Source organism: Macaca nemestrina, chromosome 19, assembly GCF_043159975.1.
Source record: "Macaca nemestrina isolate mMacNem1 chromosome 19, mMacNem.hap1, whole genome shotgun sequence".
NCBI classification, from domain to species: Eukaryota; Metazoa; Chordata; class Mammalia; order Primates; family Cercopithecidae; genus Macaca; species Macaca nemestrina.
Genome location: NC_092143.1, coordinates 24,437,321 through 24,509,409, shown reverse-complemented (window position 1 = coordinate 24,509,409; position 72,089 = coordinate 24,437,321). Strand labels below are relative to the sequence as shown.

At 39.1% G+C, this 72,089-nt stretch overlaps 2 long non-coding RNA genes and 1 other non-coding gene across 3 annotated transcripts; 1 reads left to right on the top strand and 2 right to left on the bottom strand.

The window, feature by feature from the left end:
- Positions 1 to 16,364: 16,364 nt before the first annotated feature.
- LOC112425775 (uncharacterized) lies at positions 16,365 to 70,736 on the top strand. The gene is made up of 4 exons (XR_011617229.1): positions 16,365 to 16,431; positions 24,269 to 24,366; positions 62,061 to 62,229; positions 70,497 to 70,736. It is a non-coding gene; the product is annotated as an uncharacterized lncRNA (long non-coding RNA).
- LOC112425790 (small nucleolar RNA SNORA73 family) lies at positions 53,096 to 53,296 on the bottom strand. The gene has a single exon (XR_003016936.2). It is a non-coding gene; the product is annotated as a small nucleolar RNA SNORA73 family (small nucleolar RNA).
- On the bottom strand, positions 61,019 to 70,473 carry LOC139360108 (uncharacterized). The gene is made up of 3 exons (XR_011617228.1): positions 70,246 to 70,473; positions 63,519 to 63,634; positions 61,019 to 61,403 (listed from the first exon to the last, which is right to left on the bottom strand). It is a non-coding gene; the product is annotated as an uncharacterized lncRNA (long non-coding RNA).
- Positions 70,737 to 72,089: the final 1,353 nt, after the last annotated feature.

Sequence of the window (72,089 nt, the reverse complement as noted above, 5' to 3'; positions counted from 1 at the left end):
TTTAATGTATTTATTATGAAAAAGCTTCTAAGTGTATTGCACAAGTGGTAGTCTGCTCCAGAACTGGAAATTTGGGAGACTTGGTTTTTGGACTCAGCCTATTCACTATTATTTGGTTGATAGGTTTTCTTTATTATTATTATTATTTTTAAAAGGCTTGAGAGAGTAGAGACTTTCTAATAAAATACGCTGCAGTAATGAAAATTATACCATGTCTTTTGTCTTAGTATCTATGAGAACATTGAAAATTGGCCTGATAATGAGTTATAGAATAACTTGTAAAAATGCATAGTGGTTTTACTATAAATATAGTTTACTTCAAAACCACAGAGATTGCTCACAATCATTGCTCTATGTAACTAGGCAAAGCAATTTAGCAGCAAATAGATGACAAGAGTCATGAAAAATATTTTTTGGACTTGTTAAGTGAGAGCAAAAAACAAACGGAGGGATCTAAGTGAGTTAAGAAATGGTTTTCTGGTCCTACCATTAATTTATTCGGGATGTGAAAGTGAAAAAACATTCAAAACCTTTGCATCTAAGTCTTAATCTGCTGAAATTTCTTCTTTCAATTACAGTTCAAAGGCAGTTATTAACACTCATTGTGTGAGGGACACAGGAAAAAGACTACACCATCTTTAATGGGAATAAGCCTCCATTTTACTTTGGAGGCAAAAATATGCAGAAACAGTTTAAGTACAAGTCTCCTAAGGATAAAAATGAATACATTATTTCCTAACATGAAGTTGTCAGGAAACAACTGATTCCAAGTATTACCTACCCGTCCCAGGTGTCATGTGAGGTCACACTTCCTTTGATGCCCAAGTCATACTAGACTGAACTTCCACTATACCTCACCAAAGGATGCACAGGACCCCTCCTCCACATGTTTCTAAGGATCCCCAGGGAGTGTTTTTGGGATTCTGTTTTTTGCTGAATTTTGCTGTTTTTAAATTAATTCATTTGTTTATTTTGGTCAGGTGCATTTCCCTTTAGCACAATCCACTGGAACAGAATAATATATGACATCAATACATAATCCTAAATCTAGGTTATTTTGGATTCCAAAACACCGCAGAAGGACTTTAGCAGAACAGCAAGGGTTCCTTCCAGGCATCTCAGCAAGGACAGTGCCTCCACTGTAATATAAATTGGTAAATATATGCTTCCATCTCACAACTACAGCCTTCTAGTAACTATCAGATGGGGAGTGTTTAGAAAAGAATATACATCTCCCAAGAAAAAACTAATATTTAGAAAACACCTTTCCAGAAAGAATTATGATCCATAGAGATGCAATTCTACCCACCAAACAAAACAAAACGAAAACATAAAACCTATCTTTTACACAATATGTGTGAAGAGTAAGACCTTTCAATTTTACTTTTGATGGACAAAAATGCCTATCAAATGATTTCCCCGCAAACCAAAGAGCAGTTACCCTAAAGGTTAATTCAGATCTCTCCCTCTGGAGAAACTGAAACAAGCCTTAAACTGTGAATCTTCCTTTTTGATCTTGCAGTAATCAAGGTTTAAAAAATATTAGGTTCAGACTCATCCAGAATATGCCATTCCCCAAGAAAACAAAGGGATAGACGCTCTAGAGGAAGATGGAAAGGACTGTATCAGACGAGCAGGGTTAATCCCTTCCCAAGCCATTAACAATCTCGATGGGTCTGTGAATATCACTCCACTGACCCCCAATTTCCCCAACTGTACTTTAATAATAATAAATCTTATTTTACAGGGTTTTATAAAAATTAAATGAGAAGAATACATGTGAAAATGCCTAACATGGTGTTTGGCGCTGTATCAGTCCATTTTCACGCTGCTTATAAAGACATACCCAAGACTGAGCAATTTACAAAAGAAAGAAGTTTAACGGGACTCACAATTCCACGTGGCTGGGGAGGCCTCACAATCATGGCAGAAGGCGATGGAGGAGCAAGTCACATCTTAAGTGGATGGCAGCAGGCAAAGAGAGAGCTCATGCAGAGAAACTCCTGTTTTCAAAAACCATCAGATCTTGTGAGACCCATTTACTATCAGAAGAACAGCACGGGAAAGACCAGCCCCTGTGATTCAATCATCTCCCACCAGGTCCCTCCCACAACACCTGGGAATTATGGGAGGAACAAGATGAGATTTGGGTGGGGACACAGAGCCAAACTATATCAGGCACATAACTGATATACTCCTTCTTTAAGAGGGTAGAATATGGTATATGTTGCATCATTCAGTACTAAAAGAGCTCAAAATGGCATTGTTTAACCCATGGTATTTGCCACCTCTAATCCAAGGAGCCAAATTCCAGAGCTACAAGAGAAAAACATTTCAAATTGATGCCTGCATTTCTAGGTAGAATCACATGATGACTTCCTTCCCGTTATTATAGCCCTGGCTCCCTATTTGTCAAGGAAGATGAACCTAGAGGAAGTAGAGGGAAGAAGAGTGACATGCAGGAAGCTTCCCTAGAAACATTCTCATTAGCCTTCTTTGGGTCTGTGCCTCAATACACCAGCCCATCATCATCATGATCATCAACACCATTATCATATCATTGTAGTCTGTAGCAGCCACAGACCTGGCAGTTCTCAATGGCCATTTACAGAGTGCCCACATGTGCTGGGCTCTGTGAGAGACTATACAAACACCAAACAATCAAGGGAGGAGTCATTCTGCTTGCAAATGGGCAGTGAAGAGAGTGCTTCCCATCCCTTCATATTTGCCCTTGATGGCTAAATATGAGGCACGTTGTTGCCTGTGGAGTTAATAAAACAACTGCATGAGCCACTTTCCCATATCTATTAGCTATTGCAGGTCGTACAACCTCAGGGCTGGAAAAGATCCTAGAAATGATCAGACTCATTTTGCAAAAGGCCATGAAAGTCCAGAGAAGCTGTGACTCACCTGAAGTCAGGGAACTCATCAATGAGAACAGGAACTACAGCCTGGGTTGCCTACTTTTTTTTTTTTTTTTTTTTTTTTTTGAGACGGAGTCTTGCTCTGTCACCCAGGCTGGAGTGCAGTGGCCGGATCTCAGCTCACTGCAAGCTCCGCCTCCCGGGTTTACGCCGTTCTCCTGCCTCAGCCTCCCGAGTAGCTGGGACTACAGGCGCCCGCCACCTCGCCCGGCTAGTTTTTTTTTTTTTTTTTTTGTATTTTTTAGTAGAGACGGGGTTTCACCGTGTTAGCCGGGATCGTCTCTCGATCTCCTGGCCTCGTGATCCGCCCTTCTCGGCCTCCCAAAGTGCTGGGATTACAGGCTTGAGCCACCGCGCCCGGCCTGGGTTGCCTACTTTTAAGCCCAGCAGACTTTCCAGCATACCACCATGCCTCTCTTCTTGAATAATTTCCCAAAGTTCTAAGAAACAGGAGTAGAATATACCTGGTACTAAAACAATATGAGTATTTCTGGTAGAAGTCGTGAATTGCCTGTTTCTACATTAGAACAATGATTTTATAAAGGTTATTATTACTAAGATGACAAAGATAATATTTCTGAAATGTTGATAATTGGTATAGTTTTCTGGAATTCCAATTTGCTTTCATGGTTAAATTTTGGAGTCTCAAATTTTATTATTAAATTATCATATCTTTAACTATTAAATAATATCTAATTTCATGATTGAAGACAGTAAAAGTGCTAGGTATAAAAAGACAGCATGATCTTTCTAATAGTGTCATGGAAGGGCCCCTTTGAAGCCAAAGTCTTCAAATGTAATTCAGCCAGAATATACTATGGTATTATGTGTGCCTTTTCTTGATTTTTTTTCCCATTAGAGAATGTTGAATTTGAATGTTTTTAGACACTCCCAATTTTGGTGTGGGGGCATAGGACTTGAACAGACTGGCTCTAATTCTTTATAAGAAAAAGTAATGTATAACCTAGTAGAGAGCATAGGCTTTGGAGTCCAAAGATTTGAGTTCAAATTCCAAATTATTCAGCCTCTCTAAACTTTAGTGTGCTGTACGATAAATGGTGATGAGAATTCTTTCTGTGGATACTATCTGGAATTAGTGCATGTAAAGTGTCTGGGACACATGGGCTGTCATTAAACGGTAGCTAATTTTAAAGCTGCTAAAGGAACACTTTATGTAGACCAAATGCTTCTGATATATTGTCTCACTTCACCTCACAGTTCCACTGCAAGGAAACTCAGACTGAGAGAATTTGGGCCATTGGCCCAGAGCATCCCACGAGGCCAGGTCATAAAATGGCAGGGACTAAACTAAGATGGGTCTGACTCTCAAATCTTGGGTATTTGTACTACTTTTGGAAACACTGAAATGGCTAAGACGATGGGAAGAGGAAGGATGGTAGTGAATGTCTGTAGGCCTTTAGCTTTGCAAAGACACAATCCCCTTCCTCCCCCATTCTTTTGTAATTCCAAGATAGAATACTTTGGAAATCTTTGTTCATCCAATGTGCATCCGCTTTTCCATATGACTCTGTATTTCTGAGCAGACTGCAAGTAAATCATTCCAAGCTCAAACCATACACCCTGAGAACAGAACTAAGAAGAATTCAATTGATTGTTGGGGACAGGGGTAGTCTTCCTGCTAACAGCCCCTCTCCCCTACCTTCCTGCCTGCTTGCTGGCTGTTAGCATGTTTGTCTTTTGCACAAGTCATCCAAGTTGACAGGTTGGTGAGGTAATCAATAGGAGAGAGAGCAGATGAGTATCACGGGCACAGAAGGCAAAGGTTATCACTACATGTTTTAACTTCTGTTAAAATCTTATGGGACCTGTAGGAGGAATGGTGAGTACAAAATAATTTGCTGGAAAATCCAGAACTAATTAATCTATTACCATATTCCATTATAATACATTTAAACAAGGCACCTACTTCCGTTTGTAAAAGTCATGCATCCAATTCTAACAAGCTGTTTTCCCCTTTGCAATGTGAAAAAATTTTCTTTCTACTACGCTGAAAATTAAATTGGCCATGTGTACAAAAAAACAGACAATAAAGGCCTATGGCACTAAAATCTCATTAAGATTTTTTTGGTGACAGTGCACAAAATATTATAAAATAATGTGAAATCCAAGTATTCTTAAATAAAATAAAACTGAATGAGATGGAATAGACTCTTTCAGTACAAGAATTGTATTTCCTTCAGAAATCCTCTGTTATGGTTAAATTTAGGACCAGGTTTGCTACATATGTTGATCTGGGTTATATAGTATAATTTGTGGAGCGTTTATTCAGTCATACGAAATACAAAGCTATGTTAGCTTTCAGATAACACTAGTAACATTCAGAATATTGTCTTAAACAGTTAAATATCACTACAGAGTCTTCCAAAAGGACTTTTTTTCCCTTGATTTATCTGACCCAAATGTTAAGAGCCCTAATGAGCCTTAGCAACATTTATTTGGCTAGTTAAATTATTCAGCTTGGTGAATGATTTGGGAGTGGTAACAAGATAAGAAACCAGAATTTTGTTTCACGTTAACATTCAAAGGTTTGCCTTAAGGTCATCAATCTGATTTATTAAATTTCTTCATGAGAAAACCCAAGGCAATTCCACCTGCCATGCAGAATTGGCCTTACCCTTAGGCAGAATCAATTTTTGCTATGAAATAATTTTTAAGTTAAGATGTTAGTTTTGCTATCACGGCAAGTGCTCCTCAGGCCTGTGAGCTTATGGGTTTATAGCTAAGATATCATCTTGATGAGCATCAGTTGTTTTGGGGGCACGTTGAGGCTTAAGTTTGGAATGCAGAGAAGAAAGGTTTCTTTGGAGACTAAAGTAGAGATCTGTTCTGCTCATCCAGAATCAATCCTTGGCCCTCTGGTAACAACCCCACTGTCCCCCTTTTGGGGACTTCCCCTCCCCCATTGCAAATACTCCTAGTGAAACTGTAAACTGAGATGTTCTGCCCTCATCAGGTCAGGAATGGGCAAATAACATTAGCCAGCATATAAACCTCTTTCTGGAATTTGAACATTAAGCCACGTGACAATACTTTTTAAAAACTATTGCTATTGATTCATCCCAGAGGTGGCATATTGAAAAGACTGTCCCTTAGTTCCTGCCACTTAGATCTCTAGAGCTACTCCTCATTCCAAGGTCTATTTTCTCCATATTTTTTTTTTTATCTTAGGAACTACCCCATACCTTATCCATCAATTAAATTTCTTTCATTTAGAAGTAGTCACAGTTATTTTCTGTTGCTAACAACAAAGAATTGTAACCATAAAAGATATTCCTAAGAAGATGTACACAATATGGGTCATTGAGATCCTGGGAAGAAGCTCTACCCAGACAATGGCAAGAGGTGCACAGTAAGGTGGCTGAAGACAGCAATATACATCCTTCAGCCTTGCACAGGCTGGTCTACCTTTGATGAAGGTAAAGCCACTCCAATAACATAGACTTCTGCTTTCACAATGTTCAGTGACTTCTATAAACTTATTTTTTCTCATTTTTTTTTAGAAAAGCCATAGACCATTTTCAAAGTCTTCAGTGGAAATCTTTCATTTCTCGGAGACCTTGAAAGCCCAAATAAAATGAGTTTGAGTGTTCTGAATCTTCCCAACTATGAGGGTCTTGAGGCAGGAAAAAGAGAAAAGACTTCATCTTCCCCATAACCTTCATCTTCCCAATTCCTAGGTGAACTTGTATCTACAGTAAATCTCAGGAGCTCTCTTAGATGTCCTGTCACCAGGAAAGTCATCCAGCTAAAACCTTGGGATAGTGTGTGTATTAGTCCTTTTCACACTGCTATGAAAAAATACCCAAGACTGAGTAATTTATAAAGGAAAGACGTTTAATAGATTCACAGTTCCACAGGGCTGGGCAGGCCTCAGGAAACTTACAATCATGGCAGAAGGGGAAACAAACACATCCTTCCTCATGGGGCGGCAGGAGAGAAAAGTGCTGAGCAAAAGGAGGAAAAGTCCCTCATAAAACCATCTGATCTCATCAGAACTCACTATCATGAGAACAGTCACATGAGGCAACTGTCCCCATGATTCAATTACCTCCCACCAGGTCCCTCCCATGACACATGGGGATTATGGGAACTAAAATTCAAAGTGAGATTTGGTTGGGGACACAGCCCAATAATATTCCACCCTGGCCACTCCCAAATCTCCTGTCCTCATATTTGAAGACACAGTCATACCTTCCTAACAGTCCTCAAAGTCTTAACTCATTCCAGCATTAACCCAAAAGTCCAAGTCCAAAGTCTCATCTGAGACAAGGCAAATTCCTTCTGCCTCTAAGCCTGTAAAATTGAAAGCAAGTTAGTTACTTCCTAGATACAATGGAGATACAGGCATTAGGTAAATACACCCATTCCAAATGGGAGACATTGGCCAAAACAAAGGGGCTACAGGACCCATCCAAGTCTAAAATCCAGTGGAGTAGTCATTAAACCTTAAAGTTACAGAATGTAACTTTGACTCCACGTCTCACATCCAGGGCACCCTGATGCAAGAGGTGGGCTCCCATGGCCTTGGGAAGCTCTGGCCCTTTGCCTTTGCAGATTAAAGCCCCTCTCCCAGCTTCTTTCATGGGCTGGTGTTGAGTGCCTGCAACTTTTCTAGGCTCATGGTACAAGCTGTCAGTGGATCTACCGTTCTGGAGCCTGGAGGATGTTGGCTCTATTCTCACAGCTCCACTCAGCAGTACCCCAGTGGGAACTCTCTGTAGGGCCTCCAACCCCACATTTCTCTTCTGCACTGCCCTTGCAGAGGTTCTTCACAAGGGCTCTGTCCCTGTGGCAAACTTCTGCCTGGACATCCAGGCATTTCCATACATCCTCTGAAATCTAGGCAGAAGTTCGCAAACCTCAATTCCTGCAGGACCAACACCACATGGAAGTTGCCAAGACTTGGGGCTTGCACTCTCTGAAGCAATGGCCTGAGCTGTATGTTGGCCCCTTTTAGCCATAGCTGAATCTGAAGCAGCAGGGACACGGGTCTCCATGTCCTAAGGCTGCACAGAGCAGAGGGGCCCTAGGTCCAGTACACAAAAGCATTTTTTCCTCCTAGGTCTCCAGGCCTGTGATGGAAGGGGCTGCTATGAAGGTGTCTGACATGCCCTGGAGACATTTTCCCCATTATCTTGGTGATTAACATTTAGCTCCTCATTACTGACACAAACTTCTGCAGCTGCTTTTCTTTTCTATCACATGTCAAGCTGCAAATTTTCTGAACTTTTATTCTCTGCTTCCTCTTTAACACTTTGCCACTTAGAAATTTCTTCTGCCAGATGCCCTAAATCATCTCCCTCAAGTTCAAAGTTCCACAGATCTCTAGGGCAGGGGCAAAATGCTGCCAGTCCCTTTGCACAGCAAGAGTGACCTTTACTCCAGTTCCCAACAAGTTTCTCATCTTTATCTGAGACCACCTCAGCCTTGATTTTGTTGTCCATATTATCATCAGCATTTTGGTCCAAGCCATTCAACAAGTCTCTAGGAAGTTCTAAACTTTCCTGCATCTTCCTGTCTTCTGAGCCCTCCAAATCTCTAGGAATTCCAAACTTTCCCACATTTTTCTGTCTTCTTTTGAGCCCTCTAAACTGTTCCAACCTCTGCCTGTTACCCAGTTCCAAAGTCTCTTCCACATTTTTGTAGAATATATCTTATATATCTTAACAGCAGGGCCCCATGCTCTGTGGCACCAATTTACTGTATTAACCTGTTCTCACACTGCTAATAAAGACATATCTGAGACTGGGCAATTTACAAATGAAAGAGATTATTTTAATAGACTCACAGTTCCACAGGGCTGGGAAGGCATCAGGAAACTTACAATCATGGCAGAAGGGGAAGGAAACATGTCCTTTTTCGCATGGTGGTAGGAGAGAAGAGTGCTGAGCAAAAGTGGGGAAGGCCCCTTATAAAACCATCAGATCTTTTGAGAATGAATTCACTATCAGGAGAAAAGCAGCATGGGCTGCCCCCATGCTTCAATTACCTCCCTCCAGGTTCCTCCCATGACACATAAGGATTATGGGAACTACAATTCAAGATGAGATTTGGGTGGGGTTACAACCAAACCATATCAGTGTGGCTCAGTGTTTCCCAGACATTAGACTTCACATGCCAGTAAAGCTTAAAAAAATCAGACTCATTTGTAATTGCTATTTTTTTTTGTTATACCATTTAAGAATATTAAACTTGAAGAAATCACCAAATACCATCACCACTGATACTTAAAGATAAATTTAAAAATAAAAAGCAAGCAGAACTTACATTTACACACACATACACACACACACACATACACACACATGCACACATACACCACACAAAACCAATTCAATGAGCTCTAGGAAAATCCGAAGTTATATTGTCCTTATTTCTCTAAGTCCACTGTATAAAAACAAGCCCTGGCTCAAGAAATAGCCAATAGTTGCATGCCTCTAAGCAGCACCCTGGAGGCAGAGGTCCCTCACCTTGAGATTAACCAGATGACACACAAAGGTTTAGCTTTCTTCTTTTTGGACTCACCTTTTCCGGAGACTGACCACAACTGCCATCACTGATCCAAGGGCTGAGAAAGATTTGTTTATGTAAACATGTAAACATGCTGGACTGATTAGGGCCTGAACTGGCTCCGTGTTCTTAACAGAAACTTCCACACCCAAGGGCAAAGCCATGATTACACAATGCCCTGGGGTCAAGACTGGAGAGTCCCTGGGAAACTCTCTTGGCACCCTTTTCCAGCTCCTTCTGGCCTCTGGTCTCTAGTTACTCTTTCATACCTGAACTTCACCCCTCTGCTCAGTGTGTTTAAATAGGTGCTTGGTTTTATCCCTAGATAGAGTCCCAAGCCATGGTTCTATCTGCTGTAGATCTTTAGCCAACTCAGCAATACCCTTAACCCTATCCTAAGTTCCAGGAACCTCTGCCTATTTCTGTTATACCCAGGCCTACATTTTCAGAAGGGATTTTGGACAATCAACTTGATCCCTTCTGGCCATGACAGATTGTGAGCTCAATTTGATTGTCTTAGTCCATTTGGTTGCTGTAACAAAATACCATAGACCAAGTAATTTATAAGCAACAAAAATTTATTGCTAACAGTTCTGGAGCCAGGGAAGTCCAAAGCACTGGCAGATTCAGTATCTGGTAAGAACTTTGTAGATGGTGGCTTGCTGTTGCCTCACATGGGGGAAGGGCAAGGCAGCTTCTGGAATCTCTTTTACAAGGGATTAGTACTTTCCCCTCATAACCTAGTCACTTCCCAAAGCCTTACCTCTTGATAACTTCACCTTGGCGATTAAGATTTCAACATATGAATTTAGGGGAACACACACATTCAGACATAGCAACGACCATACTATCACCATGCTCTATTCATGTATTATTGTGTAAGTCAGCAAATCCTTCATATTAGGTCTCTGCATCCTTTCCTTATGGGAGTCAGGAGGGAAAAAGACTGCTAAGCAAGTACTGGAAGCATGCATAGGTGGTCAAACAGGTAGGAGAAAAGCTATATACCAGTAGCTTTAAATGCAAGAGTAATGGCAGATGAACGCTTGTTGCAAACTTCTGTAGGTCAGTTCAAGGAAGCATGTGCAAGTGGAAGAGTCAAGAGTAGCAGAAACTAGCAGAAGCTAAAGACCAACCCTCTTATCATTACTTGTTCAGAATACTGGATTGCCAGTGCCTATGTTAAAGTAGTCAGAATCCATATTATCTTAAACATGAGCTATGATTTATATTAGCCATCTTAAATTATTCTGCAGTAATAAATTATCCCCTAATCTTTGTGGCTAACAGCAATAACAGTTTAATTCTTCTCTTGTTACATCATCATTACAGGTTGGCTACAGCTCTGCTTTACATGTCTTCATTCCAGGACCCAGATTGATACAGCAGCCCCTATCTGGTATATTATTGGTCTCATGGCAGAAAGAACATGGCAGAATCACACAGTGGCTTTTAAAGCTCATGCTGGGAATTGGCATGTGACACTTCCACTCACATTTCATTGACTAGCCACATCACATGGCCAAGCCTAATGTCAATGAGGTAGGGTCAAAGCATGTTTTGAATAATACAATAGACCCCATGAGTACTCTGTTTTATCTTTCTCATTAAATATCTCCTAAGAAGTACAAGTGCCAACAGTCTGTACAAATCTTTTTACTCTGAAATTATAAGTAGCACGATATCCAGACCACAGTCTTTATAACTCCTTAAGTCTCCGGATCTCTTCCAAGTATACTGCCAATCGTTCAGTACTCCTCTGTTCGTCAGGGGAGCCTGCTTACAAAATGGCAGACATGCTCACATGTCTGTCAGTGTTTAGAGTTGATAATGCAAGCACAGCATTTCACCACAGCCCTGGTGGCTGAGTTGCAAAATTATTTATGGCTTTCCCATTTATGGCATGCTGCTCAGTTTCCCATGAGTTGCTAGGAAAAATTCCTGATAGCTACTATGAGCCATTGAAACCTATGAGACTTCATTTATTATGGCATAATATACACATTACCTCACTTGTGTTAGACCATATGGAGAGCTCTCTGTTGAATTTGGCATAGTTACTGGGGTGAAACGGGAACGGATTCTGTTCCTAGTCCTCTTCAATTATGCTGTATGTTGGATCAGGCAGCCAACTTCAACAGATCATCTGGGCATAGCAATCAGTCCTCAGGACAACATCACTGCCTTCACCTACGCCAATAAAGAATAAAAAATGTGACACTGAAGAGTGTCTGAGTGGCAGAGAACAGCAAGATCCCAAGAGTGGATCAATAGGGTGCCCTGCTGAAAGTAAGTTTGTGTGTGGGAGTTGAAGGACAAGCAGAGCACCCCTTTGTCACTCATTCTGGGACAGGATTTGGAAGGAGAGGCAAGAAGCTCAAGAGAACCTGAAAAGCATAGCTAGTTCTAAGCCCAAATGAGCAACTAGCCACAGCTCCTTAAATGGAGAAAGATCCACCCATGGGCAAAACCGCAGTACACAATCTGCCATGCCAATTTTCCTCCTGCTTAAATAAAGGAACAAATGAACACTTGGTCTCTGTAGGCACTGAGGGAGGGAACATGAATCCCCATAATGTAGATTTAAGGAGGAAAGTGGGCAATATGTGGATATTTTCATGTATTTTTGGTAAATCTGGGGCTGGTTCATATGATTCAAGGTAGACTTTGTTTGTTTTATTGTACACATGATTGGAATTCCTTTGGGAGGCCTTTTCGTTTTAGTAATTGATTAGACATTTTACTAATTATTACAATGATTTATCTAATGTTAAAGCAACCACAAAAAGCTGGTCTGGAAATTAATATGATAACCTGAGAAAACAATCCTAATAGTTTTCTCCTTTTAATTAAAAGTTTAAAAATTGTTCTGCAGTTTTCCTGTTTGCATTGCCACTCCAACTGTCTATGTCTGAATCTCTCTGTCTTTCGCTCTCTCTTTCTCTTTCTCCCTCAAACATACACATTAACGTAAAAGGCAAAGCAAAACTCTTCAATAAGTAAGAAGAGTTAGCAAGTACTTTAAGAGACTTAGTGTGTAACCACAATCCTTCCCCATGTTTCTTTTTCCACATGGCATCTCCTATGTTTCTCATCTTTATTGAAATGGAACATTAATACTTGAAGAGTTCCCATTGCAAGATATTATGACTCATAATGAGCTGTGGTTGAAACAGACCCCTTGCTTCCAAAGGACAGTTCTAACTTTGCTGATGGTTGAGTATTTGAAATAAAACCAAAAGATTGGTGCCCATCCCCCCAAAAAAGTCTAATTAGTGTTCGTCTATTGGAGAGGAAGCTGAGCATGCTGCTCCACCACTGCCAAATGAAATTAAGGCCCAATTATTGATAAATGAAGAGTGGTTTGTGCTGGAGCCTGGCCTGGAGTCGCGGAAATACATCTGTCATTTGGCCTGCGCAGGAGTCATTCATGTGTGACATAGCATCCTGTGCATTTATCATGCATCTGTAGATTTTTGTTTTAATTCAGTTAGCTGTCTAACTAGATTCGGTGCTGGATGCCTCGAATGGAGTCAGGATTTGGACTGACAGATGCAATTCTAGTCTGAAATGGTGTGTGACAGGACTAGCTATCCTGCATATTAATTATTATTGAAACCATTATAGGCAGCGCTTTTGCACAAATGGTCGATTGGGTTATCTGTTTTGTGGCTTCTATAGTTAACAATTGCCCAGTTGCTCCAGGGCAGGTAGGAGACATGCTGGATCAATGAACCATTGTTGTTAAGTGCACTTACTATTACCATGAAAATTAGAATGGAGGTGCTTGAAAGGCAGGAATGAAAATGCCCGTCTTACCATTATGCAAATTACAAATTCTATAAATGAGATAAGTGGGGAGAGAAACACTTTTCATAAATCTTAACTAGGTAAAAGAGTTTAATAAGTCCATTGTCAAAAACAAATTGAAAACAAACATTTGTTAAATTGATAAAAAGAAAAAAGAAAAAAAGGGAAGCAAGAAAAGAAGTGTCTGCCGGGCTGTTCCCAACCTAGCCCCTCACACAGCGCTCAGTTTTGTAGCATGCGAAGATTTCATTTAAAGTTCTTGTCATTTATCATTCAGTTGCATAAAATGTTGAAAATAACCATTACCTTCAAAAAGAAGCCAGTAATGCAATTCTTATCCAAAGTTCTGAGAAAATATTGTCTGAGGAGGACTTTAATGAGACCAGGTCCAAGGAAGGACAACAATCCTGTCTCAACCTCCCTGGTTTTCCTTTGTTTTTTACATATTTTGCATATATCCTAGTTATTCCCCCAACTCCTTATTATTTCAATCATCCAGTGAACTTTAGTAAGCCCTGCAAAAAACATTCCCATCACAGAGGATTGATTGAGGTAAATGTTGCCGAAACATACAGTGTTCCTTGCCATTTGCTTATTAACCTCATGTATATTAATTATGTGATCACAAACTGTGAGTTCTGTTTCTGGCACAGCACAAATTACACACTTTCACTCCTTAAAGAATTTATAAAGTTGCTGAGGACTTTAATAGAGCAAAATACAAAATGGTGACACAATGCAATGTACTATTTTGCATGAAAGAGAAAATTCATGGCGGAGTTAAACTAAGAATGATGAATTTGCATCTTTTAAAAAAATTCATATTTGTTAAGGGACATTTCATTTTGGTATTTTAGGTCCAAAGAAGCTTCTGCTTTCTTAAATAATTAAAAATTTGCATCTTAGAATAAATGCTTTTTCATCTCCTGATGTTTAAAAATGAGGTGCTTAGAAAGAACCTGGCTTCAATTTAAAAGTTCAATGGCTTGATTATGATATTGGGTTACAAGATTTTCGTTGTTAAAGATCATCTTGAATAAAAGAGCAAATTAGAAAGCAATGCTATATCTTGGTATAAATAGATCTTAAAATATTAATAGTCATAATATTCAGGAAATATAAGTAAATTTTGACTTTATAGTTTGGAAGCTATTATCATTTTTGTGTGATTAGCTACTGCAACTTATAATGTTTGCTTCGCTGCTTTATTTCTTTCAATAGCTTTTTTTTTTTAATGAGACTCCAAAAACTTAATTATGGCTTATGCAAATATCATTTGAGGGAAAAGAGGGTAATATTAAATCTTTAAAAGCATTGTTAGGCTAAATGCTAGGAAATTCGTTGTAGCTATTCAATGGTATTCAGAGGAAAAATTGAATGGAGGTGAGGGGGGCTTCCGGAGAGCTTCCTCATCCTTCCATAAAATCACCTGTGTGGATCAGTTCTTCCCAACTTTTCAATCAAAGATGAGTATTTTCCAAACCTGGAGGAAAAAAAAAGAGTTAAAGGAGAGCTTTTGCCTGTGACTTACGTGCAGCTCAGGAGTCAAATTAAACCCATTCTTTACCAAAACTGCTGAAAATGAATACATGAAGTATATGGCTACTCTCTTAACAGGTATAATGCAAAACTTCTTTCTATTCTTTTGTTGAATCATCTACTTTTTTTCTATATTGACTGGATCTCCAATAGTGTGTAAAACCTACAGAAAAATACACAGGTGAATTAGAGTAACCATCAGGTTTAACTAAAATGTTTTTCTGGGAAGATATGAAGTTAAAAATCCACTGCGTATTTTTAAAGTACCCATAGCCTACTGAGCACTGCACTTGAAGAATGCTTAATATCACGAAGTTGCCAAATGATACAAATAAAAAAAATGTTTGAGAAGGATGGGAATAAAATGGCAGGAAGAAGGGGAGGACAGGGTCAGGAAGGAAGCAGACAGAAAAAGACAGATTGGATTATAAGCCTCTAGAGCAGCAATTCCCCAGCTGTCTGAGTGTGGACCACTACTAGTCTATGAGCATTCACTGGTCTGCTGCTAAAAGAAATAAAAGTTTAGAGAAGGAAAAACTTTTTCTCTACTTTCTTAAGTTCAGTACCTGGAGGCCTATGAATTAAACTTACAAAAGACAAATTAATAGGAGAAGAAGAACACAATTTGTATTAATATTTACATGCATGAGAGTTCACATACAAAAAAAAAATGCAAAGAAGTGATTCGACTCGGGGACTTATATACCATTTTAACAAAGGAAAGGAGTGTGAGCCTCAAGTGACATTAAGTTGTGGAGAAGTGACTAGGAAACATGGGGAGGAACTAATGGAAAATAAGACTTTAGTAAGATCTGTTTATGTGAACTCACCTTAATGTTGACTCTGGTCTTTGATGTTAAGAGCTGCTATTCTCTCTGTTGGGCAAGAGAGAACCTTCTTCAAAGGGAAATTTATGTATAGGTTTTTAGGCAGAAAAGGAGAGGACAGTAAACTCTTCCTGCATTTCTTGATTCTTAATTGGCTTCAACTCACAATAATCCTTATGCCAAAGTGGCATATTTGAGGGTGAGATATTCTGATTTCCTTCAAAAGGTAATACTTTGTTTTAAAAAATGATGATAAATACTTTCAGTTAAGTGAACTGTCTTTTAGTCTCAAGTTTGTTTTCTACATTTTCAGCTTTTAAAACCCCTTTCTTTCATGGAAACATGTTTGTAATCAGTGTTATTCTTTTTCTCTAATGTCTTTACTAGGCAAGGTAAAACCCTGGTGACTTTAATACCTTCCTTTGATTTATATTATATTATTTTATTTTTTATTTCAATAGTCCATAATTTCTCAAACAGTTGGTGCAATGGTTTAAATGTTTGTCCTCTCCCTAACACATGTTAAAATTTAATTGCCATTGTCACAGTATTAAGAGGAGGGACCTTTAAGAAGTGATTAGGCCATGGGGGTTCTTCCTTCATGAATAGATCAATGCTATTATTGTGGAAGTGGGTTTGTTATTGCAGGAGTAAGTTCCTTACAAAAGGATGAGTTCAGCCACCTTTTGCCTCTTTCTCTCTGTCATTCTCTCTTTGCCCTTCTTTTATGGGATGATGCAGCAAGAAGGCCCTTGCCAGATGCCAGCACCTTGATATTGAACTTCTCATCCTCCAGAATGGTGAGCCAATAAATTCCTGTTCATTATGAATTACTCAGTCTGTGGTATTCTGTTATAACAGCACAAAATGGATGAAGACACTTGGAAACAGTGTTCTAAGGCAGTGTCTCCAGAGGAAATATTAGTAATAGCCATCTTTATTGAGTCCCTGCTATGCTTCAGACAATATGCAGAGAGTTCTACATATTCTCTTTAACATTAATACTAATTAACACTAATCCTAACAGACAGACAGTGTTGTTCTGATTTAATAAATGAAGAAAGCAAGGCTGACAGAAGTTAAGTTGCTTGCCCAAGGTGACTTAATCATAGGATGACCTTATTATCTACCATTTAAACCGTACACCTTTTAAAGTGAAAGAGGGCAATATTAACAGTTACAGCAGGATAACAGATATAGCAAGGTCTTTCCAGGACAACATAGCACATAGAGTCACCCTACAGAGCTACCGTATAGACCAGAATTTAAATCAGATTGCATCTAAAGCCCATGATGCTCTTCCCACTGTATTAATCTGTCTCTGGAAGTTTCTGTATTTAAATACAAAAATAGAGACCTATTTTGAAGAAACTGAATTCCTAGAACTTTATGATACCAAGATACACAAAATAATAATTCAGTCAACATCCAAGATGATTTGTACCACAGAACATCTACCACCAATGGTGGTTTTATGGGTGGTGTAAGAATGAAAAGGAGATAATGTATATGGGACATGGACTTGTATCAGAACTATGTGTTAATGTCTGCTCTTAAGAGAGGAATTCATTTTCCATATGCAGAAGTTAAATGAATGTAATGGTTTTGTGAGATTCTGACTTCATCTAATGGTGCAGCCAGGACAAAGATAGGGATAGATTCCCTGGTGGTGAGTTACAGCAGCCAGCAACGCAACCCCAGAAATGGGTCTGGGACTAAACGAGTCTAGCCCTATCAAAAAGAAATATAAAGTTTGGCAATTATTTGCCTTGAATAGGAGTCCTAATATATACTGTAGTTAATACTGTGCTCTTAACTTTCCCTCTGTTATCTGGGAAAAATGCAGGCAAAAACTGTGTGTCCCAAATAGATCAAGATGATTGTTGGGAACAGAGCTTAATTCCACTAAATCAAAATGATGCCTCATCATTTCCATCTCCCCAATGTTGTAATGAATGAATGCCATTAAAACTTTGAGGTCTACTCCCAATTCTCCCACCTGCACTGTGACCTATAACTTTTTAATTTTGAGAGAAAGGCTCTTCCCTTGCCAGAAAGTGCTTTCTGTTTGTGAAAGAGTATGTAAAATAGCACCAGGTGAAGAACGACTTTTTCACCCAGTCTTGAAACCATCACAAAGAGACAAATTTTGCTGCTTTTGCTTCGTGTGTGAATTTTTTTTTCCACACAGCTCTATTCATTGCCTAAAACAATGGGGCCAGTGTTGGCCAGAAAAGAATAGTGCTATTCATGCACCCTGTACCCTGCACAGTGCCTACACTTGTTAGTCTTGGCTGCCCTGTGCGGCTGGCTGCTGGCAAGAAAGTCGGGTCTATGTTGTTGGATGGCGCAGCAGATCAGAGAACGAACACTGGCAGCCAGATTCCCAGATAACCTCAGCTCCTCTAGAAAACTCTTGTTGACATAAGCCTGTGCTTTGAGGGGTGTCTTGGAATTCCAAGAACTTGGGCCAGGTGTGAGGCCAGGTGGTTGTGGTCCCATTCCAGCCATTCCCATCCTCCTGCTACAACCAAAGCAATGTCGTTAGGGGTCAAATGCCTGGTTTAGGAATCAGACACCTGACTTGAATTCTGGCTCAGGGCTGACTGGCAATAGGACCATAACCAAGTCTCTTAACTTCTCTGAATCTCTATTCCGTCATTTATAGAGAGGGCATATCAATGCCACCTACCTCATGGCAATAGGACCATAACCAAGTCTCTTAACTTCTCTGAATCTCTATTCCGTCATTTATAGAGAGGGCATATCAATGCCACCTACCTCATGGGGTACCGTGAAATTCAATGACACAGTATTATGCTATGATTAACAGGGAATAAATGTTAGCTATTATTGTCATTAATAAGAGACTGATGTAGTGATTACTGTCACTAATGAAAGATTGGTTTAGGGCATCCTCTCTCTTGGTAGAAAATTAACCACTGTGAAATCATGGGCAACATCACTGAAGTGATGAGTGAATGGAGGGAGGGAAAAAAGAATACAAGCTTCAGAACCAGGCTGTGATTGTAGTGCCAAAGTAAAATGTTTTACACAGGGAAGAAAGTGTACACTGGCAGAGGCCACTCCATTTGTCTCAAGGACTGAACAGAAGACTAATTTGCTTTCATGTGGCTTATTACAGAAGGACAGTTCCTTAAATGTATGCTGGAGATGGTCTCATCAGCCTCTTCTCTATCTCTCCAACCTAGAGTGAGTGCAGCAGAAAACCTGGACCCTATCCTTAATGTGTGTGTGCGTGCGTGCGTGTGTGTGTGTGTGTGCGCGCGTGCATTTAAGTGAGAATGTCTCATAGCTCCTGTTTGATTTCTGTGGGGAAGCAAACTGCCAAATTCAGGCAACCTGTGGGAAACTTGCAGAGGCTCTGGTAGATTCTGGGATCCTCAAGGGCAGGCTGCCTGCCCATCCTTCTCTAGAATCACCCCAATGCAGAGCCTGCCAGACTGCTGGAATTGAAATGTGTTATCAAGAGTAGTGCTGCAAAGGGACTGCAATTCCAAATCAAATTAAGTCTAAGAGGGATGTAGGGCTGGAAAGAGACCATCTTTCAAGTTCTTTCCAACCCAAGATGTTGTGATTTTTGAAGCTTTCCTTGCAATAGATGTTGTTTAACCACCTTGTGTCTCCTGTGAAGTTGCCACCATGAAAGCTGGACCTGTTTGGCACCCATTTCCCTTGGCACAATTTATATACTTGTACACTTGTTATAGTATCAGTGCTCTAGATTCTGTTAATGCATGATAGGAAGCATAAAGAGTACTAATCACAAGGGCAATTTTCCAGGTTGTATGTACTATAGAGAAAAGATCATATATACTTGGTAATTATCTTTTCTCCATAGCACATATAACCTGGAAAATATATACTTTGTAATTTTAGACATTTTAACCATGACTTCCATGAACAGCAGACTTCACTTGGTATAATCACATAATTAGCAGACATTATTGCAGTTCATAAATGGAATTAATTATAATTTTAATTAAATTTTCAAAAGACAATCTAATAAAAGTAGGATTGATTAGAAAATTATCAATGAATTTACAGATTCATTTAAGACATTTATCTCTGTCACTTTTAAATTTCATTGAAATCTGTTAAAAGTGGTGGTAGGTACGCCCACAGTAACATTTCAATAGCCACCATATTGTTTCAAGAGGTAAACAATACCTAAGATGTGTCTTGGTGTCTTTCACTGAGTAGTGGATTTTACCAGTCAACTCCTTTGAACATTGTCTTGAAATAAATTGACAGAAAAATATGACCTGTCCAGTGTTCATTTTGAAATCAAAGTCTTGTCTATTTGGTCAATTATATTTTTCTTGAAAATAGATTTGGATTTCAGATCAAATGTATGGGTGAGGTAAATTTACTGATGGCCTGTTTGAGGGTCAGTCACAAAACTGATATAGAGCAGTTCTAAATCCTAGCAGAAGCTGAAAAATATGTGCAACATTTGTGTCTAAAACAAAAGCTTTGGGGTAGGAAGAAGTAGTACACATGCTGGATCTGTTGCTTACAAAATGTGGTTAATATTATTTACATTAGACCCACTTTAGCAGTAGCAGCAAAACCTGCATAGTTTTCATAGTGTTTGATAATTTTCGTTTCACAAATGGAGATGACATCATCAAGAAGGAGGGTCTGTAAATAATGCATTCATTCATTTACTCATTCATATATTCCACAAATAGAAAGCGAGACCCTCTATGCAGGATTTGGTTATAAAAGTCATGAAGTAGGGTGATACCATCAGCAGATCCATTCAGCTCTATCTTCAAAGTAAATCCGGGATCCAACCCCCTTCTTCTCACCACCTCTGCACTTGCTATTCCAGTCTACAATCTTTTATCTGCCTAACAATTGCATTAGCTTGTTAGTTTGCCACTCTGCTTCCACTCTTGTTACAACAGAGCAACCAGAGATAGACTTTTTTTCCTTTTCTTTTGAGACAGTGTCTTGCTCTGTCATCCAGGCTGGAGTGCGGTCGCAGAGGTAGTCTTTTGAAATGTAAGCAAGATCCTTCAAAACCTTTCAGTGGCATCAGATCTCACTCATGATAATATCCCAGAGTCTTTCCAGAGGCTGGAAAGTCCTTGTGTTATGTTGCCTGGCCCCATCTCTGAGCCCACTGCCCACTCTGATCTCATTCCCTCCTTCCCAAACCCAGTGCATGCTTCACTGAAGGTGTCTGTGTCCTTCTCCTAAGATACAACCAAGGCTTGCTCACTTATCCCATTCAGGTTTCCAATCAAGTCATCAAAACTGAGAGGCCTTCCTGGCCTGCCTTATCTCATTTAGGCCCTCTCCCTTACATAGTTCTCCATCCTCTCACCACTTTATTTTTTTCCATAGCATTTATCATCACTTATGTGTATTATTCACACTGTGTATTTTTTCGTTTTCTGTCTTCCCTGCCTAGAATGTAAGCTTTGGAAGAGCAGTGACTTTGTCTATTTTATGTATTGCTGTATCCATTGGGCTCAATAAATATTTGTTAATAAATGAAGGAATCATGCTGCTCTCATCCTTTTAATTTTACCTGGAAAGAAAGATAGGCAACAAATAATTCCGACGAAGCATGGTAAGAGTTATCATAGGAGAAGCAAAGAGTCATGGGAATAGTAAGAAGAACTAATTGGTTTTCTGGAGGAGGTACTGCTTCAGTTGAGGCCTGAAGGGTGAAGTAAGCCTGGGAAAAGAATTCCAGGAAGGAGCAACACCACCTTCATCTCCCTCCCTTTCCCACCTCCTTCCCTCCCTTCCTCCCTCCATTCCTCCTCCATTCTTCTTTTTCTTCCTTCGTTCCTTTTTCTTTTTCCTCTTTCTTTCTCTGTATTTATTTTATTTAGTTGTAGTCATATCTTCTTATTCTTGTCATTTTAATTCTTGAGGATGTGATGTGTGCTTCTGGGAATAATTTGGATTGGATAATTTGAACAAGTTCACCTAGGCAAGGTAGGAAAAGTATTTATAAACACGTTAAATACACAGCTGTGTCCTTAAGGAAATAAGGAGAGTAAGAGAATTCTCAACCCAAATTAAAAGTACTAACCAAGTGAACTTGACATTGCTGTTATCCTGGAGTGGGGAGGAGCTGAAAATGAGTGCCCAACCCAGGATTATGCAACACAGGAAGACGTAATCCATGATGAGTGACAGTTATCAGATACAAAAAATAAACAAAAGGATTAGAAACCGAAGAGCTTCAAGTAATAGATTATTATAGGGATATTATAAATAATTTGTTAAAAATGATTAAAGAAAAAAATTAACAAATCGGAAAAGCATAAGAAATACGAGTAAGAAATAGGAAGCTTTCAAAATAACAATTAAATTTCTAAAATTAAAAAATATATCAACTTGGAAGGGAAAAGCACAATGGATAGTTTAGCCAGATATTCAACATTCAAACAGTTGAATAAAGGTTTTCCTAAAGGATAGCAGAGAGCAATTAAATATTTAAAAATGGTTAATACACATTGAGGGGAGAAAGAGTGTTTTAATGAGAGTGCCTGAAGGAAAGAATAGACTGGGAGGAAATATGTGAAGAGATAAGACCTAGAATTCTCCAGATTTTTTTGTTTGGTGGGGTGGGGGTGAGGGGATTGGGGTGGACACTGCCTCACTCTGTTGCTCAGGTTGGAGGGCAGCGGTGCAATCTTGGCTCGCTGTAACCTCTGCCTCTCAGGCTCAAGCGATTCTCCTGCCTCAGTCTCTGGAGTAGCTGAGATTACCAGCACCCACCATCATGCCTGGCTAATTTTTGTATTTTTAGTAGAAACAGGGTTTCACCATGTTGGCCAAGCTGGTCTCAAATTCCTGACCTCAAGAGATCCACCCACCTTAGCCTCCTGAAGTGCTGGGATTATAGGTGTGAGCCACTGTGCCTGGCCAAATCCTCGAGATTTGATGAAAGACATGAAACCTCAGGTTTTGGAGTTCCAAGTGAGATAAGGCAACACATAGATACATCTTATGGAAATACCAGAGACCAACACAAAATCTTAAGAGTAACAAGAGAGAAGGAAAAGACACCTATAACAGAACAACCACACTAACTGTAACCTTCTCAGTAATGAGAGGAAAAATCAGAAGACAACAGAATAATATCTTCAAAGGGGTAGGAGAAATAACTGTCAATCCATATTTTTATACCCAACCACATGATCGTTTATAAATAAGAGTGAAATAAAGAGATATAGCAGATAAAGGCTGAGTGCTTACCACTATCAGAGCCATGTTGGGAGCACAAAATAAGGTATATCCATGTGCAATTATAGTAGGTCTTATGCTTTTCTGACATGTTAATTTTTTTCTTTAGTCATTTTTAACATATTATTTTATAGTATCCCTCTAATAATCAATAACTTGAAGCTCTTTGGGTTCTAATACTTTTGTTTATTTTTTGCATCTGATACCTGTCACTCATGGATGATGTCGTCCTGTGTTTTATAATCCTGGGTTGAGCACTCATTTTAAGCTTATCCCCACTCCAGGATAACAGCAATGTCAAGAAGCAGGAATTTAAACTCCAAATGAAAGAACGGGAAGCAAGACTTAGGAATTTTAACTTCAAAGGAAAGAATGGGATGCAAGCTCATGAGCAAAGAAACCAGTAAATATGTGGGTTTATATAAAAATCAATAATTATATAAAGCAACAATAATAATAATTCAAATGAATAATTTGGTAAGATATAAAACTAAGATGACACTAAAATGTTGGACCAAATAGCATGTAAGTGGGAGGGGGTGGTCAGAGTTAAAGTGCTGTAAGGTACTTGCCATATTACAGCAGAATAAAAAGATCAGTTAAACTTAGACCTTGTTAGGTCAGGAGACATGTTAAAAATGTAGAAATAAAAACTAAAATAATAGAAATAGAATGTATCTCTTCAAAACCAATAGAGGAAAATGTGGTAATAAAGAAAACTCAGTTGATTCAAAATAAGTTAGAAAAGTAAAAAGGAATAGTATAATATGATAAGAAAGCAAAAACTAAAGTCGAAAAAGATGAAATACATGTGCAGTTATAGTAAACCTAAACTGAGCAGTGGCAGCAAAAATATACTTCATCTGGAAAATCAGGGGATAGCTAGATTAGATAGTCAACTAACGCTATAGATTGGAAGGTCCCTGACAAGTGTAAAATTTATAATTATATATTTTATGTGTCTATATTATTTATATTAATATCTAATATTTGTTTATATATTTTATGCAAATTAAGCAGGCATTTCTCAGTGTGGGAAATCAATGTGTCCTAAGGATATGGATCTGTCTGCAGAAAGATTAGCCAAGCCGTAAGTTGAGTCAGCCACCGGAAGAGGGTGCTTCAATGTAGAAATCAATGTAAAAAGAGTTTGAGATGTTGACTAGGAGTACAACTTACTAGAACTGCACATTTTAAGAACCAGAAGCATAGGGAGATGAGTCGAGGTCAAAGCAGTAAAACAAATAAACAAACAGACAAATAAATTTTGAAGTGCCTATAGAAGAGAGAGGAGTTTCACCTTCAGAAGAGCTCTGGGTAGAAAAAAGCATCAACAGTGCCCTATATCTCTTTTTCCAATCCGGAGACATTTTGGAAACACTTTGAAATCTGTTTCCCCAGGTTTGTTTTTCCTCTCTGTCATACCTCAAGAGGAACACAACGAGTGATGGCCTGTCACTCTGATGCCTCTCTCTACTCAAATGGCAGAAACCAACCAGGTGAGTTGTCATAACTTAGATGAGGCTGGGATAAAAATACACCTTGGAGAGCTAGCTTCCTGATGACAGACTGAGAGAGGCTCTTTTTGATTTAAGTGAATTGGAGCTTAAATTCAGTGCCAGCCCATATGAGTGTCTCAAGATGCTGGGTTAGAAAAGAGATTGTATCAGGATTATGAGGTCTTTGCCTGTCTTCCCTCAGAATTGTCTTTGATTGATAGATGAGTGACCCTGTCCAACATCGTGATTCAAAACTGTAAGTAAAAAAAAAGAATAATAAAAACAAAAAAACCAGTTGAATCTTTCATTCAGTATTCACTTTGGATTTACCTTTAAATACAGCTCAACCATTGAAGAGTTAAACATCCTAATTAATTACATCATCTGAGAATGCAGCTATTTCATGCATCAATTTAATCTTTTTGTTTTTCATTAAAAGCCAAAAATCCTTCCTTGGTTTCAAAACATGAAAAATTTAAAATCCTTAATCCTAAACCCCAAATCTTGGTCTTCAATTGGAGTAACGTATACAAACTACTTTGCAGGGTAGGTCTCTCTGTCTAGCCTCTTCCAACCTGCTTAAAGAGGGCCTCCAGCAGGCAATTAGGGTATGCTATACAGCCAACCAACAGAAACGCAAAGCTGTCTCGACTGTGGCTATAAATGGTATCACACTGAAGCGTGCATCTGCTTTGCTGAGGATACCTGTGACTGTTAATAAAGTAAGTGGTAGGAGTGGGGCAATTTTTCTCTACCTTTTATGGTATCTTTCAGTAATAATGACATTGAGCTCCTCACAGGTCATGTCTGTTTATGGCTGACATTTGTTGTTCTGTTCTGATTGGACGATACCCTTGTCTCGGTTTATAAAAGTTTTGAAAATCATCCTAGTCTGAGAAATATTGATGCAATACTATTGTTTTGTTTGTTTTTGACTTTTATCAAAGGAGTTATTCCAGTTTTATTTACAGCTTTATTTATTTATAGCTTCCCCTCACCCCAAGACTAAGGACTCAGTCCATGGGATTGATTATAAAGTAGATTTGAGGGATTTAAAATCATTTCCTCCTGAAGTCATGAAACCTTCTACTTTCTTTTAATGGTGTTCAATGCATTTTTCTGATCTCATTCTTACCCTAGAATGAACAATTTCCCTGGATCCTTTATATTTCCCATAAGGGTGACTTTACTCAACATTTTGCCACATATACATAGTCATATCTGTATCTCAGCTTTGGCTCAAGCAAAGACTTTGAAACACCAATGAAAAATATTAATAAGTGCCTATTGTATGCTGAGCACCTGCTATTTCATGTAATTCTTACATGACATCTTTTACAGGAGAATATCACACAGTGCTCAGATTCAAACACAAGCCGAAGGCATCCAAAAGCCCCAACACTGTCTTCAGACTTTGTAGACGGATTCTCTCCTTCTTGGATGAGGCTGTCAAAGGACTCGGGAGTCAGACCACATCTTTCATGTTCACTGGAATATCTTCACGTTTTGGAATGTTAAGTTGGATAGCATCACTTCTAGCCGTGGAACTCTTCCAGAAGCTTGAGAACCTGTGAGATTCTTGAGCGACTTGGGACACTCAGAAGGGCCAGGATGAGGTTCAGGGTTGAGCCATTGAGAGCTGGCTGCTCTGGGCTTGATTTTAAGGGAAAGAAGGGGTTGAATCTAAGCTTGCCAAGACCTGGTTTCTTCTACATTCTATGAGCTTTCATCTTGTCCATCTTTATTTATATAGTGACTAGAGTTATCCTTTTTAGAAACAAACATAATCATGCCATTTTCACACTTAATGACTTATTTTTGAACTCCTTACTCTGATCTTCAATGTTCAGCTGAACTGGCTCCTTTAGCTTTAGCCCAGACATTCTTCTTCCCCTCCAACCTCCAACATGCCTTCAGAACTCTGAACATATCTAGAACTTCCATTCCTCGGGGTCACTGCACGTGACATGTCTTCTGCACACCATTTTCCCCCACTATTCTGTCTCACCATATTATCCTGGACATTTTTTACACCATGTTTCTACAATGTATAATTGCTTGCTTATTTATTTTCCATTTCCTCCATCAACTGCAGGCTACATAGGACAGAGACCATTACTCCTTAGTTGTTATACTTACCCAGAGGCTGCACTGTGCTCAGCACATTGTGAGCACTCAATCAAAACGTGTTGATTGTGTAAGTTAATGAGCTATGCTTAAGAACACTGGTGTCCACAGCTGGACCAAGGTGCAAGGGGCAGATAGAATCGAGCTTTCCAAGTTTTCACAAACATGCCAATATTAATAAGTAAACTGATTTCCATTCTGAATTTTATCTACTTTTTCATCAACCACTGCTCCCTGTTAATACCTATCTATTCTGGAATTTATTGCCAGATGATATATTATTTAATATGAAGTTGATATTTGTTTATCCTAGGTATAATAAATGAATCAGTATTAAACACAATATCTCATAGTGTTCCATGAAGACATGGTGACTTCTTTCTGTCCCTCCACTTGAAGAATTTTCAGAACTGCTGGCCTGTGTCACTCATCTATTACTCCATCACTTCACACTTTACCACAGCTTACGTGTTTGGTCTTATTTTGTTTAAATTTTGTCTAATGGCCTCCTTGAACACAACTTGATTATGAGCATCTTGAAGTGAAAAGTCACAGCTAGCTTTTCTTCTGTCCTCTGAATCCCCTACAGTACCATCCCAGTATCTTGTCATAGAAGATGCTTCATGAATGGGCATTGGTTGATTACTTCTCCTTTTCACAACCAGAACATTGTGGTTTGGCTGGGAGGCACAGTGGAACACCGCCCTCTGTTTTTTTTTTTTTGTTTGTTTGTTTGTTTGTTTTTTGAGGCAAAATTTACATGACATAAAATTAACAATTTTAAAGAGAGCAATGCAGTGACTTTCAGCACATTCACCATGTTGTGTGATCATCACCTCCTTTCTCTTCCAAAACATTTCCATTATCCCAAAAGGAAATGCCTTACCAATTACACAGTCAATCCCCTCAGTTCTTGTCAACCACTAGTCTGCCTTCTGTCTCTATGGATTTCCCTATTCTGGACATTTCAGGTAAACGGAGTCACATAGTATGTGACCTTTTGGGTCTGACTTCCTTTACTTAGCATAATGTCTTCAAGGTTTGCCCACATTGTAGCAGGTGCCAATACTTCATTCATTGCTATGGCTGAATGATATTTCATTGTATGAATATACCGCATATTGTTTATCCACTCATCTTGACGAACATTGGAGTTGCATCCACCTTTTGTCTATTTTGCACTTTCTGTCTTCGTCCACTCTACTCTTTTCCATTTGTACTGGAGTCACCTCAAGGGGCAAACACTGCAGAAGTCTGGGAGCTATGAATGCTGTCTGCGAACAGACTTCAAATGCTTCCTGAAAGTTTAGTGCTTTTTAATTATCAAAAATGTAGTGCTTACCAATTTTAGTGCTTATTCAGGCTGACACCTTTCTGGAAAAGCCAACCTAAGAAACGAGTTCATTAATGACTTCCACGTATACTTCACTTTCATCTGTTTCTATGGTACCCCTAAAATAGTCCTAAAAGATGAAGTGGGTGTTACTATTGCATAAGTAACAACTCCCTAGAGTGAGGCCAGGCCTAAGGACAGTTAGTTAAAAGTGGCCTCACGGGGACAGGCTGCACTGTCACATATATATATATACACTTATATTCTGGAAATGTTCAAACATGCATAAAAATAGAAAGGCTAGTTCAATAGACTCTCACACATCTGTCACCTCGTTTCAATAATCCACATCTGCTGTTCTTATTTTATCGATGCCCTACTATCACATGGTAAAAATTTTTATTTGTTGTTTACCTGTGCTTATGTATTTATTTATTTGTTGCTGGGGTATTTTAAAGCTAATTCTAGACATAATATCATTTCCTTCATATGTATTTCAGTCTAAATATCATACGTATTTCAGTCTAAATATCTAGTTTTATTTTTTGAACATAATCACAAAATCATTATCAAAGCCCTCAAACCTCAACAATTCCCCAATATCATCAATTTGTGTTCAATTTTTCATGATTGTCCCAAACATATCCTTTTTTAATTGTTGGTTTGTGCGGTTCAGAATCCAAACAAGATTCTAGGAATATTGCCTGTGGTTAACATGCTCTTATATTTCTTTTAATGTGCAACTGTTTGCTCTCTTTGGTGCATTTATTAAAGAAATTGAGAAATGGGCCTATTGTCTTGTAGAATGATTGGATTTGCCTAATTATATCTTTTCAGTGTCATTTAATATGTTTCTGTATCTCTACAAAAATCAGTAGTTAGAACTAGAGGCCTGACTAAAGTTGACTTGGGGGTGTGGGGTAGAGGGATTTCGTAGGTGGTATTGCCTCTTACTCTAGTAGTCTCCTATAAAGCCATATCAGGGATCACACATTTACCCCATTTTCCTTAATAGTAAGATTGCTCCATGATTTAGTGCTGTGGTAGGTTGAAAAATGGTCCCCAAACCAAAAGATATCCACATCCTAATCCCTAAAACCTATAAATATTAACTTATAGGGAGAAAAGGAGGCTGAATCTTTGTAGTTGTGACTAAATTAAGGGTTTTGAGATGCAGAGATTATCCCGCATTATCTGGATACCAGATCTGGGACTCAGACACCATCACCTGTGTCCTTTGTGAAAGGAAAATATCTTGGGCCCCTTCAAACTGGGAACTGCTCAGGGCAAATCTACCTCCCATTCTACTCAAAGTCATCCCTCTGCTCCCAGAGATAGATGCATATTCTGATTCCCTCTTGTGGAAAGACTTATAAGAAACTTAAAAGAATGCAACCGTCTGTCTCTCAGCTACCTGTGACCTGAAAGTCCCCAGTAGGGGTGGGGCTTGCTTTGAGTTGTCTCCGCCTGTCTGGACGGAACTACTGTACTTCTTACATATATTGATTGATGTCTCATGTCTCCCTAAAAGCTATAAAAGCAAGCTGTGCCCTGACCACCTTGGGCTCATGTCGTCAGGACTTCCTGAGGCTGCGTCATGGGCGTGTCCTCAACCTCGGCAAAATAAACTTTCTAAATTAACTGAGACCTGTCTCAGATTTTCTGGTTTCACAACTCATAAGTGGGAGGCAGAGGAAGATTACAAAGACGCATACAGAAAAGAAGAGAGTGTGACCATTGAGGCAGAGATTACAGTAATGCAGCCACAAATGGAGCCAGCGGCAAATGAAAGAGTGGAGGGAACCCCCAGAGGGAGTGCAGCCCCGTCAGCACCTTGATGAAGCTAAGTGAAACTGGTCCTGGATGTCTGGCCTCCAGAACTGTGAGAAAATAAACGCCTGTTGTTCAAAGCCACCATGTCTGTGGTAATTTGTTATAGACGCTGTAGGAAACTACAGTTGACCCTTGAACAATGCAGGAATTAGGGGCGCTAACACCCCCTCACTTGAAAATCCCAGTCTATAACTTTTAACTCTCTAAATATTAATTACTAAGAACCCACTGTTGAAATTATTAAGAACCCATATTAAGAACCCAAATATGTAAACAGCTCATTAACACACATTTTGTATGTTATATGTATTGTATAGTCTTTCTTACAGTAAAGAAAACATTATTATGGAAATGATAAGAAAGCAAAAATGTATTTACTGTTCATTAAGTGGAAGTGGATCATCATGAAGGTCTTCATGCTCACAGTCTTCATGTGGAGTAGGTGAGGAGGAGCAGACGGAAGAGGAGGGATTGGTCTTGCAGTCTGCAGAGGCAGAAGCAAATCCTAGTATAAGTCAACCTGCACAGTTCACATCTGTGATATTCAAGAGTCACCTTAATACAAGTATGAGCTAACTGCCTGATTCATCCATTAAAATGTCCCCATCAAGTTTTTCAATACAATAGTACTCCCCAACCCCGCCCTGCAACTTATTCTCTGGGGATATGTTCCAAGACCCACAGTGGGTGCCTGAAGCCACGGATAGTACCAAACCCTATATATACTATGTCTTTTCCTGTGAATACATACCTTTGATAAAGTTTAATTAATAAATTAGATATAGTAAGAGATTAGCAACAATAGGACAATTATAATAATACACTTGTAATTAAAGTTATGTGCATGTGAGTAAGGAAAGGTGGCTCACGCCTGTAATCTCAGCACTTTGGGGTGCCAAGACTGTCAGATTGCTTGAGCCCAGGAGTTTGAGACCAGCCTGGGCAACATGGCGAAATCCTGTCTCTACAAAAAAATACAAAAATTAGCCGGGTGTGGTGGCATGCACCTGCAGTCCCAGCTACTTGGGAGATTAAGGTAGGAGGATCAACTGAGGCTGGGAAGTCAAAGCTGCAGTGAACTATGATTGGGCCACTGCACTCCAGCCGGGGCAACAGAGTAAGACCCTGTTTCAAAAAAAAAAAAAAAAAAGGTTATGTGAATGTGGTCTGTCTCTCAAAATATCTTATTGTACTGTGTGTACGAGTAACTGAAATTCAGAAAGCGAAACTGCAGGTAAGCGGGGACTACTGTAATAATTTTAGCTGCCATTGATTACTGTTGTCTAGGTTCATTATTTCATTAGTGAGTGGAAAATAGTGATTTTCTAATTCTATAATTTTTTTCTGCATGTATTACGCATGATTCTTCTATATAAAGAACAACTGTATTCCTCATCAACTAGCTGATTAGCCTGAGTTCTACTCCAAGTAGGGAAAGACAAGAGGAATGCTTGAGATTTTTCCCTTAATTGTTACACTTTCAGAATAATGAGTTGGTTCCCTAGCAACCTCCGAGGTGATCAATGAGATTTTTTTGTTTGTTTATTTTTGAAGTATCATTATGAACTCATCAGTTTTCATATATTTGATAAGTTTCAATTCATTATAGTCATCATCATTTTTGATGCTTAAACTGTCCCATCTGTAATCTCAGGGGAGACCTTCTAGGCTTGATCTGCTTTAGAAAAGTCGAATAACCCTGGCAACTGAGTAAAGATGGGGCACTGTGGATTTGAAGGGTAACAATCAATGATGGAATGCTGATCTCCTTCCTGGTCTCCTTTGTGTGCGTCTCATACACACTCTAAAAAAATGAACTATGAAGATACTTAGCCTAACATCTTCCCATTTTTTAATATAGTAAATCTCAACTGTAACTTCACAATAGAATCCTCTGGGGAACTTCTGAAAAATACTTCTGTTGGGACCCCACCCCGTGAGGTTGAGATTCACTCCTTTAGGTTAGGGCATTGAGATGCTTCAAAAACTGCCCAGGTGCTTCTAGTGTGTAGCCAGGACTGAGAACCACTGTCTAATGCATCTATTATACCTCTGAGATGTTTACTTTTTTAAAAAAACAAGCCCTGGTCTTTTGCCATCTGCAGGTAGAAGCCTAACATTGATTGCACATGGAGCAAGATTAAAAGGGTGCCTCATCATATATTTTCTTGCCTCCAGATTCAACAAGGATTCTGCCATTAACCACATTCCCAGAACTGAATTAAAAAGCAAAACTGGCCAAGTGTGGTGGCTCACGCCTGTAACCCCAGCACTTTGGGAGGCTAAGGTGGGTGGATCACTTGAGGTCAGAAGTCTGAGAGCAGCCTGGCCAATGTGATGAAACCCTATCTATACTAAAAGTACAAAAATTAGCCAGGCATGGGGGCATGGTAGTACAAGTCTGTAATCCCAGCTACTTGGGAAGCTGTGGCAGGAGAACAGGAGAATCACTTGAACCCGGGAGGCAGAGGTTGCAGTGAGCCAAGATCACTAGAGACACTGTCTCAACAACAACAAAAAAGCAAAGCTACCATCCTGCCTTAACCCTAATGCCTTTGTTTGCTACCTGTAGTCCACATCCAGCCTTTCATTCCTGGTCTTGCTTCCGTCTCCAGACTTTGTTTACCACTTTAAAACATTTGTCTACAGGAAAATCTCCCTCAATAGATGGTATGGGAGGTAAGACCCCTGTAGTCTTACATTCTCATAATAAAATGGAATAGAGATTTAAATACAGTTAACATTTAGTAAAGTTTTCTTTGATGTAAGAAATTACTGGGATAATTCTGTTTTATTTTCTACCCTTCCCCCTCATCCCTTCAGCCTGTTGAAGCCTACTGGATAAGTAAATAATTTATACATTTCCGTGCTTTTTATCTGCATGTGATTTATATAAATATTCATTTTGCTTCAGTTTGTTCAGTAAAGGCCTCTGGGTAAAGAATTCCAAATTGTATAAAGACATATAAGATTTAATATGCATCTCAACTTTTAAAAGTTTCTCTTTTTGAATATATCTAGTGATGATAAAGGTAAACAGGTGTTTGAAAACATACTGTTGTGAAGTACCAACCTGGCAGAAAACCTGTAGCATTTATAACGAGAACATAATCCAATTGAATTTGTAATTAGCACTTTTGAAATGTGCTCATTATTATTGTTATTATTAGCTACAAAACGATGCAGCTTTGGCTCACACCCATTGGAATTTTAGGGTGTGATTCTAGCCAAAAGCAGTCAGTATAGAACTCAATAAAAGAACTACGTTGCAGATTTTATAGAAGTCTTTTCATGTTAAATATCCAATGGGGGCTATCAATTAGATGTAAATTATTTACTGTGTCAAAGAAAATTTTCACTTTTGGAGATGCAGATTTTTATGAGACATAACCTAATGATTTGAGAAAAGTTAATACACCCACGCGTGGAATCTACTTGGGAAGTAATCCCGGAAAAAAGGAATAGTCATGGTTGAAGAGACATCTCACAATGGAGTGGAGACAATTTTAGAATTCAGAGACTTGTTTTTATTGAGCTTCTAAAGGAAGCTACTCTCAGCACTTCCCAGGCCCTAGAAGGGTCTGACTGACTTTATCCCTGGTAACTCCTATGGGAAAAGATTGGATTCCCAACCAGCTTGTAGTTCCCTTCATTAACAAATATTTATTGAATCACAGTGCGCTGCATTCAGGACTGCTGAAGAAATAGGAATGATTTAGTAAACTGGATATATAAAAATAGTAGGGGATCTTGGGGACAATTACAAAGCAACGTGTTAAGAGAAAAAGCAATAATTGTGAGTTCAGTGCTAATTATTAAGGGAAGGACCGAGAAAAGGTAATAAGGTATGGGCCAGTTAGTGAGGAAGAGATTTATGGAGAAGGTTCTTTTTGATTCAGATTCAAAATAACACCTTTACCTTATTGGTAGGATGGTTAGGAGATGCTCTTTCAATAAGAGAACTGACACAAGGAAGGCATGGACTTGTTATCATTTGATCCTTGGGATGTCGAACTTGTTGATTTGATTAGAAAAAAAGAACTTGCTAGGCACTGTGCTTGGCAAATGGTCAATAAGTGTTTGTAGGTGCCCAATAATAGTAGACACTCAAAAAGTATTTGAAGGTGCTCAATAAATATTAGAGAGTCAATGACTTTGACTTTCCTGTCACTCATATGCCAGGAGGGTGTATAAATAACACACTAAGAAAATCTGACTTAATGCTTCACAATGATTTAGTCCAGCTCCAGACAAGATGTACCCATTTAGTTGCAGTCCTCCATGGACCTTACTCCAGTCCAACTCCACTCACTTATATTACCCCACTGACTCTGTATATCTTTGATTGTATGATTCTAGGTCTGGGTAGAGTGGACAGACTGTATGATCTAAGCTTACCCATATGATCATAAGCCTAGATCTTGGGAACACAATGACATTTTCTTTTCTTTTTTTTTTTTTTTTTTTTTGAGACGGAGTCTCGCTGTGTCTCCCAGGCTGGAGTGCAGTGGCGTGATCTCGGCTCACTGCAAGCTCCGCCTCCCGGGTTCATGCCATTCTCCCGCCTCAGCCTCCCGAGTAGCTGAGACTACAGGCGCCCGCCACCACGCCCGGCTAGTTTTTTGTATTTTTAGTAGAGACGGGGTTTCACCGTGTTAGCCAGGATAGTCTCGATCTCCTGACCTCGTGATCCACCCGCCTCGGCCTCCCAAAGTGCTGGGATTACAGGCTTGAGCCACCGCGCCCGGCCCACAATGACATTTTCAAAAGAAAATAAAATAAGCACTTATGGAGGCTGCCTTGCCTTTCAGATAACCTCTTGAAATCAACCCAATAGTCCCATAGGCAGCTTTTTTCTTTTCCTATAGTAACATAGAAATGGACCCTTCTGGTCTTAAAGCTTGAAACTTACATTTGTTTTTATCTGAGTTTCTTCATAAGGAAAGGCCCCTCAGGCCTTTCAAAAAGCGTCAAAGAACAGAAACTCATCATATAACCGTATCCAGCCAATGGGATGCCAGACCCCTCATTCATCAAGATTGCCTCAAGACCCCTCCCTAGTTCCTGTTTTCCCATGCATAGTTACATTTCTTCCCTGCTGTAGAAACCTTTACTTTTAGTTGTTCAGGGAGATGGGTTTGAAACTGATCTCCCATTTCCTTGGCTGCAGCACTCCATGAAAGCCTTCTTTGGCAATACTCATTGTGTCAGTCATTGGCTTTCTGCGCCAGGGAACAGCAGGACCTAGATCGAATCCCTGGCATTTCAGGTACACTCTTGCCTCAGTCTCAGAGGTGGTCCCCTGCGTGCCATATCTCTGCAGAGTGATTTTTTCCTCTCATCTGACCCACCATAGTTCTTCTCTTTCTTCAACAAACAGTTACTGAACGATTATTTACCAAATTCATTCCCAGAAAATAAACAACACAATGGAAACTTCAGGGGTTTCAGAGTTTTAAGAGGTGAGCCAGTGGAGGGATCATGTCTGTGAAGAGCTTCCTTGTACTGATCTCTCCCCAGAGATTCTGATTTAATTGGCCTGATGTGGAGTAGGCTGCTTACACTTGTTCCCCATCGCAGGTAATTATAATCTGCAGCCACAGTAGAGAATCATTGTGGTTCTCAAGAGTGGTCTTCAGACCAGCAGCAACAGCGTCTCCTGATAACTTGTTAGAAATGGAGATTCTCAGGCCCCACCCGAGACCTACTGAATCAGAAGCTCTGTGCAACAGGGGGAAATAAAAAACAGTGCTATATGTTGTCGGAGACCTTGCAGGTGATTCTGATGAACACTCAAGTTTGAGGATTATTGAGCTAGGGAAATTGGTTCTGTATTGAGATACTGAAGAAGACTCCCAAGTACCCTCTCTGATACCATTTTCTCCATCATAATCCTAATCTTATTCCTTACTATTTTAATGATCTCTTTAGAACATAATTTATTTCCTACTTTTCTCCCTCCTGTTTATTTCCATACCATATATATATTAAGGGCTTGCAGGATGCCAGCTCAATTCAATCCCAACTCACCCAATCTTGTCATAGGCATGTTATGGGATTGTGATTACTGAAGACTGAGAAGGGTAGGGGAGAGGAAAAGACAGAATGAGGCTGGTTAAAAGACACAATTACAGCTAGATACAGCGAAAAAGCTTTAGTGTTCTATAGCACTATAGGGTGACTATGGTTAACAATAATTTATTGTATATTTTCAGAGAGCTAGAAGAGAGGATTTTAAATGTTCCCAGTGCAAAACAATGATAAATATTTCAGGTGATAGAAAGGCTAATTATCCTGATTTGATTGTTACACATGGTGTGTATCAAAATACTACTCTGTAGCCCATAAATATGTACAATTATTATATGTCAATTAAAAATATGTTTAAAAGAAAGCTCAAAAAAGTGAAAGTACAAGACAGAGTTCCTGGAGCCCTTGAGGAGTTAGGAAATGGAAACCAGGGCACCGTCACAGGCAATGTGCTGGTAGGCACTGCAGGAGCTCCAGGGAAGAATGGAAACTATATGGGAAATATGGGAAAAGCAATCCTGGACAGCTTCAAGGAGCAAGGCAAACTTGAGCTGAGCCTTCAAGCATGGGTAGAGTTTGGACTTAAGGAAGGAGAGAGGGAATATTAAAAGCAAAGAAGCTCTTTATGACTACCAGTGAAGACATTAGCCTGACCACAGAGGAGGAGACAGAGCTGAGAGATGGATCAGCCTCCCCCATGGAGAACTCTGAGATATCTCATAGCTCATTGACATCTCAGAATACAGGTCAAAAAGGTAGATTTTTATTTCACTTACTGTAAGTGTGAGTTAGAGCAAATAGGCTCCTGATGGTTAGCTGGGCTGGCTACTTTAGCCTTGTAGGAGGCAGTGTACTCAATGGCAGTAGACGTTTGGGAGTCAGGTGTATAACTTTGGCTTCACTACCTACTGGATGTGAGGCTTAACCTCTCTGAGTTTCAGTTTCCTCTTCTGTACAGTAGGGTTAATACATTTTTCCCTAGGTCATTTCTAACTTTTATATAAACTCACAAATGTAAAAGAAAAAACTATATGGTAGGATATCTCTAGGCAAATCAATGTATGTTATGGTCCCTCTTGCCCTCCTTTGACTAAATGGAATCAATTATTGCATTGGATAAAAAGGGAAGCAGTTCTGGTTAAGAGTGAACATTGTGAATTTGGAGGACGTGTGCTGGACCTCAGCCCTACCTCTAACACATTAGGTAACCTTGGCCACACAACGTGACCTCCCAGAACTCCAATTCCCTCTGTCATAATCTGGAATAATGATATCAATCAAGTGAAGCGGCTACCACAGGGTCTGGAACATAGTAAGCCCTCAATAGGTTCTAGCAATTATTTAAAAAGGAAAGGCTGTCTGCTTACAAGATACAGTGCAATCAGGTGATCTCAGAAGGGGGTTTGTGCCTCTCTATGAAGGAAGTCTCATTGTGGACATCTGGGAGCAGGTTAAGTTCTTCAACTCTGCTTCCTTCACCTCTTTCAAAGCACCCCTCCCGCATTCTTCCCATTAGAAACTCTGCAATCTGTTTTTCAGAAGAGCGGTCAATTATTGATTCAATATTAGAAATGCTGCTCAGACTACATAATGGCTGACCTGGGAATATCTCTTTCAGTTAAATTAGCACCTACAAAAGGCTCTAGGCTTGCCACCAAACCACTTTAATTTTCTTCCTAACACCCAGGTCTGTGAGAAAGGAAAATGGTCAGAAGTCAAAAGAGAAATCTCATCTCCAAAGTGTCCCCTCTTTCCGCCCACCCCCAAATCCCTCCTATATCCCCAATCCTCATTTCGATTATATCCAAAACCTTAAATGGAAGAATCCAATTAGCAGTCACATTTTACAGCTAATTTACAAATCTCTTAAAAGTTCCAAGTTTAGCTTTCACATTGTTCCTTGTACACCACAAAAATAAAGGCACTGAGAAGCTTTTGGGTCCTTGCTCTGCTGAAGCACTTCCTTTCCATATTTTTTGCTTCTCATTTTACCTCTGATTACTTTACACGAAGCTGCAGCTCTCAGGACGACTGCACACCCACTGTAAACCTCTATTATTGATCATGTACTTACATGGTTGGTGGCGTTTTATGTAAGAGGAATAAATGATATAGTTGTTTCTATCCATTAAACTATACTGTTATCAAGGGATTGAGAAACTGCCCTGAACATGGCAATTATTTTCGGAGGTTCTGTAATGTTTAAATATAACTGCCTAGTAATCTTATATTTACTGTGTGGTGGCAAAGTACAGCTAGCTTCATGTTTGCACCTTATAAAACGTAAGGACATTTAGCGTGCCTAATTCTCTGTTGTCTTCCTTCTCCTGGCCTTTCTCTTTCCCCAATGCTATATCCCCAGGCATGGGACTATGAGACTTCTAGATACTTCCCAAGTACTGTAATTTTTTTCCCATACTAACTCATCCTTGGAGATCAGTAATTTCCTACTTAGTATGATGTGGGGCTTCCCAGACTCTGGCCATGGGGAAAGGAGAGCTGGGGTCTCTGAGGCACAAAAGACTTTGCATGATTAGTAGAGCTCTGAGAATCAAGGAAATATGCCTGACGAGCAAACACCCCAGCCCAGAGGAAGCTTAATTACAGTTGAGGGAAACCAGTCCTTCCTTAGTGGCAGTCGCCTCTGCCCACGTGCTTGCACATGCGTGTGCACACGCAAGCACGAGCAAACTCTCATGCATCGTCCATATGTGAATTCTTTTTGGAAGCTCATTTGCTTCCTCTCACTTCCTCCCCTTACTGGGTCCTAACACTGGCACATTTAAACCCTATCCTTTCTATCTTCAGCTCCCCAGACAAGCCTAATCTGACCTTGCTTTAATTTTTTAAGCCACTGGTGGAGAAAACCTTGAAACTTTTCAAGACCAAATATAACCAAATGATCCAAATAAAATAACTGGGAGCTTGCTAAAATGAGGCCAGGAGGCTTTTAAACTTTTTACTAAAGTAGAATAGAGCCTGGGATTTTTAGACGTTTTCTGTTTCTCTTCGAAGGTGCCAAGAATTTGCATGTGAGGTTTTAAATGTGCTTCTACTACCGACTTGCAGGAAGAGATTTCTAGGCTTCCCATGCTACCTCTGATGATTGCAATATAGAATCCAAATGTTTGATTCTTTCTTTCTATAGGACTTGACTTTTCCAACCTGTGAAGGAGGAAAAAACGGAAATAATATCTTATTCTATTCCCATAAACAAGATATGCAAGGGGAGCCCAAAAGATTTGGTTTGGCTTAGGAGAAAGTCAGCTTAGGCTTCAGTGCATTTTAGAGCATCCTAAGGGTGCAGTCTTGTGCCTGCTTTTCCTCATTTGAGATTCAGGGTGTTCTGCCTGGCTGGCTTTCCAGCCCCTGGGAGGCCATGTGCTGCTGTTGGCCCACAGTTAGAGCACACGTACCTTCATTAGCCAAATCTTTGTCCCCCTTTGTGCTTCTCTTCCTCCAACTTAGTAGAAAGCAGCTTTGCAATTTGCTTCTGTTTTTCATGTGCTGACTTAGAGGAGCAGGACAGGGTCTTGGGTAAGCATATGGACTCTGGAGTCAGCTGCTGGGGTTCCCGATCCTGCTCCTTTTTTTTTTTTTTTTTTTGAGACGGAGTCTAACTTCACTCTGTCTGCCAGTCTGGAGTGCAGTGGTGTGATCTTGGCTCACGCAACCTCTGCCTCCCGGGTTCAAGCAATTCACTTGCCTCAGTCTCCCAAGCAGCTGGGATTACAGGTGCGCACCACCATGCCTGGCTAATTTTTGTATTTTCAGTAGAGACAGGGTTTTGCCATGTTGGCCAGGCTGGTTTCAAACTCCTGACCTCAGGGTCCTTTCTTTATTGAACATTTTATTGTAGAAAAGCCCCTTATCCTCTCTGTGTCTTAGCTTTCCCATTTGAATGTTGACGGTCCTGAAAGCAGTGACTTCTAAGGGCCATTACTTGTGTGAGTTGATTAAATCAGCATGGGAAAGGCTCAGAACACCACTTGCTCTGATTCCCGGAAGTCTTTTTTAGACTGTCCTTTGCTCACCATGTCTAGATGGATTCTATCTCCACTTATCCATGTTTTTGATCTTGGTGACAGCCTCTCTTCGTAAGCCTTGTCTTCTATGTGCTAAAACGATTGATTGAATCATAACAATGACAAGCAAAAAAGCAGTGAAGCCTTCTGCCTTAGAATTGGGGAGGTGCAGGGGCCAAGCGAAGTGGTCACTTGCTTGCATTTTTCATATTATTGTGATCTTACGTGGATGTGGGTTGGTTTTTCAGAGTTGCCTTTCCTAGATACTACTTGGTTTCCTTTTTTTTTTTCCCTTTATGCAACCCCACCCCCCAAGGAGCTTCTTACCATGAAGCTCCATGACAGTAGGGCAGACCTCAAAACACATGCTTTTGTTCAACAACCCCCCCCCACTTTTATTTTTGCTTTCATAAAGTCTATGAACATTTTCCAGGAGAATCCACCCACCCTGGTAGAGACCCTCAAGGGACCAGGAACACAGGATCCAAGGATAGGGCAGGAAAATTTCACCTCAATCCCTCTCCCAAAGTTCCCTATTTCTCTTGCCCTCTATTCTAACTGTAGGCCTGCTGAGGCTCCAGGGGTGGGATACTGCACTTAAAGCCTTTAAACCCATCAAGATTAAGGTCATTTTTTTTTTTTTTTTTTTTTTGCTGGTCAGCTGAATTTTTCTCATTCTGTCTATGGGGTGGAGGTGGGGGAAAGAGGCTGTTTTCTAAAGGAGTGAAGGAATAAAAGAACAAGGGTGGGTATGGGAGAGTAAGGATAATTTCACTGTTGTCTCAGAGGGTTGAGTCTCAGGGCTGGTAAATTCTCAGATTCGACACTGCATTATGACATAGATCTGCTGTTATTTTTTCAGTCTCAGAGGAAACCTTGAGGAATCTCATTCCTGCAATTGTATTAAATTATCTGCCAATATTGTCTTTTCCACTCAAAGTACTTTCATTGAAACATTTGGCATGGGCTGCAGAAACAGGAAAATCTCTTTAAAAGCTATTGTTTCATTGAATGTTTGGTTTACCTTTTGGTTCCACAATAAAATAACTTAATAAATTAAGGGTGAGTGGAATTGTTACTATAGCAATCCCCATAGTAACATCAAAATGCCACACACACTCGTGCTGCAAGCCCTGGGCTTTCTCCTAGTCCTCCCACATTTCAAGTTCAGCTTCCCAGGTTAAGCTCTGATGGCTTAAGATGTAAGGATATTATATTAAATCCATTTTATTTCCATCTCCAAGAGTTAATAGACTCACAAAATACAAAGAATTTTTATCCACTTCTATCCTTTGCAGAAAAGTCAGAAGTGAATTTTCTATGAGCTTGGCAGTATGTACAAACTGCTTGCATTTGAGTTGCTCTTCCAATTTTAGGTCTGTCCTTAAAAACAATAACAACAATAATCCCAGTCAAGGCATGAATTGCTCTTTGTTGATTTCCATAGTCTTACATAACTTACATGGAGCAGGACTAGGAGAGGAAACATCTTCAGAATGCAGCACTGTGGGAACACACATGTTTTTAATCTCCTATTTTCCAGAAGATAGCCAGAAGGGATCCCCAAGAGGTCACTTGGAAAAGCCTTTTGCCACCTGGTAGAGTTATAAATCAATACTCTGATTAAGATTGCTGTTATTAGGTAGAATGAATGAGAGGCTACGGAAAAATTTAATGGGAGGCAAAAGCTGATATTGAACATCATGTCGTATCTTTATATAATAGGTGGTCATGCATACATGTTAATATGTATATCACTGTTTGTGCATATTTAGCACAAATTTATAAACCAGATGCTGAATATCAAATAGTAGATCTGTGTATCCTGTTTCTTAGCTCATTGTATCTTGAATATTAATACTCTCACCCTAAAGGCAGAAACTACAATTGGAAAGCGACTGTGTTAAATTCAGAACCAGTGGGGCTATAAAGTTATGCAGCCTGGAAAACTGAGTGAGTTTATTTCCCAAGAAGAAAACTTTGCTAGATAGAGAGAAAGAAAATAAAAAAACAAATCACCAGCCATAAACAACAGGCAATTCATAAAAGAAGAAATATGATCATTAGTAAACATGTGAAAAACATCTAATGTTACTACTAAGCAAAGAAATAGAAATAAAAACAAGCATAGTAGGATGTGGAGGGAGCTTCTATGGCTGCTCTGGAGTCAGCACTAGGCCCACAGCCAAAAACAACAGGTGCTAAGTGCTCGACATGTAAAAGAACAGCCAGACCCCAACCCCACATCATCATTATATAAGCAGAGGACTGGGAAGGAGGCATGAGGGACACGATCAACCCTGGGAGTGGTCAGGCAGTGTGGAACTGTTACTCACCCAAGGTCATTCCCTTTTCTCCCAATGGGCAAGGGAGAGGCTGCCTACTGTCCCCCAGCAGAGGAGCTTCACAGATAGTCACCCATTGAGGTTGAAGTTGCAGACTGGTATTCACTTTCCTGGCTAGAACTCTGCTTCTGGAGGAACAGGCTTTCTGATCTGCTGCTGTGCCTATCCAATTAAGGATGAGAAATGCAAGAAAGTTACAAGATGGGGTGGCCAAGGAGCAGCCTGCACTTCCACCAATGGGTATCCCCAAGGATGCACACATTTCTGGTGAGTCAAGAGGACACCAGAAACTGTAGCTAGTATTCACATGCTCAAAAAGCCTGCCCAATGGGTGAGATGATTCCAGTGATGGAGACTGAGAGGAGATATAGAGATTGAGATTAAGCCTGATTTCCCAGAGCAAGGAAGTGTGTCAATGGGAGCTCTAAAAGGCCAAAAAGACTACATCACTCCTTGGAAGAACTAGAACCTGAATGCCTGCCATGCAGAGATATCAATGTCTGGTTAGTCAAAATGAGAAAAGTACTAACACCCCACAGGAAAAATATTGCTATTGTGTCCCTATAAGTAGAATGTACTGGCCATATTCCCTCACACTCCCTTTCTCTGATACAATTGCTTCATGGATATAGCCACATTGAGTTGAGACTGCTCAACTAACCTGTCATATAATGATGAGGTATTGTTTGCCTACTGAGCGGTCATTAACTCTTTAAATACCTAGATTTGTGAGGATATAGTGAAGGAAGACACACCTGCTGGTTCAAGTGTACCTTGGTTCATCTGTTCTGGAGGGAATTTTGTCAATTATGTGTTTAAAACCTCTTAAAAGTTGGCATGCTATTTGATGTAGTGACTCCTCTTATATGAATATTCGCTAAAGATCTAATCAGAAAGAAGCACAAATATATTTAAACAAAAGGCATTCATTGCATCCTTATTTATAAGAGTAAAAAGAGGAAACCTGAATTTCAAGTTGGAAATGACTACATAAGTTGTGGTGTATCGAAATAGTAAAATACATACAACCATTAAAATTGTGCTTCAAAGACCATTTAATATTTTTGTGCAATGCTCATAGAGTGTTTAGTAAAAATCAAATAGAACAAAATCTGTCATACATAAAAAATAGAAAGGAAAAGTGAAAACATATCTAGTGGCAGAAAACGTGTATATATCTGGAAATCCCAAAAAACTCATGGAAAAAGTACCACAAGTGGTAGAAGAATTTAGTAAAGTAGTAGATAGAAAAAAAATCATCATAAACAACCTTCATATACAAACTAAAAGTAGTTAGAGAATATATGGAAGATTTATTTAAGATAGTAGTAATGATAAACCTAAGCATAAAAAGAAACAAAAATTGTACAAAATCTATGTGAAGAAAGCTAAAAACACTCTTGAAGAATGTAAATGTTGACTTGAAGAAATGGAAAGTCATGCCACTTTTGTGGATAGACAACAGTCAGTTCTCCTTTAGTTAATTTATGAATGTAATGTCATTCAAAAATACCATTTAGAAGAAAAAATAAGCTACAGTAGTCAGGAATTCTTGTAAAAGAGGAGCAATGAGTTTGGGAGGGGTTGGCTATATCAGATATTAAATACATTATAAAACCTTTATAATTAATACAGAAGGATATACACACACCAATAGATAGATCAATGAATAGAAACTCCAGAAATAAACCCAATTGCCTACGGAAATTTAATACACAATAAAGGTGACATTTCAAATTGGTGGTGAAAAGATGGACTTTTAAATAAGTGGTGTTGGGATAAGTGAATAGCCATATGGAAAAAGATAAAATTGGATCCATTTCTCACATTGTAAGCCAGGATAAATTCCAAAAGACTTGGAGATCTAAATGTGAAATAAATGAAACTATACATGTTTGAAGAGAAGACATGGATATTTTCCTCCAGTAGCTAGGATGAGGAAAACCTCATCCTACTTATCAAAATCCAGAAGCATTAAGGAAAAAGTTAAACTTGATGGCATTAAAAAAATACGTTTGCAAGGAGAAAATACTCTAAGCAATGTAAAAAAATGACGAATGGGAAAAATTGCAACTTTTATCACAAAGGTTGAACATGCCTAATATATAAAGAGCTTCTAAAAATAGAGAAGAAAAAGACTGCAACTTGGTAGATAAATGGGCTAGGGAAATGAACAGACTGTTTCTTAAAAAAGAAAAGCAAATGGTTCCTAATTATAATATGCGCAGCCTTGTTCCTAATAAGAGAAAAGCAAAATATAATATCCTGACCATTTCTCACATACCAGATTGGCAAAAATCCAGAAGTTTGGAAAATATACTCAGTTGGCAAAGTTGTGGGAGAGCAGGCACTCTCTTACACTGCTAGTGGGAAGCAAAATGATACCACATCTGTGGAAGGGAATTTGGCAACATCTAGCCAACTTACATTTACTCACTTTCTAAGACTCTATGATAAGGACACACTGGCAGACGTGAAAAGAGAAATGCCGCCCAAATACATTCTATATTCACTGCAGCCCAATTGTAATAGTAAAAGATCAGAAATAAACCAAATATTCACCCAGAGGGACCTGTTTAAATAAACAATTGCTAAATCCACATGACAAAATACTATGCAGCTGTAAAGAGGATTTAAAAATCTCTACAAAACTGCATTGGAACAATCCCAAGGAAAAAAGCAAGGAGGAGAAAGTGTTTATGTTATAAAACCATTTATCAAAGAAAGGGGAAATGCTAATATATACACATATTTGAATAATTGTATTTAAGAAAATTAATGAGAGAATAAACTTTAAAAGGTATTTATCTATAAGGATGGTAAGCAAACAAGGTAGAGGTGGCTGGGTATGAGCTTGGCTTATCTGATTATATCTTGTTTTGTTAAAGGGACTTTTGGAAACTTAAAATATGTTTACACAATTATAGAAAAGTGTTTTTAAAAAGTGATCATTAAAAATCTAAAGCAAAAAAAAAAAAAAAAAAAAAAACTAGTTTTTGAGTTAATAGCCTAAATATACAAAAACGAATTATTTCAAATGATGTTAAAACTCGAGAATGTATTTGTTCATTCCTAGGGTGATACTGTTCAAGAACAAAAAGAACAGCAAAAGAATGCCAAACTGTTTTATGTAATTACGTTAGTGATGATAATATTGATACTGTTTTTCTGTGATTGTATTTTGTGTGCTTACAGGATAAAGTATCCTATTGACCAAATTATTGTTGCTGTATTTTATCTTAAAAATATTTTCCAGGTCTGTATGATAAAAAGTACTAGAAGTGGGAGAATGTCAACACAATAGCAATTGGTACTCTTAACACACAGATTGTGGTTTCTAAATATCATACTGAAATAAACAGAACACGATTTCATGTCTAGGGTAGAAAATAAACAATATGAATCTGGAACATTTTGCCATTCTGGAGAGCAATGATGCTATCAAGGATAATGGTCATGTTAAAAGGACTCAGGAGACAACTTTGAGAGATTCCTCTGGCCAAACACGGGGCAGTTGAGTATCACTAAGAATAATAGGTGCAACCATTGAAAACACACAAAAACATATTTACATCTATAAGTTCACAACGATATTGAAAACAAAAGAGAAGAAAACAAAAATTCACTGGAATCCCCCTTTGGAGGATTCTATGGAGTCGGTCCAATATTTTGAAAACTGAAAAATAAAAGGAGAGAATCAGCATTTATCTTGCTTTCCCATGTGAAATTCATCTCAAAGTCATTAGATAGTTGATTACAATGTTTTCTTTTAAAGAAGCATTTAAACTATATATAAAAAAGAAATTATAAAATTAGAATATCACCATTTGGTAACCATTAATGGATTGGGCAATGATCATCAATGGTTATTAATATTACAAAAAAAGAGAAACAAGACATTATATGCCTGTCCATGAGAGTGCTACACAATACTTCCTATAAAGTGTTCCGGACAAAAATCAGAACTCACATAGGATGAAGACTCAGGGATTCTTCACTCGTTTGTGCTCCAAATGGCTTGGGCAGGCTAGTGAGTTCAGTTAAACCCCTTTTGATTATAATATTTCAAAGACATAAAATAAAACACAAAAGTTGTTAAGGGTATTAGTCCATTTCACACTGCTAAAAGGAATACTCAAAACTGAGTAATTTGTAAAAGGAAGAGGTTTAATTGACTCACAGTTCCGTCTGACTGGGGAGGTCTCAGGAAACTTACGATCATGACAGAAGGTGAGGAAGAAGCAAGTACCTTCTTCACAAGGTAGCAGGAAAGAGAGAGACAGAGAGAAGGAGGGACTACCATACACTATAAAACCATCAGATCTCGTGAGAACTCACTCAGTATCATGAAAACAGGATGGGGGAAACTGCCCCCATGATCCAATTGCCTCCCACCAGGTCACTCCCTCAACACCTGGGGATTATGGGGATTAAAATTCGAGATGAGATTTGGGTGAGAACACAGAGCCAAACCCTGTCAGTAACTAAACTCGATTATGTTAAATACAGTTACTTAAATAATAGAAAAAAAAATGTGTGTGCATGTGTATGCACCCATATATATGATACACACATTCAGACAAACACACACAATATGTTGGGGCTTCTTCATCAACATATTCAATAATAAGATCTATAGGCAGGTCCAATAGCTGTAATAATTTTGAAGTCATGGTAAGATGAAACAATATTTAGGTATATCATGAAACAGCTGGAATATGATAGGAAAATAGGATTTCTATTGATGGCAAAGTCACATATGCTATTAAAATTACTGTTGTTTGTTGTCTAATATTTTAATTGAAGAGCATACTAAATTTTAGTTGCAAGTTAGTAAAAATACATATGTCATTTTTTCCCCAAGTGTGTCCCTGAATTATATTCACTAATTGTTTGTGGGCTGCAGACCACAGATTATTAGTTCTAACTGCAAACTTACAGGAAACACAGGGGACAGCAGAACATGTTAAATGATACCCTGATGATTTAATTTATCAAAATCCAAGCTGTGGGAAACTGTGACAGACAAATAATCTGGCTTCTTCAACAAATACATTGTAAGGGAAAACTAATGGATACAAAATCTTAGAGATTTAAACAGACTTAGGGAAATACAATCAATTGTAATCTAAGAACAGGATCTTGATACAAACAAACACACTGTAAAAGATTACAAAACAATTGATAATATTTAAACACTAACTAGATATGAATAATACAACTACAATTTTGTTATTATTGTTATTATTATTATTATTATTATTTTGAGACAGAGTCCTGCTCTCTTGCCCAGGCTGGAGTGCAGTGGCTCACTGCAACTTCTGCCTCCTGGGTTCAAGTAATAATCCTGCCTCAGCCTCCTGAATAGCTGGGACTACAGGTGTACCACCACATCTGGCTAATGTTTGTATTTTCAGTAGAGACGGAGTTTCACCATGTTGACCAGGCTGGTCTGGAACTCCTGACCTCAGGTGATCTGCCCGCCTTGGCCTTCCAAAGTGCTGGAATTACAGTTGTGAGCCACCATGACCAGCCTTAATTTTGTTAGTTTTTAAAAATTGCGATGGTGGTATTTTAAAAGTGTTATTACATTTTAGAGACACACACTGAAATATGTAATGATGAAATAATATAATGCTGGAGAACAGGGATAGGGTTCTAATTTTTTTATGTTGTTCTTTACATTTTTTGTGTTTTACAAATTTCCCACACTGATTGAGTAGTCTTTTAAAATCATCAAAATGGTTATACATATTAAAACATATGTGTGTGTGTATATATATGTGTATATGTGTGTGTATATATATATGCGTGTATATATATACACACACACACATATATATCTCAAAGGCATGAACTAAGGTCATAACAGTATATAATTTGAACTTTTGGTAACCTCCAGACATGCAACTAAATGTAGCAGGGAGAAGTGAGGGAACTCTTGAGAGAGAACTTAACCTAGTGGAAGATAGAATCAGAAAAAAAGCCTGGCTCTTGGAGAGAGAAGGTTTCCATGTGGAGACAGCATGAATGTTGTGACTCAGATTTGTATTTGTCTCTGACCCAACTCAGTATGGATCCATGTCTGAGTCCTGTAGGATGGAAGGTGATTAAGGAGAGTGGAAGTAAGATGAGGTGTAGGTAGGTGGCCTGAGAATTCCAGAGAACATGGCACCTACCATTTTGGACCCTCAAAGACTCCAGTGCTTCTACAGCTTTGGAATCTGTAAGGAAACTTGAGGGAGACAGCTGCAGGCTGTGAACTCTGGAGGATGCACTGTGAAAATTGCCAGAGAGGTGCAAGAAGAAATCAAGAGGAAGGCTCCATGTAGTAGCCAAGAAAACTTGTCTATGAGCGTATGCAAAATCTTGTCTGGGTGAGAACTTTGCAACAATTAGAGGTTTTGTAATTGAAGATGAGTGTGATGAGAGGTCTACAGATAAGATCTCATGGCAGATGACAGGACTTGTGTGTGCTTTAATGCTCTTACGACATATAGGTTGTAACTCTTAATGCTGTAATTAATCTGTAAACTTATTGAATTACATAGAAAGTAGAAAATCCCTTCGTTTTAAATCAGCTAGGTCTGCCATAACAAAATTCCACAGACTGAGTAACTTAACAGAAATTTATTTCTCACAGCTCTGGAGGTGGAGAAGTCCAAGTGTCAGCCAACTTAGTTTCTGGTGTGGGCTGTCTTCCTAGCTTGTAGACAGCTGCGTTCTTGCTGTGTCTTCACGTTGCAGACAGACAGAGCTCTGATGTTCATTCTTCTTCTTACAAGGAACCAGCCCTGTGAGATTGGGGTTCTACCATTATGACCTCATTTAACTTCAATTACCTCCTAAAAGATTATCTCCAAACACAGTCACATTAGGGGTTAGGGCTTTAACATGGGAATTTGGGAGAGACACAATTCAGTCCAAGTACTCTTCAAGAGCTCAGCATACAGCAAGTGAATAATAAGTGCAAATGGTAAATTTTTACTTATTCATAGCAAAGTCATATCACCTGCATGACAAGGGGGTTTGCCCCAGAGAAATATGACAAGGGCGCAGTGCAGTGGCTCATGCCTATCATCCCATCACTTTGGGAGGCCAAAGTAGGAGGATTGTTTGAACCCAGGAGTTCAAGACCAGCCTGGACAGTATAGTGAGACCCTATCTCTAAAAAAAAAAATGGTTGGGTATGATGGTACATGCCTGTGGTCCCAGTTACTTGGGAAGCTGAGGTGTGAGGACCACTTGAGCCCAAGAGGTCAAGGCTGCAGTGAGCCACTCTTGTGCTGCCGTACACAAGCCTAGGTGACTGGGTGACAGAGCAAGACTGTGTCTCCAAAAAAAAAAAAGTATGACAAGAAACAGAGGCTTAGAGAAACTCAGTTATAATGAGGAATCCTTGAAATAGGGGATGGAGAAAAACTGCATAGAACAACATGCGTTCTTATCCCAAATAGCCTGCCTACTGCCTCCTGAAACTTCTGGAGAGAAATTTGGGTTCTGAGTTGGTAATGAAACATAAAAGGGAAAAATTTCTAAATTTAAAAATATCATTAGCAGCCACAAAATCAACAACTCCATCACCTCAAAGACATCCTTGCTAAAACAAGCTAAGATCGTTATGCAAAATACCACCAATTACCTGTAAGTAAATAGTCCTCTACATGGCAGAGGTGTGATTGCTCTGAAATAATAGACTCTCCTCTGGAAGTGGTCAGGAGCAGGACCACTGGGAATAGAGGCCCAGGTCATGGGACTGGATGGGTACTTGGTGACTTTCTGCCCAGCAATGGAGCTTCTGCTTCTTCTCTTGGTTTCTTCTGGGGTTAAAATCACTGGCTGCTTAGAGGGCAAAGTGGAGACTGGGACAGATTGGTCTGGGGAGAGAAATAACATAGGTATGAGAAGCAGGACAGGGATACATGATGCTCTATATCCAGAAACACTAGCACTTGTATCACAACATATTCAAGTGTTAAATGGACCTAGTTTAACAAGTATTTATGGAGTGCTTCCCTTATGCCAAGCTCCGTTCTAGGCTCCAGGGATGTAGTGATGAGCAATACAGCCAAAAATTCTCATCCTTCTGGTGCTTACCTTCTAGACTACTTCTTTACTGTTCAGTTATAATTTTGCTACCAAGTCTTGGAAATATGCTAGAACTCAACCCAATTACCCATGAGGCTCACCTGAAGACTGCAATTGCTTCTTTCCACAATTGCTTTTTTAAGTTCTCCAGAACTTAAAGTTGACCCCACAGCAAATGGCTGACATTTTTGGCTCCACCCTTGTAAGTCAAGTATCAGTCATCATTAGCCACATTCACTTTGTAAACTCATCAGTTTTCAATTTAGACAGGCGCAAAAGCAACATTCTCATAGGCATAGGTGTATTCATTTTCTTTGTTTGTTAACCTTGCCTACATTTGGAAGGGTTCAAGATGATTATTTTACAACCTGTTTACATACACTCCTTTGCTGGAATGCAACATGCCAAGTCTCATCCAGGATCAGATGCTCACAGAGCCCCCTGGAAAGCCTGAGTCCTGTGTTTATAACAGGAAGCATTGACCGCAAACACACTGAAGCCACACTACAAACATCCTCGGAGCTGTCCTCAGGGTTCTTGTCAGAGCTTTTGTATAAATGAGATTGCCTTATAACTATCTCCTTTACTTCCAGAAATAATCATGAGGCCCAAAACACTTCCTGAGTGAGAAAACCTTCACTGAATTCTGTTCTGTGGTGCATGGTATGGTTACAGTATATTAGGATCTGGTGGAAATTGCAGAATTTATTGCCTATTTTTGTTTTGCTGCTTAATGGGATGTTTTGCACATAATAGGTTGAATCAATGAATATGTAAATATAGTAGATTCTTATTATTCATGATAGTTATAAAGTCCACAAACACTGAATCAGCAAATGCCAAGTCATTGCTCTTAGGAGAAATACAGGGTTAAATTCCTGAAAGCTTCTGTTTACAACATTTTTGTCCACCAGTCAATACGTAACCTCGCTTCATGTGTGTTTCTGTTTAAAGACACCATATTTAATATATATTGTTGACTCGTTAATATTGAACTCATAACTCAATAGCATTATAGCATTATAACTCATTCCTAAAGGATGCTTATCTAACACATATTTTCTCCATTAGATACATCCCAGCCTTCCTTCACATGGGAACACTACATAGCACTTCAGCAGTATGTTTAGGGACCATTTTAAACAGCAAAATCATCAACAGGAAGCAGAAAACTGTAAAAAATGTGTCACTAAATAGACCATGTAAAGGACACATGTTTACAGTGAGAAAGCTGAAACAAGAAGGGGGAGTATCATCTTATTTGATCCAGCTAGAAACGTGAGTGTGAGAACTCAAATTTTTCACTGCTCTGGCCATGTTCATGAGTAGTTGCGAAAGTATCCCCCATATTGATTTTGGGATTAGAAATAAATTTTAGCAAGTAGGCAAATCCCCAAATAGGAAATCCGTGATTTGTGAGGATCAACTGCCTGTAAATGTAGGTGACTCTACCACACAACACTTGAGGGCAAGGAATGGCACACGTGGAGTTTCTAGTCCTTATGAAATTAAATTTGCCCTGAGCAACCACATATCTGACTAGTGAAACTAGTTTCACAAACCTTTAAAAAGATATTGATTTTGTGTGTGTGCTGGGAGAAAAACTGAGGGACATTTCCTTCCTTAGAGTCACCATTATTTCTGTTGTCCCTTTAGTCAAGTGCTGGTATTCTAGCAACACTCAGGCAGCTGCTCCAGGAGGCTGCAGAGGGGTCCTTCTCAGCAGCCAACAAAACTGGCTATGGTCATGCTCATTGGGAAGCTCATTGCTGCCTTCAAGGTCAGTGCTGTGCATGTGTCCAGTGTCTACCTCTCAGCACCCCATAGCAGTTCCTCACTGGAGAGTGGCCCACAATGTGGCCCATTGCTGGAAAGTCCATGGCTTCTCTGTGCTGGAGGAATTCTAAGGAATCTCTGTCTTTCTGGTGGATCCAGTTGTTCCTATCCAGTTTCATCCCCAAATCGCCAACGTTCTGCCTCTCCTTACCCAACTTAATGACACTCAAGGTCCAAAGGAGAGTGGGATGAGGAGGATAAAGTCATGAAAGGAAATTTCCATTTCCCCTACAGACATGGGAATAAGGATAACTTGGACATTTGGAGATACAATGCTAACTTCTGCTCAAAATGGGAGTAAGGAAAGAAAATGCTTACACCAACTGCTTTTTTTCTTGATAACTTATCCTGGTGTAATTAACATAATGTTAGAAATTGCTTATTTTTAACTTGGTAAAATGTTTCCATGTTTGAGCTCTTAGGTGGAAGTTAAAGTCACCATAGTTCTTTCATGAAAGGGGAAAACGTCTATGTAGAGGATGAGAAGTTTCTTTGGGGCAGAGACTGTAGTTTGTATTTCTTTAGTACTGTTCATAATGTTAGGATAGGAATAAGCAGAGGTGGTATGCAATAGATGCATTTAGCAACACCCAAATACTCTGTTAAGTACCTTCTCACTTATGTGATGCATCCCAGAAAAATGACATGACAGTAACATTTTTGAGAATTGCATCATATAAAATGGGGAATTGGCTATTTAGATGAAGAATGAATGATTTAATCAGTAATCTTTCCTTATTTCTACCTTTCATTAGTTTAAATTTCATTATATGTCCTGCACTTTTAATATAAACTATTAAAATGATGAACAAGTCAGGGAATATTTTTGGATCTGAGAGAAAACTAATAACAATTACTCTGACAATTGAGTCACTCACATGGTCTAATTTTATGTTTTTGGAACATATTACTCAAACTATAATCTTCAGTTTTGTCTTCTGAGAGATGGGAATAATAATACCTGCTTCAAAGAGCAGTTGTGATGACAGATCAGATATTATACATGCAATTTCATGACAAATTACAAATTAGTATCTAAATATCAAGAGTTGCTATGAATGTTATTCTTTCCCTCCTTTAATTCTTTCTTTTAAAGTTTTGTTTTATACCAGACACATTTCTTGTGTGGTTTGTCTCCTCTGTCATTGTCCACAGGACTCAGAAGCTGTAGGAATATTCAGGTGCATATACCAGGCCCAGCTTCATCTCTAACTTGTGGCAAAGGACTGTACATCCTGGGATGAGACCATATGCTCCCCTATGCCATTTAGACAGAGCCTAGGGAGAGTGACTTCCCAGGGTATCCACGTTGGAATGTCTCCTTTGATTCTTATTCAAATGCAAGTCATTCTCCGAGGCCCATAGAAAGTCAAGCTCATCCTGGAAGCTTTGGGTTTTATTTCTTTAATGTGCTTTGTGTATACGTTAATTATTAAAATTAAAATCTGCACACAAAAAAAGAAACTATGTCTCTTGTAATGTAGTGATTCACGCATAATAGGTTCTTGGTACTTACTGAATGACGAATAATTGGATCAATTGACGGATGGATAGATATGTTGTCCTTGTTCTGTTCATCCAGCTGTCTCAGCATGGCTAAAAGTTACCTACATGTCAGGAGCCTGATATTTCCCTTTTCTTTACTACCCAAAGGAAATGGCTCAAGCCTCTATCCATGTCCTCCACACTCTTCCTGAAACCTTTGAGGATTCCCAAGGGAAGGCTGATGTTCTCCAGGGTTGGTCATTGGGCAGCCTGCCCTAAATTAGCTGTCTCAGCTCCCATAACCAACATCCTCTTTCTACGCCGCTTTGACCCAGGCTCAGTACTGCTCCACTCTCTGCCAACACCCAACACATCTCTAGGCAGATCTTAACTAAAGCTTTAAAGATAGAAATGAATGGTTTCAGCACAACTCAGAATAGGAAACATTGACAACTGAATATTAATCACCACTACTCTTAAAAGCCCCTCAGCTATCCACTCGGCCTGGACGTCTGCATGGCTGTCTTTTCTTTCTAGGCTTCTTGCCAGCCTCTTGCCAAGTTGCTCAGCCCTCTCCAACCACCAATGAGGCATCAGTGACCAGTTCCCAAATTCCAGTTAATTTTTTATGTAGTGCAGTTTAGCTCTCTCTCTTTTTTTAATCCTATCTTTTAAGACAAGAGGGGCATCATTTACAAAAAAAAAAAAAAAAGTGCATTAGAATATTTTCCTGAACAAAAAGCTATCTCCTCTGAGATTAATAATTCCACTTCTTTGCCATGCAAAAGTAATGGAAACTCGGTGTTTTGTTTGAAATAGTAAATATTTGCTGAATTTGTTATTTTTAAAGTTGTTTTCACTTGAGATTTCCAGAATCATGGGAGTTAAACTTATCTCCTCAGTAGCCTTCTCTCTGGTAATTGAATACCTTTAGGACTATTCATTCCATCTACCTCCGGAAGCCATCACCAAAAATTAACTTCTCACCTTCTCAGAATGCCACATTTTAATAGACATTAACAATGACATAAAGTTTGTTCCGTCTTAAACATATTCAGTAACTTATTAATGCATACCACACACTTGAGTGCAGACTTTTTTTCACCTTATAAACATTGATTGTAAGAAAAGCTTGAATTATCACCAAACTTTGAGCTCACCAGTTAGTCTCCATCTGTTATTGTTATTTAGGCTTTAGGACAAAAAGTTCAGCAATGAATATATTGGGTCTACCACGTCTTCAATCTTAAACTGCTTATTTCTTCCTCATTTTCTGCTTTCTATATGGTCCAGCTCTTCCATTGTCTTTCGTATGAAGTTTTGTCTTGTAACTAATCCCACAGCCCTTTTCTCTGAAATTGAATGCCCTATCTGCCTATATGCAGTTACTACCATTCTACTCCAGATTTTACAATGCTTCTGCTATATGATATCCTGGCTCCACAAACAAATTATATAATTTTTATTGGTGGGAGGCAGGTCTCATGTATATTTATGAATCCATCCCAGTGCCTACCACTGTGCTAAGTGCCATAGAAAATACTCAGCAAACACTGTTTAACATCTAAATAAAATAAAGAATTGCTAAAAGTCTTTTTACCATTTAACAGTGTAATATAGAAGCTTAAAGCAGGAAGAAACTTAGACCTCCCTCTTATGCCAAGTAGAGAATTTTATTAACTTGGTCATTAGTCAACGAATATTGAGCTCTATGGGCAAACTGCTGTCTGTTAAGCACTATGGGAGACACATATAGTAGATAAAGCAAGTTCTTGCTCTCATGAAAGTTAAGATTTCTATTAAATATTTTCATTTTGCTTCACTGAAAAGACATTTAATTTGTCATACATTTATAAGATATGGGTCAGGAAACATCAACACATTTAAACTCAGGTAACTATATGGTAAGCAAAGGCAGAAAAAGAAGGATAGCTGCTGTTGAAATATCTAACAATTTCGAGTTATTTCAGGGCTAAAAACAGTTTGTCTCTATGAAGTCATTTTAATCTAGTCCAATTGTTAGACAAAAACATTTTACAATGCAGACATTTTTGGAAGACAATTGACCATGTATAAAAAAAGATCTGTATTTTTCAAGCAAGATAGCGGAGTGTTAAATTTTCTGTTGAGGTCAGCTCTCCAGCAGTGCATTTGATGACTTCATTGACAACCTGCTGCAGTTTCTTTTAAGGAATGGTAATTCGAATTTTTGTTTTCTTTTTTTAAATTTTCATTACCTCTGTTAGAGACCAAAATATGGGTTCCCCTTACAAGCGATTATTTAAAAATGTGTAAGTCAAACAAACAATTAGTGTCCGACCAGATTGTCAATACTAATAGTTATGAGAATTGGGATGATGACCCCAGCACAAGCAGTCTTTTTGGAAACATTGGCAGGGATGCCCTGGAAAATGTGAGGTTAAGAGAATATGAGAGGTAATCTTATATGGCAGGAGAGCCTGCTTGAAATCTTTCTAGAAAAATAAGCAAAATCAAAGGCCAGTCCTATAAAATTTCCAAAACCCTTCACTGAGTGGAGTATTGCAATCATAAAAAAAGTCCCAACAGAGAAAAAAAACAAAACAAAACATAAAGCATCAAATCTTATCCAACTTTTTGACAGCTAATCACAGCCATGTTAAATGTTACTGGGACTGTGAGCTTGAATGGTGCCATTCATCCTTTCACCTGTGAAATGTTGGCAGATAATTTATGTATTTCACATTTAATGAAGCAAACCACCATACCACCCTACCTAAGAATGTTCTTCTATGCCATCACCTAAGAATTAGATGCAGACGACGCCAAGGCTTTCTGGATACTGGCAGAATCCAAGTTGTTTTCTATGCAGTGTCTGTCCTCCCAGTCTTGCCCCACAGTAAACACTTTAGCTTCACTTAGGTATAAGCCAATCAGGGTTAATCCAACTATCCCAAGGAGGGCACAGTAAAAAAATGCCTCACTTGCCAACTTCTGCCCTCATTTGGTTTATTTTGAGCACTTCATTAAAAATAAAATGTATTATCACCTCTTCATTTATCTTCCCTATCCAGAAGGTTTGGCTGAGAGATTGATCTGATTCCAGATACTAAGGAAGTATCACTTTGCAGCCAATCACTCTGGGTTTTCTGGTATCCTAACCCAATGCTTTTAATAGAGATGTGTTTTCCAATGCAGACTCTCCAAATGCTATTTCCTACTGGTGTGCAGGGAGAGGCAATGCTGACAATATTTCTACTCATCTTTTAAGTTACTGGAAGGTGATTCTCTAGCATATGGCTGTTAAGTTTAACAAAAGTGGGGAGAGGAGGAGAGAGGGCCTGGCCATGAACATTCAGGAAGCTGGACCAGCGCCACCTGAAGGAGCCAGGAGGCCAGGAGGCCGGATGTGCACAGATCCCTGGGAGGAAAAAGAAGCCAGAACAGCTTAAATGGTCAAAGAATCAAATGTAAAGTGAGCTGCAAGGGTCAGATCTGGATGGAAGCCCAAATTCTGAGTCTCCGCATCCGTCCGGGGATAAACTTGGCTCCCAATCAGGGCTGACAATTAGGCCGTACAGTTAATATTTTTACAGCTGTTTTATTAATAACACATACAGTGCATCCAGCCAGGATTTGTTGGAGACACCTCAGGAAAACGAATGATGTAAATAACAGATGGATGTAGAATATCCCTACAAACAGGCATAAAGATATTCCCTTCTTGTTTAAAAAGAATTTAAATAGACAGATTGTAGATAAACAGGCAGACAGAAAGGGGGAGAGAGAGGATTTATGATATTTGAGGTGGTGGTTTCATGCGTTCACATGGTGGAAGACATGGACATAAACATATACACTCTGTATACGGGAGGAGATGCTCAAAGCTTTGGCTTCTGGAAAAAAAAAGTTTCATGGTGCAAGGACTGAACACCACAGCCTGGTGGCCCATAGAAGCAGGGGTGCTGATATGGCTCCTCAAATAGCTCCTCTGATATGTCGTCCAAGTCCAGAGACAACTCACATGGCTTGTCCAGGCATGACTGAGTCCAGCCTTGACCCCCAGGCTGTCCTGGGCATGCTTCCCTCTTTCTCCATGTCAATCTGCCATTCGAAGACCCAGTGCACTCTTTTCAATTTTGCATCAGAACTAGGAGCAGTGATATTTCAATCTGAAAAGAGAAATTAAAAATTCAGGATCTTCATGTCTTTTGTTTTCACTCCTACTAATTTTTTTTTTTTTTTGTACTGCTTTTTCATGTGTCTGCTGCACTGTGCTCCTACCATACTTTGCAACCAGATGGCTCAGGAACGAAGAACAAAGGCCACTAAAAAGTGGGCGGGGAGAAAAGGAGAAAGAAGCTGAGGACTGAAAGTCAAGGCGAAATCAGAGATGGGAGCAAAGCTCAATTGCTTTAATCACCGATAAATTTTGGTTGAATTATGAACCTAGAACAGACACTCTTCCCAGTGATCCTGTATGTGTGCTGTATGTGTGTTGTGTTGTGTGTGTCTGTACCACACACATCCACATCTCCAGTCTTTTATTTAGGTAGGCATTAAAGCCAGAATCCTGTATTCTTTGATGTATCTCTGTGTTCCCTGACATGTGTCGAAAGTGGCATGAGATGTCTTTTTCCAGAAAGAGAATGGTTGAGCTCAGATCTGGGCACTGAGAATGAGCCCCTCTGCTTGGGAAGAAAGTGTGGTTGATTCAGAAGGGCTCAGGAGTTATATGACCTGCCATTTCACAGTGGGTGACCTCGGGCACGTAACATCCCTTTTCTCCTTAGTTTCCTCCTCCAGAAATATCTACCCCAAGGGATGCTAGGAGTGTTAAATAGAGTAACATGTTATAAACTGGGAAGCACTGTATGAAAAAATTGTGATTATTCTGGAGTATTGCAACCTCTTGCAACATTTTACAAGTGGCCAAGAGTTGTCTTTGATGCTTTGCTATGACCCTCCCCACTGAGTTTCATGCTTCACTTAGATCCCCAGCTAAGCCTGCCTCTCCAGATCATGCTGTACACTGTGAATCTTACCCATGGCTCCCAGTTGAATTTACTGTTTGTGTACCATTGGAATTTTATTCGATTATAGAATGACCTAATGGTCATTTAGGCAATTAATTACTTTGCTTGTGAACCATACAAAGGTTTGATTTTTAAGCAGACCCAGAGCCTTCAAGCAAAAGGAATGACTATCTAATGGTGAAATTTCATACAGATCAATGGGACTCAGTAACTTTAGAAAGAAAATATTTGTTTTACTTCTAGTCAAGAATACACACAGAAGCCTATTCTGACACCTGATAAAGTCAAGCCAGAGTCCATGCATTAATGGGGGTATGAGCTAGGAAAGAAGAAAGACTTCATGTGAGGTTTATGAGTGCTTCTGCTGAAACCTTACTTGTACCTTTACATCCTCCAGTTGAGCTGAAGTTTTCTTCTCACTGCAGTATGCGTAGCTACACTCTTCTCAGCCTCAGACAGGGTGGGGATACTTGTGAAAATGACACTGCTTGATATTTTCATTTTAAATGAAACCACGTGTACAGATTATGCCTTCTCTGATACTCATGAGGACTCTGGAAGACACTGAGTGAAATTTAATGAAATGCAAACAGGTAAAGTGACCCCCTTATCTCCCAGGGCTAGGCAGATTTTTGAAATGCACAATGCACCTTCTCCTAGTCAAGAGGAAGGGAAATGATTGGTCATCCTCCTTCACATGGAAATTCAGGCAAAAGACCTGTGCCCATCTGTACCAGGGGCCCAGTTACTAACTGATGCTCAGAATCTCACATGTTTGGCAGCAAATCATAAGAAAAATTAAAGACTTGGGAGTCAGCCTGTAAGTTTCAAATCTTGGCTCTCTTGCTAACTATATGTTCTGAACCTCTCCAAGATTGCTTAATTTCCTCAGTCCTTGTAAAACAGCATCATGATTACCTAACACATAGGGTTGTTGGGAGTGTTCAATGAGATGATGCATGGAAAGCAATTGACACGGTGCCTGGAAACGTAGTAAGTGCTAAAAAATGTTACATGAGAGTATTATCTTTACGGCTCAGTGAGCAGGTCCCTTCTATTTCTGGGAATCATAGAAGATTAGAGCTGGACAGAAACTTAGAGGGGTGTTTTTCAAAACTCTTGACCCAAATGTTTATTAAGAAAAACATCTTATTGTATAACCTAGTACAGAAAAATATACTTGCCAGTAATATGGAAAGTTAATGTTTTTCAGAAATTGTTAAAAACTGGGGCTTGTTTGTGATTGCTTCTGACATTTACCTCTTTATATTTTTTCATTTTTAAAAGTTAATAAGCATGTTATAGAAGAACAAAACAATTTCAATACACACACATATTAAAACAGAAATTTCCTACAACAAAGCCTACTTTCACTACCTGTAATACACTCTGATATTTTCTCTTTGGTTTGATTCTGTTTTGTTTTCTTCTAAAATATTGGTGAGACCCACCAAATCGTCTTTAAAACCTCTTAATGAGTCACTGCTAATGGTTTGACAAAGCATTTCTTTTTATAGATAAAGAAGTAGGGCTCAATGTGGTTTGTCCAATATCCCTTATATGACTAGGGGCAGAAGTTGGTTTTGGACCTAGGTCTCTGGGCTTCCAATCTTGAGAGACCTAGAGTCACTAAAGGGCACCAAGATGCAAGGCCTTGCTTTTGCTGCTTTTGTATCCTGAAAGTCTGGAGCAAGGGCTTCTCTGTGAATTCATTGCCACTCAGAACATCCCAACAGACGTGTGCGGGTCACTCTGACACACTTGAAAATTTCCCGAACCTTAAGAAAGATCTGTTTTCCTCACTGCATTGGCAACACAGTTGGAAAGTTACTTGAATCTTTTTCAAAACTTGTTTATAGATTTGAAAACTGTTTCGGGTTTGTGATTGCTTCTGTTGTTTGCCTCTTTGTATCATCTCGTTTTTGAAAATTTAATAAACACTTTGCAGAGGAGCAAAATAATGGGTCACACACTTGTGGGTTCCCAGATTTGTTTTACATGTGTATGCAATACAGAGTAACTCAAAACATGTTCAAACCCAATGCGTCAAATCATCTCTGATGCTGTGGTCAAGACCAAGGCAGAATCTGAGTGAGCACCCACGGCCCTAGACCACATCACTCACTAGGCCTCTGACAGCAGTGCTCATGGGACAGATCCTAGCCCCAGTGACGCATGTGGCACCATTACGGCCCACAGCTGGAAGCTGCTATGAAAGGCTCCGTCTGAAAGCTGGAGCACAGTCTGGGGTCCCTTAGCGTTGGAGGATTTGCCCAATTTGTGACGTCGAAGGAAGCAGCAGCCGCTGTAGGAAGCCCCATGAGGCGGGAACATCTCCACTCATCTCCATTCACTCAGCTTAGCCCCATCTACAAGGGGCTGCTAAGCAGGGCTTTTCTTTGGCCAGTTTGTAAAGCAGGTGGAGGTTGATGGATCACCTTTCCTTCTTTGTCTGGCATCTCCAGGAACTTCTTCCTCTGTCTTGAGAACTCTATGAGCCCCATTGTTCAAAGGAAGAGGGTTGAAAGCCCTGTGGGTTTACTTTTCCTTCCAAATCCTTTGTAGAGTGTTCTCTATAGAGATCATTGATCTGCTCTTACTATCTTGGATCATTCAGGTCTTGAATGCTGACATTTGTGAGATGATTTCAAAACAACCTTCTACTTCCATCCCACCTCACTTTCTTTGCAACAATTTGTACCTAATAAGACCTGGTTAACTTGAAGGCATTTTTATTGCTTTTACTTTCCCATGAAGAAGAAATTGGTTGAGAAGGTGTTGTTAAAATTCCAGCAGACCTTTAAGTGGTGACCATCTGGTTCTTAGAGAAGTCAAGAGAGATGTAAGCAGCCTGAATGTAGGATCAACGTAGGCAAAGCATTTGGGTCATTCAAGCTCCAAATTTCGATTCACGTGAAATCTGTAACAAAAGTGGATCAGATATTCACTTTCTAAATTATTCATTCATCTATACATTTATGTCAGATATTTTATCTAACAACACAGTTTAAGTTGTCACTGTACTTCACACTAGACTCAGGTTCAGGTTTACACTGATAAAGTGGATTAGCCTAAGATATATCCAGATCACGTGGGGATAGCTGTATGGCTTTGCCACAGAGCAAAGGTTCAGAAATCCAAGTCCTGTTACTCACGGTGTCTATCAGTTGCCCATGGGGAATCATGGCAGCAGATATTTTTTCATCTTAGACTAGGCTGGAAGATTTTGTACGCATGGCTAGCTACAAGCTTGATGTGCAACATCTCCAAAACAATTTCAAATGAAGAAAAAAAGTTTATCAGTTTAGTACAAATAAACTTTTAAATCAATTTGGCTACATTGGTTTGATTAACGGTTTGATTATCTTAGTCCATGGCTATAGTTATGTAAATACAGACACTATGTGAATGATTTGGCCACAGACGCACCTTACATGTAACTGCTAACTCCTTCACCCTGCACTCATGGTGCAGTGATTTAGTTACTGTCTTTCATTCCAAACCTGGCCTTCTGTGATCTGCCCTATGATACTGCAACCAGGACTCTGACCACTATTTTTCCTTTATCTCCAGTTAGGTTCTTCCAATAGATGATTCTAGAGAAAGAAAGCCAGGAGAAGAAAAGAGACTTCTTCCTTCAGGGTCTAAGCTGTTCCAATAGCATTATTCTGGGAACGGCATGTCCCACTCCTTCTAGCACAAAGAACCAGCTTCCTCATACCCCATTAAGGAAGTGCAGTATCCAGGTACTTCCTCTGCTGGGTCTGCATCACATTCTCCATTTGGCCCCTCCCTTGAACTGCCAGATCTCTGGCTGGATTGCCTTTTTGTTCTTGAATTTTCTAAATTCCTTTACTAAATTTCTCAGTTGAAATTCCCAATGTGGTTTTGATTTCTCTCATGGACCCTGAATGTACAGTACTGATATTAGGAGTAGTCCCAGAAGAGAGGTCCTCCAAATGGAGTTATGGGATTGGTTTAAATCCCTGGGTTTGAGTGCAATGCTGCACCCTGCTCGTGGAAATGAAATATCAGTATTTTATGGCATGCAGTGCTATCTCGACTAATTGTGACTAGTTGTGATAAAAGTGCCAATTGAACCAGTGTCTTAGGGGAACAAATAGCTGCTGAACTTGGCCTTCATGGTAGCAGTGATGGCAGTGATGATGATTTCAAGACCTATGAGGTATGAGGGCTGCTTCAAATGAACTGGGGGACTTATAGGAGGACAATGACAAGTTCAGGGCTTTAAACGCTCAAATTATAGTAAGAGAACTAGAAAACTTTTGCTATGGCTGCTCCTAAAGACTCTCTTCCTATAACCACAGAGCTGACCTAATTGAAAATCAAACTCAGATTCTTATTATGTGGATTGCAAAATTACACAGACTCACCAGCCTTCTTATGTGAAATTTAGGGTATTGACTGGGGAGAGGTGGGACCCTGACTCTTTGGATGTGGCATCTGGATCAATTGAATCAAAGCTGAGAATCTTGAATCACCAAATGGCTATGAGCCTCCCTTCCCAGTGGAAGCAGCTTATTCCCCTCAGTTTGAGAAGACTAGTTTCCCTTTGCTTGAAGACACTGTAATAACCTCACTGGGGCAGCTGCCTTGCAAGAGAATATCTGTTCTCCTTAAAACTTACCCCAACTACCACTTACTATCTCTAGACCTATAACCAAGATCGTTTCTCAGCAAGTGCCAGGGGGACAAAGTCTGATCTGGAAAGAGCTAGCTTCTACTACACAAAAACAAATAAAATTTTGTTAATTTATAAGGATAGAAACCTAGCATATGTGTGGGAATGACTTCTAAGGGTGTTAGATGATGGAATGTAACATTGGATTGAATTGAATTTATTGATATGGATGCACTTAACAGAGAGTCTGGATTTGCAAATGTTCAATCGTCTTTCTGGTGCCTTTTGTGTTGTCTTACTTCACTTCCCTCTTACTCCCACTTCCCTCTTACTCCACGCACATCCTCAATTTCTCCAACTATCACCTCCATCTTGTCTTGTTCCTCAACTCACCACAGACTCTTCTACTTGACCGTGTTTTTATCTATTTCTCTTTCTCTTCCTCTTCCTTGCTTTCCCTCTCCTCTTTCTCAAGAAGAAAATTAGTTAGAGTAGTGCTGGTGGTGAATCTATAAGAAGGGAAAAGAAATTTATACATTTTAAAGGGAAATTAAACAATAAAAGCCCACATCATCAAATTCCGAGTGTATTAATGCTCCCTAAACTCCCCCTTCGGATTTCCCACCACAAGTTCCATTTACTTCCTTATCCTCATCTAATTTAGATCTTAGGGACAGCTAGGATCTTTCACAAATAAGATAATTGAGGGCTAGAAATGTTCAATCATCTTCGTGATTTATACTATCTTCATGTGTCATTTATACTATGTTCTATGGTACTTTTCTTCTTTAGCATTACAAATATATAATATTTTATTTCCATTAAGGGTTAGATTTTTATTTATGTTTGTTTTTTATTAATAACCTGGAATAGATTTAAGATTTTGGTAGCACAATTTTGGGATAAAATAAATTCAAAGTGGCAAATCACCAATTTCAAAGGCAATTTTAAAATAGAACCTATTTTTAAGCTGAATATTGCCTGTATAATCCTTCAGATAAGAAACAAGGAAGGAAACCAGTAATTAGACTAAATAGTTAAGATCATAGACTTTGGGGTCAGACTGCCTGGGTTCAGATCCCAGCTCTGCCACTTACTAGCTGTGAGACTTTAAGCAAATTATAAGAAACCTCTCTAAGGCTGGGTTTCTTCATTTGTAAAATAGTATCAAGCACATGGTTTTGTTGCGAGAATTAAATGAGGTAATCAGTGTAAAAAGTAGAATAGTACTTGGCACATAGTAAGCTATATACATGTGAACTTTATTCTTAATAGCCTGCTGAGTCCTTTTTTAATCCTGATTTTCTATACAGGACACCTAAAGGTATCAACTAACATGCTCCAACAGCATGGCCGGTAAATGAAAGAGCTAAAATTTGAAACCCCTCCATTGGATTCTAAAGCCCATGCCCTATCCCTTACACCACGTGGCTTTCTTTTTAATAGTCAAACATACAGAAATGCATGCACCACATCATAGAAGCCACAGACTAAATAACTTCCAATGTATGAGAGTTTCATTCACATAAGTAGCTTTTTCTTTTTTTTTTTTTTAATTTGGAAGGCATTTTTCTAATCACTAATGGTGTAAATAGGATTAAATAGTTTGGGACAAAAAAAGATTGAGTTATTGACTGTGTATAAGAAAAGAAGAAGAAAAGTAACAAACTCGGCCTTTCTTCTAGGATGACCCTCCAAAGTAAGCCACAGAATTTCCTGGAAGTAATCTCATCCTTTTTTACTTTTAGACTCAGAAGTGGTCCCTTGTTGATGTTCTAATCTCTGCCATTTCATCTCATGTTTTGGTGAAAGAGGAAAAAGCTCCATTCTTCCATCTAATTTATGACTTATACAAAAAAGAAGGCTTTAAGTGTTATGAATTTTTAATTTTTTTTCATTTAGTTGATTCTCTTGCTGAGAAAAGTGACTGCCAAAGAACTGTGCCTAGTACGAGCAATAAACATCAACACTATCTGCTGCATTAATAATTTAAGCAAAAATAATCAAACAAAATAATCTGGCAGGTCCCACAGGTGAATCATACAGAGTTTAAAAAATGCTGGTATGTTTAAACCAGGCAACTTTTAAATGAAAATTTACTCCAGTGTGGACAGAGATGTGTTAGAGAGGCCACTGATATCATCCATTGATCTTATTGCTTTTGCCAGAATACATTCATACCTAACACCTCAATAGACTACATGTTCCCCATGGAATCGAGTTCAAAGCCCTCTGTAAAGTGGCTATAGCCCATCTACTCTGAGCTGATGTTCAGCAGGTACTTTTGATTGGTTGGGGCATTCATTCTGACTGGTCAGTAGCCTTATCTTATTTTTTTAAAATTAATTGTTTTAAATATCATTATATTTGTTTTCTGTTGCTGCAGTAAGACATTGTCAAAAGCTTAGTGGCTCCAAACAACATACCGTAAGTATCTTGCAGTTCTATAGTTATGAAGTCGAACACAGATCTCCCTGGGCTAAAATCGTGTTTTGGGCAGAGAGGTGTTCCCTACAGAGGCTGTAGGGAAGGAAGAATCCATTTCCTGCCCTGTTCCTATTCTAGACGCTGCTCACATTTCTCATTTTCTGGTGGCATTCCTCCATCCTCAAAGCCAGCGACAGTGGATGGAGTCCTTCTCACAGCATGTCACTGCAAACTTCTCTTTTGCCTCCTCTTCTACTTATAGAACCCTTGTGACACATTGGGCTCAACAGCATAAACGAGGATAATCCCTCTATTTTAAGGTCATCTGGTTAGCAATCTTAATTCCATCTGCAACCTTAATTCCTCTTTGTCCTGTGTCCTAACATATTCATAGATCCTGGAGATTAGGACACAGACTCCTTTATGTGCCATTATTCTGTCTACTACAGCTATTCATGCAATTCTCCCTGCATGCTTTCTACCGATCTCCCAAACATGTCCTTTTCTGACATCAAGCTGAGCTCCTTTTTGATCTTCAAGGTGAATGCTTTTTTCTATCTCTATGCCTTTCCTAATTCACTTCTTCCTTCCAACTAAGTCCTCTTCCTTTTCTTCAAAGCCTGTCCACATGTTTAGGTCCAGCTTAAGTTTCACCTCCTACATGGAGCTTTTCCCATTGCAGAGTGCTCATCTTGTTTTTGTTTCTGTTTTTCCCTTCTTTTCTTATGTTCCATTAGAATTCCATTACATTAACCCACAGGAAATTGCAATAGTTTTTTTACTTACAAAAAGAGAAATTGCATATGATTTAACCTAATACTTAATTGTCCCCTATTTATCATTTAGTTGTTCCTGAGTTAATTTCTATCCATGTTTGTTTTTTCTTCCTATTTGAATTGCAATCCCTTTTAAACCAGAACTATGTCTCATGCTTTTTTGAATTACCTTCTACTTTCCAATTCTCACTTGCTCAAAAGATAGTTCATTCAGTGTTGACATAGCTGAGCAATGTTTTACCTGCTATGGTTACTTTGTTGAAAGCCACGGAATAACAGTCTGGCCCAATTTAAGGGAAAGAATTAATTTGTTAGAAAGATAGTGAACTTAAAACTCCCACAATTAAAGTAACAGTCAAGCAACAGAACATAGAGAGCTTCTGAGATGCATATAATATTGACTATGAGTGAGTTAGTATCAGTATATTTGGTCCTGTGACAAAATTCTAGAATAGAGATTATCCTGGCTTAGGCCATGTCATGTCCCTACTTTGTGAATGGAAGATGTAGCTAGGAGGACACTGTGGTTGACAAGTCCATTAGGAGGATCACATAAAACGTAGGGATAGTAATTTCTCAAAAGACAGCTAGAACGCTCATACCAAAGAAAAGATGTAGAAATACTGGGTAGACAAAATGACCAATGCACATGAATGAAATCTAAAATGAAATTTCTATGCTAAATGGTATGGTCAATACAAATCCAATAAAGGCAACAGAAAAAAGGGTAAAGCAAAACATGAGTAAGGATAACTTTTAATTTGCTATAGGCTACAATAAAACATTGAATCATAAAAAAAAGTCTTCCTTTTGTAATAGCAACACCAACAGCTATTATTTATGGAGCGTATATTATAACTCAGGCACTGTGCTAAAATGGTGCCTGCTTTTTCTCATTGAATCCTTGTTGTAACAAGTCCTTGCGTTGAGTTCTGTTCTGTTATTCTTCTCATTTAATGATAAAGGAAGTGAAGCGTAGAGAAATTATGCAAGTTACCCACATTTTGTGTCTACTAACTGCAAAGGAGAAGGAGTCATGAGGTGAGGCAGAAGAGGTACAAAGGGGGAGATACACCTATATTATTTGGACATCAGTGACACTTGAGGCAAGCAGGGTTAAGGGAGAGGTTTCAATTGATGACGCATGTAACTAGGCACTGTGTCAGCTTGTGCTGGAGGCCAGAAAGGAGCAGAGGAAAGAATGTCTACTGTCCGGTTGAGAAGGCTGACACTCAGACAAATAATTCCAATGCAATGTAAGAAGCCCTACACTAGAGCTCCCTAAAATGGTTCAGAAAGAACTCAGAGCGACCCATGACTTGCGGGACAAGAGGAAGGAGAAAACTGGAAGAGTTTCTCTGAGAGGAGGTAGATCTTGAAGAATACACATAAAAGGTCATGTTCAAGAAAGCAATCTTCAGGAAATGCATCAAGATGAATGAAAATCTAGAATATTTAGGGAGCTACCAGCAGGGAAGGATGATTTAAGTTATGCAAATCATGATGAGAATTTGGGAATGAAAATGATGTGAGACGAGACTGAAAACATAGGTCAGAGCCAGTTTTTAAGGAGCTTTGAGTGCCATACAAGACATCTGCTTTTTAAACTGCAAGCAATGGAGAAGCCCTGGATGTGTTTAAAGATTGTGTGTTAAAGACAAGATCAGATTTGCTTGGGAGAGGAGAGGCAGTTGAAAGCTGAATTGGAGTTGGGGAGGACTTGTGGGTTTCTGATTTAGGTAACTGGGCAAATAAAGTTCCATTGAATTCAGGACAGGATTCTTGAAGGAGGAAAAAAAAATTGAGGGGAAATAAAATGGGTTTGCTTTGGGAACTTCCTCATGGCAATATCCAGCAAACATGTGAAAAATTAAGACAGAACCCAAAAGGCATCAACATTTGTAGACTAGGAACTTGTAATGATTAGAAGATTAGAGAGAGAATAGTGGATGAGATAAGCCAAAGACAGTATGTAAAATAAGAAGAGGGATAAGAACAGGAACTCTGGAGGCATCAACACCTAAAGGGAGGAGGAGAAGGAAGATAAACCAGGCAAGAAGATTCAGAAAGAATCAAAGTGTTAAGAGAAATACAAAGGAGCAGTTGTAATAAATCAGGAGAGAAGAAAGTGTCAAGAATGCAAGTTGTGACACAGCCTTCAAGTAAGAGGAGAACTTAATATTTCCCTTAGGATTTGGCTATTGAAAGGTTATTGAGGATCCCACTGGTTAAACTGGGTATAGCATGGTGGAGCCAAAGTCAGATTGCAGAGAGCTGAGCATAAAAGGCAGTGGATTCCAAGTCTTTGCTATTGTGAATAGTGCCGCAATAAACATACGTGTGCATGTGTCTTTATAGCAGCATAATTTATAATCCTTTGGGTATATACCCAGTAATGGGATGGCTGGGTCATATGGTACATCTAGTTCTAGATCCTTGAGGAATCGCCATACTGTTTTCCATAATGGTTGAACTAGTTTACAATCCCACCAACAGTGTAAAAGTGTTCCTATTTCTCCACATCCTCTCCAGCACCTGTTGTTTCCCGACTTTTTAATGATTGCCATTCTAACTGGTGTGAGATGGTATCTCATTGTGGTTTTGATTTGCATTTCTCTGATGGCCAGTGATGATGAGCATTTTTTCATGTGTCTGTTGGCTGTATGAATGTCTTCTTTTGAGAAATGTCTGTTCATATCCTTTGCCCACTTTTTGATGGGGTTGTTTGTTTTTTTCTTGTAAATTTGTTTGAGTTCTTTGTAGGTTCTGGATATTAGCCCTTTGTCAGATGAGTAGATTGCAAAAATTTTCTCCCATTCTGTAGGTTGCCTGTTCACTCTGATGGTAGTTTCTTTTGCTGTGCAGAAGCTCTTTAGTTTAATGAGATCCCATTTGTCAATTTTGGCTTTTGCTGCCGTTGCTTTTGGTGTCCATCAGTGACAGATTGGATTAAGAAAATGTGGCACATATACACCATGGAATACTATGCAGCCATAAAAAAGGATGAGTTTGAGTCCTTTGTAGGGACTTGGATGCAGCTGGAATCCATCATTCTTAGCAAACTATCACAAGAACAGAAAACCAAACACCGCATGTTCTCACTCATAGGTGGGAACTGAACAATGAGATCACTCGGACTCAGGAAGGGGAACATCACACACCGGGGCCTATCATGGGGAGGGGGGAGGGGGGAGGGATTGCATTGGGAGTTATACCTGATGTAAATGACGAGTTGATGGGTGCAGCACAGCAACATGGCACAAGTATACATATGTAACAAACCTGCACGTTATGCACATGTACCCTACAACTTAAAGTATAATAATAATAAATAAATTTAAAAAAAAAAGGCAGTGGAAAACTAGGGGCATGAGGGTGTTTTAATGTGAATAAAGAGACATAGGTGGTGGTGGGTTGATGACGAGGAGTTGGATTTTTAGTGCGCAAGAGGGAAAGAAGTGGAGAAAAGAGGTTGGAATATGAATGAAGGGAGAAGTTGCTGTCCCAGTGGGAAGGGACAGAAAAAGGCCCAGGTGGAATTCTGGAAGAAGTGTCGCAGCTCTTTCCTTGAGACAGAAATATTCATTTAGCTTCCGCATCATTCTTTCTTCTTATTTTTCTTAACTTCTGTAGCTTTTTAAAATTCAGTCCTAATATGGGGATTGGAACTGAAATTGGCATACACATCACGTGGCACTGTGCTGGTTACATACTAGAAGCTTAAAAAATGTTATATCCCTCCGTCCTTTATTTTCCCCTCTTTGAGTTAGACCATTTCCCTTTCCATTCTCCCTTTGCTCATGAAAGGGATGAATCTTCCCAGAACTCATCTGCTGAGACTGACATATCAAATAGCTGTGGCACACTGATTAGAAGAAAGGCTTAAGAAATCTTTGGCTATGGCTACTAAATTTCACCTGTGACAATGAACTCCTATGGAAAACATCTTCATCATGGGGTATACAGAGTTGGCCTGACCACCAGATATTTTCCTTCTGTCTTCTGCAGTCCCATCGTTTCAGGTCAGAAGTGAACAGACAGTGAGTGAAACATGAAGAAGAGCCAGAAAGAGCTAATGCTAATGTAAGTATTAGGCCAGCCTCTGATGAAATAAACAAGGACTGTAATTCTGAGTGGGTCTGTTCCATTTGCCTTTCTCCAATCCCAGGTGACGGACACAGTGGCAGAACCTAGGAAGCCAAGAAGAAACCAGAGAATGGAGACACATGACAACAATGGCAAGTCATCAGACCCAGGATTTCCCAAAGAACACTGGTCCAGGAAGATGCTCTGTGAAAAAGTGTTCCCTGGTCAGAGAAATTTGTGAAACACTTTACATAATACTTAAAATAATGTATAGCACATCAAAGGTAATATGCAATAAGAGAATTCATTTTTAAAAACCAAGCATATTCACAACTTATTTGACTATGCATTCAATTTTTAGATTCATATTTTTGACCCACATTTGTGGAGCCACATCCATAGAACAGATTTGACCATGGTTATGGTTATCAGTAAAAAAATTTTTAAAAATTCAGGTTAATTTTGGAATTGGTTTACCATCATAGTTCAAGTAGATACTGTCCCAAACAATCTGAAATCAAGAAATTAGCAAATGGACTTTTTGTTTGCGGATTTCAAAGGACTGAATTCCTATAGCATTGAAGAAAGATACATTTTAAAGTCTATTTTTGGAAAATACTCTTAGTTGGGTGTTTCATTTGATTTGGTACACAGTATTCATAAATTGCCATCTTTTCCTGCTGTACTTTATCCTAAATATATTCCATGGTGTGTTTTCATAATTAATATGCAAATAGATGTATAGTTTATAATTAATTTCAACTGGGCACAGTGAAAAACTTGAAAACCTCAGCATGGAGGCATCTTTTTGGGTAGAAATTCAATGAAATCCCCAAATGTCTTTGGTTTTGCAATCCATAATTTGCAGATTATTAATACAATAAATCCTTGTTGTCTGTGAGAGTTGGCATCGTACCCATGAACTCCTGTGTAGAAAGCCTACAAACTAAAAATCCAAATGGAAAGAAAAAACCACGTGATTTCTGTGTATGCTCATTACCTGCTTCTGAAACCATAATATCTCGGCCTTTTATAGATCTTATAACAGTCTCTGCAGGAAGCAGCTGCAGTCATTAGCCATAGGACAGACTAAACACACAATCTTCATGGAAGGAGGCCTGGATCAGCTTGGTCTTTCAGATCTCTAATCTCAGGCACAGGAAAGCACCATCAACAGCACCCTTTGTATATATATATAAAGGTAACATATTTTATCATTTAAAGGGATTTGAGAAATCTAAGAGGCCCAACTCTTTTTCTGCCTTCTTTGTTTTGAGGCTTAGATTGCTGAAGGGGCTTGCCCACGATCACATATCTAGTAAGAGACAGAGCAAGGATTCAAAGCCAGTTCTGGCTTCTGTGTCCCCTCCAGTGGCTCTTTTGGGAACCTGAGGGAAGAACAGCAGCAGAATTGGGTGGCACCTGCCCATGCACATCACGCACTGAGCATCTTCAAGTCTGGCCATGGACCCCGTAATTCCTAATCCAGAATTCCTCCCATCACTCGCTGCTGAGAAAAGCACTAAAATGGAGATATTTGTTCCAAAATCCCAAATTTAAATTCCATAGACCAAAGTGTCTTCATTTTTAAATCACCCAACTCATCATAAATTCAACTGGATTCGTTAGAGTTAAAGAATTGACAACACCAAACATTTTGCAACAGAAGTCACTG